Source organism: Caloenas nicobarica, chromosome 7 (assembly GCF_036013445.1).
Source record: "Caloenas nicobarica isolate bCalNic1 chromosome 7, bCalNic1.hap1, whole genome shotgun sequence".
NCBI lineage: Eukaryota > Metazoa > Chordata > Aves > Columbiformes > Columbidae > Caloenas > Caloenas nicobarica.
Window position 1 is genome coordinate 823,504 of NC_088251.1, and position 71,356 is coordinate 894,859.

General features: G+C 45.9%; 2 protein-coding genes across 2 annotated transcripts in view; one reads left to right on the top strand and one right to left on the bottom strand.

Moving 5' to 3' along the window:
* Positions 1-2,732, top strand: part of BNIP3 (BCL2 interacting protein 3) — an 8,224-nt gene extending 5,492 nt beyond the window's left edge. The window contains exons 4-6 of the mRNA XM_065638862.1: positions 1,049-1,155; positions 1,258-1,407; positions 1,513-2,732. Coding sequence (XP_065494934.1) covers positions 1,049-1,155; positions 1,258-1,407; positions 1,513-1,564 — 309 coding nt within the window. The 3' untranslated portion in view covers positions 1,565-2,732. The remainder of the gene's footprint in view (positions 1-1,048; positions 1,156-1,257; positions 1,408-1,512) is intronic.
* Positions 2,733-7,647: 4,915 nt separating this feature from the next.
* On the bottom strand, positions 7,648-31,474 carry PPP2R2D (protein phosphatase 2 regulatory subunit Bdelta). Its single transcript, XM_065638865.1, has 10 exons — positions 31,379-31,474; positions 31,001-31,084; positions 20,306-20,403; positions 18,654-18,819; positions 16,906-17,018; positions 13,837-14,014; positions 12,819-12,983; positions 11,210-11,379; positions 11,029-11,120; positions 7,648-9,669 (listed from the first exon to the last, which is right to left on the bottom strand). The coding sequence occupies exons 1-10, from the start codon at positions 31,383-31,385 to the stop codon at positions 9,390-9,392; spliced, it is 1,353 nt and encodes a 450-aa protein (XP_065494937.1). The 5' UTR covers positions 31,386-31,474; the 3' UTR covers positions 7,648-9,389.
* Positions 31,475-71,356: the final 39,882 nt, after the last annotated feature.

Genomic DNA, 71,356 nt, shown 5'->3' on the forward strand with positions numbered 1-71,356 from the left:
TGGTCTTTTTCTGCCCAGTCTTGCGAACTTTTTAAAACCAAGTCTGTGTGTTGGCTGTTTGTACAGTATTTACCCACGAGAGGTTTAACTTCATACAGTTTCTAGGTTATACAGCTGTACCAACACCACATAGATGTAGTCGGTTCTCAAAATGACAAGAAAAGTGCTTGGTCCCATTGCCTCGTCCTTTAGCTGAAACTCTCCCGTCACCTCTACAGCTCCTACAGGAATCACCACCTCTGGGTTAGCTAAATACATGACTGGAAATTTAATTCTATTGCCAGAAAACTCCTCTGAAGTTTAAAGACCACTATTTAGGCTTTGAGAACAGCTGATCAAAAGTTAGAAAACCATCAGAATTAAAGTTCCCTGGGCAATTTCGTTTCCATTCTTACATGTGTACGTGTGCATATATAGCTGTTTTAATTCTATGATCAGATGCTATTTTTATCACAAGACCTTGGCTCCATTTAATGCACGCGTATGAAGCAAGAAGCTATATTCTGATTCAGCATTTCTGCTGTAATTCACTTGAAAACAGAGCCCGGGTTGTTAGGGGGTTGATCTCTGCACAGATGTGTGCAGATAGTCCTGGGCTGACTTACCTGCTCCAGCGCTGGCCCAGCAGCCGGGCGGCTTTACCAGGCTGGGATTAGAATATTAATAGTTTCACTGGCTCATATTTCCATGCTCAAGGATTGTCAGAGGTACGGCGGCCAGTTCTGAACACAGGCAGAAAGTTTCTTGTGCCAAATGCCAGGCAGATGTGTGATTGGAGATATTTTCAAGTCCTGGATGGAAGAATCCAATGCAGGGCTCTGGTGTTTGATGTCCAGGGTAGTCTTAAGCAAATATGGGCTGTGGACATGTGATACGGACTTTTCCATTCACATCTGCTCTGAGGACAGACCTCCCTCCGGCCCCATCCTTAGGGTGGAAATGCTTCAGGACAAGGGATCTGGAGAGTCCACAGCGGGAGGAGATGGGAGGAGCGAGCTTGGAGCTGTCCTAGTCCAGACCGCCCTCTGATAACGGCTCTTTGTTTTAGTCTGAAGAAGATTTCCTGGAAAGGAGGAAGGAGGTGGAAAGGCTCCTGAAGAAGAACGCGGATTGGATATGGGATTGGTCCAGCAGGCCCGAGAACATCCCCCCGAAGTGAGTGCTGGCAGTGGCGCTGCGTGAGCTCGGCCGCAGCTTTTACCGCCAGTCTAAACACATCTCGTTAACGCTGTGACTGTGTTTGCTCCCCCAAACCAGGGAATTCCTCTTCAAACACCCCAGGCGCACAGCGACCCTGAGCATGAGGAATACCAGCGTCATGAAGAAAGGAGGGATATTCTCAGCGGAATTCTTGAAGGTTTTTCTCCCGTCTCTGCTTCTTTCTCATTTGCTTGCCATTGGACTAGGGTAAGTTTTAATTTAAAAAGAAGAATGTATTTTTTTCACCTGTTTTCTCTGAGGCCTAATTCTGACTCCCAGTTCCCTCACTGAACGTATGTTCTTGATCCTCAGGGTCTACATCGGGAGACGCCTCACGACCACAGCTTCGAGCAGCACGTTTTAAAGGCACCTGCAGTGGAGTTTGGAAGCAAAGCAAATACTGAGCTGGGAGCACAGGAGGTGAAGAGCAGAACTGTCCGAGCTCGAGCTGACTACGTGATCTATAACTGTTGTGTTTCTGGTTCAGGAAGAGGGAAAGAGACACTAAAGCTGAGGGATCAGATACAGTCTCCGGATCAGTTCACAGAGCATGGTTTAGATGCTGTAACATCCACTCTATTGCTTTGTAGTGAAGTATCTTTGAAAATTAAACCACTTGGTGTTTCAAAACAAGCCTAGCTTTACTAGAGCAGTTGTGGTTCAGCTGGGTATTCACCTGCACTGCTGTCTCATTGTACTTCATCCGTGTGAGTGTTCGTCACTGCTGCTGTAATCATGACAATAAGGGATTAGCCTAAACAATGTGTGGCCTTATGTATCCGATACGGGAATTTGGAGCTTTTCCCTCGCTTGAGGCAGCTCCTTCCTGGGTCGGTTCTGCTCAGCTCCTCGTGTCCATGGGCACCGTCAGCTGCGAGAAACGAGCAGAGCACTGAAACTTCCCTCGGCTTTCACTAGTTCAGAGTGTGATGCGCAACAGCCTGAATTAAAATTTGGACTTTAGTGCCTAATAAATAGTTTCTTTTGCAAAGACACTTATTTAACTCCCCAATTATTAGACGTTCCTTCTGTTGTATCTACTTGCAGACTACTGCTTCTCAGTCTTTTTATCTGTAAAGTAACAACATTTGCATCTTCTATTTGCCTCATCCTTGTATAGATTTAAAAAAGGGTTGCTTGCTTATTTGTTTTTACTAATGGAATGCTTTTTCATTCAGTGATTTTACCTTATTTAATGAGAAGAAAATGAATGTTTGCCAAAATATCGCGTTTTATATATTTAAATAAAAAGGTTCCCTGTGGATTCAGAGTTTTCTCATTCCTTTTTCTCTATAATTGTTGAGAGTGGCTGACGATGCTCTTTGTCTTTAAATGAGAGATTCACACTGTTCACTTGCATAACTGATGTAAGTTTCTGTAGAAAACAGCTTTGTTGCTTGTTCTTGAACTTGCCTGTGGCTCAGCTGGCAGAAGAAGCCACTTGGTGAACAGAAACTCACTGAACTTGCAGATGCACATTTGACTTTGTACTGTCATCATCATTTAAAAATAAATTTGCTACTTTATCCTTATTTAGCAGTCCTGACTTTTTCTTCTCTGCTTGAAGCAGAACCCATAAACCCGCGGTTGACAGGTGCCCGTGACGCTGCTCAGAGCCGCGGGTGCCCTGGCCCTGGGTTGCAGCTCTTGGGCTCCTCGTGCGAATTTCATCACACACCATTTGCAGCAGGAGCAGCATCTGTTTGGGGTTTTTACTGTATGTGCAATAAAAACCAGATTTTTTAGGATTATTTTAATTTCTGAATAATATTTCCCATGTGTGACATAGGACACAGGTTTTTTCAACCTGACTACAGGCAGAGCTGATCCTCAGTGTCCCACCAAAACAGTATTAAAAACATTGGCGTCAGAATGACACTCAGATCAACGGCTTCAACCTCCTTTGAAAAAGCAAAGCTTTTTTAATACACTGCATCCAAATGTAAATGAAAAATTCCTCATCGATACTGCTGTGATACGTTCCTGGTCTTACCGCAGGCAGGGAGGATCCTGGAGCTCCTGTGCAGGTTATTGAACCTTTTTCCTGCGTGTGGAGTGGTTCTTGCATTTGCAGAACGTGAAGATGCAGCGGGGGTTCCCTGGGCGCGGGGTCTGTTACAGCCGGGACTCAACAAGAAAGATCCAGAGAAACTGTTACAGGGTCTTAGAATTGCACGGGTTCACGCTCAGCGGATCGTGTCGCAGGGTGGAACCGTGGCCGTGTGCTGCGGGTGGAGGAACCAAGTCGGTTCCTTGCTCTTTTCTGCTTTCTGTCTTTAAACACAGACGCAAATAAACCCTGTATGGGCAGGAGCAGAACTACCACCCTGAAGCCCCCGTGCCTCGCTGGACGGTCACTGAAATGGTTTTGTCAAACCCAAGCGAGTGAGCGAGCGCCAGCAAACGGTGCAGGACGGGAACGGGGGGACAGAGGCGCCAGAAAAGTCACCCCCGTCTCTCGTTCCACACATTTGCAGACAGTCAAGTTATTTTTCAGCATAGGCACAATGATTGAGGATCTTAGAGGTAGTTGCACATTTTGTTCTCACTTATTCTTAATTTACATTGATTTTCATTAGTATTACAAGCATAGTTATCCCTGAAATCTGATCCCGTGTCCTGGATCTTGCCGTGGATGAGCACGGCTCCAACAGCTTTTTTTTCGTGTGTGCAAGCGTGAGCTGCTTTTCCTAAAGCTACCAGGCTGAAATCCTTTAGCCGTTGAAGGCAATAAATACAGATACTTGTTTTGTAGGTGTCCGTTTACCCACATTTTTAGGCTCGGTCAGAACACTTCATGTTCAACCCACTATCCACAATATTTCTATGTCATACCCAAGGTGCCAAATACCCAGTTCAGACAAAACAATGTGTGAAACACCCGAAACAACCATTCAGGTGGCAGCTTTTCAATCAGGTTTATGTTTGTAGTAGCAAATCCTTAGGCTGCCCTGAGCCGAGCTGAACTGGTGTTTATGTAATAATTACTTTTAACATGATTGAAAGAAGCAAGTTAATAAAAAACCAACCAAATGAAACAACCCAGTCATCATGGTGCCATCGCACCAGCAAAATCTTTGACATCGTTATCCAGTTATTGCTCAGGGGGTTCTTACAGAGCTACCTCGGGTTTCCATGGTCAAACATCGGCCTTTTGCCTTTGCATTTCAACATTGATTTCTCTAATAGATGCCTCATACAAATTTCACAGTTATCTATTTTTTACGACGGCTTTAAAGAGCACAGGCTTCTCTAAAGCCGTGGACCAGTGAACAAGTGGCCCCAAAGAAGCGTAAATGCTAAAAGAAATGGCCTAGAACTGCCCTAAAAACTCTCAATATTGACAAAATTTGCACTGAAGACTTTAAGCCCTTCGATCCTCATCCTCCACACTGGGGGAAATGGAAAATTCGGTCAATTTTGCAGCTAAACTTATTTTCTTAGAAAAGAAGTCATAGCATAAATCAGTAGCATTTTAAGTGCAGCACAATTCCAGTCCACAATGCTATTTCTTTAGAGAGACCAGAACGAGTACAAGTCATTATAAGTTGTTAAACGCAGCTCGTTCGCTTGGCTGCGTGTGACCCGGGGCTGCCCGGCGGCGTCACCAGCGCTGCCACCGGCGCTCGCGGCCGCGGGGGTCACTGTGAGGGTGGCTCAGGAGGGGTCGGGACAGGGGGTGTTTCCCCAGCACACGGATGTGCTGGGGCAGAGCAGAGCTCCAGCCGGGCCTGCTCAAAGCTGAGCTTGCCAGGGCCTGGTTTAGTGCTTTCAGGCCCGTGCCAGCAGCAGCGGGTGCAGGGTACGTTGGAAGGTAGTGGACTTCGGTGCAACGAGTGTGGGCAGTGGAATTGTGGTATTGAAAACTTACCAACTATGAAGAAAGTCACGATAAATTGTTGTGGATCCAGGCGTTTTCCAAAGCCCCGAGCAGGCTGTCACCCAAGGCTCTCCCGGTGCACAGAAGCTGGTCTCGCTCCAGAGCGGTGATGCATTTGTTGCAACCTGAAAATGTTTTCTCTGCCTGGGTTAGAGCTCCACGTCGCGCACGCTGTGCTCTGCCAGCAGACAGCAATCCTCAGCAGCAAGGAGCAGCCGAGCTGAGGGCTCTGCGGCTCGTGGGACGTGCTGCAGGTGCTGTTTGTAACTGCAGAGGACACGGGGAGCACGGGCTGTGTCCAGGGGAGCTCTGCACACAAGGAGCCCGCAAAGGTAAAGAGAGAAGCTGAGCGCTAAGACTGGAGGTTTTGAGGATGCTACAACAGAAGCCGCTTGCTGCAGGACCAGTTTCTGTTCCCTGCAGGCTCCTCACACGCACAGTTTGCACTGGGGAGGAGGTTGAGGAGGAGATTTACTCCTGGGAGCTGCTCACTGACCCTCACCCGCCAGACCCGGCGCCTGCAGCTGTTCCTGCCCCGGCTCCACCAAACGCAGACGCTCGTCTGCTCAAACATGCCTGAGAAACTCACGCTCAGTGAGGCCTGACGTGGCTTCTTAGCACCAGCTTTGTGGGCACCTCGGAGTTTGGATCAAACTTGGTGCAAGGCAGGAAGGCGTTTATGCCACAAGCGAGTCAAAGGGGACGCTGACGGCTGCAGCCACCTGTGTGTCCACGCTCTGCCCATCACTCAGCATCCCAAAGAGCCGCAGGTGTTTGCTCCAGGTCACTGCTTGCCCTTGGGGGTGGCTTGGAAACCAGGTCCCCGTCGCGGGGACCAGAGAAGAGTCTCAGCGGGCTGGTTTCTCTTTGCCGAGCTGCTCAGCACGGGCCCTGTTCTGCTTGTGAAAAACCCTGGATGCAGAGGAACGGACAACAAAACCCAAGTGTTTTATCACAGCTGATGCAGAAACCTGCATCCCGCAGAGGACAGCGATGGCTGGGCCTCCTGCGCGCTCGCCCCGCGGTGTGAGCCGCTGGCTGCGAGGGGAGGGAGGGACCGGCCGCAGCCCCTCACCGCGCCGCCGGTGCCCAGGGCTCACCCGAAGCACGGCTGTGAATTTGGGGTTCTCACCCTGCCCGGGCCCCTGGCAGCTGCTGCGTTCTGAATTCCTGCTCACCTGACAACGCTTGCTGACCTTCCCCAGCCCCAGCTGTGGAGATGGGGGACAGTCCCCAACCCAACCGTCAGCCCCCAGAGAGCTGCAGCCAGGCCAGGGAAGTGATCCAGACGGACAAACCCCAACCCACCCACACCCAGCGTTAGCTGGTGACACGGGGGGAGTTATGGGCGCAGGAAAATAATGTTCCTCTCACCTGTAACTCCAAATGGGAGTGTGGGGAGGTCCTTGTGACCCGCCAGGGGCTGGGCTGGTGACGGCATCTCAGCCACGGCCGCTGGGCCGGGGACAACCAGCACCTCTGGTTGAGCGCTTTCTGCTGGGAAGTACAGATGAAGCGCCCGAGCTCTTGGGAAGCACATTTTATTCCCTCAAGGGGTTGTTATTTCCACTGTCCTCAGCCAGGCGCTGCCCGTCACCCTCCTCATCCTCACCCCCGGCCACCAGCACCGGAGCTGATCCCGTTCCAGGTTCTGCTCCTCGGGAACCGCCGTGCGCCAGCACCAACCCTGTCCCCGGGCTCTCCTCGCGCCCGCCCGCGGCTCTTCTCACGCCAACAGGTGTGATCTGCAGCCGCTCTGCGCTTCCATGAGGTCTGATCTTCTCAGTCTGCGTTTGTGCGCAACAAAGCAATTCAGTTTTATCTTAAATCCCATTCCTGCCATATCCAAACCCACCCCGAGGAAGAATTGGACCTTTGAGAGGCTGGTCCGTCTTCTCCCAATACAGTTATCACAAACACCTACGCTCTGCTGATCGAAGAACAAGTGCGCTGACATTTAAAAACACGTGCACAGCACCTGAGAAGCGAGGGTTGTGGAGAAAACCCTCGCAGGTTTACAGAACAGCATTGGATGGGCCATGTCCCCCGCAGCCCCGCTTAACGGGGTGTTGAGGACTCGGCACACCCAAACCGCTGACTCTGCAAAACCGGCTCTAAAAATCTTACCTCCAATTTCTAGCAAACAACTTTTGCTCTGCCAGTTATTTCCTCGAGGCCTGGAGTCAGCTCAGCGTTGGGGAGTGTTTGCAGAGCAGTGGATCCGCACTCATGTACCCTCACCTGGTTTTAGATAAAATGAAATGATAGAAGTGTCATGAATCATCAAAAACTATTTAATTGGAAGTGGTACAAGCAAATAATGTTTTATATAATAGATGATTTTGTCATATGCTTTTCCTTTTTCCTCATATTCCATTTGCTGAAAAAATAGGTCAAAAATAGACAGCACTAGAATATTCACCGAGTATGAACAGACAGCTTCTGCGTTAGAGGTACAAGCGTTCAAAACTAACCTTTGAGAACGGAAATACAAACATCTTCAGGTTGGCTCCTTTGGCCAATTATCTCACAAACAGAAGAAATAGTCAAAATACACAAAGCAAGTCCAGGTAAACATTTAAAATTTATTAAACTTTTTGGTCAAAATAATTGAACAAGTATGTACAATCCCACTGTATTAGCTCTAGTACGTATTTTAGGAACGAGGTCAAATCTAACGCTTTAGTGACCCGGGAGTTCCACAGTTCAAGATTTTCAAATAGTGTCACAACCAATGTACAGTATGAGAGTTCCCAAGCCCGGCTGTTTGCAGAACCCGTCAGGTGCCGCAGCAGCAGGCTGGGAGCAGCACGCCGCGGCCAGCGCAACACCTTCATTTGTGGACAACGCAGTGTAAACCACACGGCTCTATTTCCTCCAGGAAGCTCAAGGGATCGCGTTTTTCACAAGAATTCCTAATTTGCAGGCACATTACAAGAGGGAACGCCCAGCTACTCGGTAACGCTGAAACGTGCTGCAACAGCCTCACAAGAGTTTGGCACCCAGGCCGGGCCAGGGCGACAAGAAGGTTCGTGGATTTTAGGCCTCTTTCAGGGAAAAGGAAAAAAAAGTACCCAAGGCTTAAAAAAAAAAAAAAAAGTGAGCGCTACCGGAGTTCGACCAAAGGCAGTTAACACCAGCTCGCGGCCTTGGCGTTCCCGACATCTCGCTGTTAAAGTCGGAAACGATAAAACGCGTTCAGCTGCGCTGCTGCCCAGCGTAACCGAGAGGTGTTTTGCTGGCTTGAACTGCAACGTGAAATACAATATATTATGCTGAATATTTAAAATAAACTATATCTTCATGACAAATACCAAAAAGGTTAAAAAACGTAATGCACATAAGGTATGTCTCTATCTAACATTGAGAGGCATCAGATAAACTGGATTTTTCTCTTCAAAGAAAACACGTGAACTGTTTTGCTTTCCCTTCAGTGCAAGGCGGTCACTTGCTGTTAAGGCTCTGGATGGCTCTGCACTAACCTGTTCCATCTCCTACCAGGGACACAGACAGCATTTTACAACAAAACCAGTGCAACTCAAACTAAATGCCAATTTAATTGAAACTCTAAATTTAGAATTTGAAATACTACACAAAAAAGTTTTAGTCTGTCAAAAAAAAAAAAAAAAAATCAATGTTTTGGGGCAAACATTGTCAAATCTGCCCATCAATTATTTTGCACAATTTCAGTACATGCAATAAAAAAATAAAAAGACTGAATACATACCTTCAGATTTAAAAACACTTTTTATAGTTTGTTATTTTATTAAGTGGTTTACACCAGAAGGTGTGGTTATAGATACAGTTGGTGAGTAAATATCCATGGAAACCTGTCTACGAACCCAACTCAAGACCTACCTAAGTGCTCAAAGGTAAAAACACCTAAGCCTAGATACAGGCCAGAGGAGGAATGTTTACAGGCATTAAGCACAATATATGTTTGAAAGGCCCAAATACTACAGCAGAGAAAGAGCGCGAGAGATAGAAATTACATTTTTATGACAATTTTTCTTCTCGGATGTTAATTTTTTGGTCTATAAACTGGAAAGGAAGGCTCAGACTTCAATAAATACAGGTGTTTGGAGCATTGGCCTCACTGAGCGCTGTCCACGGGCTCTGCCCTGCGAGGGGTGTCCGAGCGCGGCACAGACGCTGCCACTCCGGCAGAGCCAGCGCCAGGCCCGGCGGCAGCCAAGGGAGCGAGGGCGCCAACGATCCTCACTGCTGGGACAACAGGCCTTCTCTTTTACAGATAAACAACTCAGCTTAACTATGCAAGACGATGACTCTGTCCTCAAGCCGGTCACCTTTAGTTAATTTTGTCCTGGAATATATACAAGTTATTGGTGGCAGCTACGGCAATGATGTTCTCCATGGGATGCCATGCTGTATGGAGAATCTTCTTGTTGAAGTCCAGACTGTCAACGCTTATTTCATCCTTCTTCCTCTTCCCCCCCGTACACACTTTGCGCGGCTTTAGGATGGCACGAGGTTTGCTGCTCTCCCTGGACGCTTCTAGAGTGATATCCCGCCGCGTGTTTCGGTCGAACATTCTAAAGAAATTGTTGTACGATCCGGTCATGATAGCGCTGTTGGAAAGCGGAAAGAGGCAAATCTTACCAGGTTTCCAGAAATGGTATCATCCCCCATCATCCCTCTCTGACCCAGCACTCTCCTCCGCTCCTCTCCCACTGTTCAGATCCAGTTTGGAATTTCTGTCCTGGCTCTTCCCCGCTCCCCCAGCACTCAGAAGCAGCCTCAGGCTTTGCTCATCTCACTGCGAGCGAAGTGCCTTTGTTTTCCCATTGCTCCTCCATCCCATTATCCCGCGGCAAGGACAGGCCGGCTGGAAGCAAAGCCATTGTAAACCATTTCGGCAGTGTCACCAATGAAAGTGCCCTCCCTGGTGCTGTGCACACCTTGGCCAGGAGCACGGCAATGCATTAATTACAAAGAATTCTCTTGAATCAGCAAAAGAAACCCCTTGGGTGAACGTCTGATGCAGCCCTGCAGGAATGAGTCAGTTTCTGTACAGTATCAAATTCACTTTTGAACAAGGCAGAAAACCTCCACCTGAAAATGCTTTCATATATATATATAACTTCCAACAAACAGCTTGTTTGTAGCTCACAAAAAATATATTTGAGATTGAGGGCAAGTTGTTCATGATTTTTTGTATTGAACACTTATCTCCACTGCTTGGAAGCGGAAAAGCCGTTTCCCAGGTGGCAGAAGTCCCACAGATGGTTAAAATCGCAGCTGCCTCACTTTGCCATCGTATTTACCAAGACACATTGTCCTCAGGCATTAACAAGTGAATGACTCAAGGAGAACGAGATGCTCTTCCTTCACCATACACCACTCAGTCGTGCTTGGGAATGCACCCACTGAAATATGTTTCCCTTGTCAAAGGGAGGTGAGCAGCACAACTGCCATGACAACTTCTCTTCCTATAAATATGTTCAAATGAGATGACCTTGCTTTGACCTCTTTTCCCACTTCAAAAAAGACTGACCGGAGTTACTTGGGAAAAACATAGAAATAAGGGGCAGTTTCTTTGCATTTTAGCGTGGTAAGAGACATACACCACTTTTAAAATGCACTCTGTTAGGTATTGTAAATATTGCTAACGTTTTTTTCTTTTGTAATCTGACTGATACAGTACGAGTTCTCCTCTCAACACCTCCAAGCCAACTTGCAACCTGGCATTCAGAGTAACGCATTTTCTTTGGTATTGTTTACTTCAGCAAAGAGTATGGCAGCAGCACGCAGCAATACCTGCAATCTCAACTCTCACCGCAATAGCACTGTAGGGATTTTTTCACTTTAAGTGAAACAAATTTCTGAAGTAGTTCAGTACTGCTTATAGCTTTTGAGACTGGAACCCAAATCCCTAAAGCTGAGGGAAAACACAAACCAAGGGAGCCAAAATGAACTCCCCAACTTACCTATCGGAACCATTCCAGCAGCATTCAAACTTGTCGAAGATGCAGTCATTTTCGTAAAGAGAACAAAGTTTGCTTCGAAGATACTCGTGAACCTTTTTGGAACATTTAAATTGGTATTAGATATAAAGAAAAAGAAGAAAAGGGAGAGGAAGGGATATTTAAGAAAACTTGACCACCATACTTGGTATGTCTCTACAGGCCTGTTCTCCATATTGAGATCCCAGACTTTCACAGAAAGGTAGTCTCTTGTCATCATGTATCGACCGCTGTGACTGAATTTGACATCAGATATTGATGATATTATTTCTGAAAAAAATGACCTGCTGCTAGGATCTTCAGGTTCTTCAAAAACTGTAGACAGAAGATACAATTACAAATGAAACCAACACCGAGTTTTACAGCTTTGAACATTTTTTGGTACTTGGAAAATTTTAAACCAATATACTGGTTTATTTTTAAAGAAAGTTGCTGTTAAGTACTTTTAAAAAATAATCTTTTTAAACAATGTTATACTCTTAGTCATCAGATTGCTAGATGCCCGTCTCCAACATTTTCAACTGGAGCACAGCATCGGCAAACTACAGTTCACAGGTCTTAGGGATGAATCAGAGAAAATACCTTCAAAACCAGCACATGGGTCCAGTAAACATTCCAACTGATCTACAAATCTTGTCGAACAAGAGCAGATGCAACCAGCAGCATCCCAAACACCATATCTTAATGCATGACCCGTGCATTGAGACTACTCCACAACATCCTTTTCTTTACATCTGAACAAAAGTTGTACAACACAGCCTACTGGAATATTAGTATCTACATTTGAAATGCACTGTGTGTGGTTTGAGAAAGCAGACAAATAAATGCATTATTTAAATTGAAGAGTCAATCTCTGAAGTCAGTGTTTCATGATGGAATCTACCCAGAACTATTTATTTCATTTTTGAATAGACCCCTTTTAACAGGACATTATTCAGTGACAAGCAGTTAAAAAATAAAGTGCTTCTAAGTAATTTAATGCAATACCACATCCAACAGCTGAAGTGGCCTTGCATTCTACATTTCCTATTGCATGAGAATTTCCTTCCACCACCAAGAAAACCCTCTCTGCACTACAGAAAGCTTACCTGCAGGTATCAGTACAGCAGCTGGCCCCACAGGACCTGCCACGTTAACAAACCAGCCCTGTTCCAGCAGCGAACAGAAAGGAGTGAGGCAGGGCAGCTATGGGCAGGGATCCTGGGGAGCTCAGCACCACCGCTCCCTGCCCTACAGGATTGATGGGGCTCAGCAAACTAAAGAGCATTCACCTCTCACCCCTGGAAGCTCACCTCTAACACAGTGCATATTAAGAATTAATTCTATCCTAAGAGCTGCAAATGCTCACAAAATAAATGGATTCTGGCAGCATCAGCCCAGTTTCTAATGCATGAAGGTGAATAAACTGCCCTGAACTGGCATTTGATAAGCAGATACCTTTGAGAAGCACCAAGACTGAGTGTGGACAGCAGACAGGTCCCACTGGTGCCAAAAGCACTTGTTCCCGTCAGTTTATGATGCATAAATGGGTAAACAGGAGCAGAGTCAGATCATCAATTGGCTCATGCTACACTTCTGCTTGTTGATGGCCTAGAACAAGACAATTAAAACGTTCCATTCTACAAAACTACCACCCCTTACCTGTGTGCCCTTTCCCGACAAGCAGAGCTCAGTACGTTTTTTTATGAGCAGACACCTACAGGCTCTATTTGTACAAACACACAGAAGAACCCGGCAGCGCAGCCCCGACTCACATTTGGAGTGGCGGTCGCAGAGCGCCGAGGAGCGCATGTCGCACAGCCGGATGGTGCCCTTGCTGCTGCTGTACACAAACACGTTGCAGTGGTGCGGGTGGAACTCGGCCGCCGTGATCACTTCTGTCAGCTCCTCCATGTTCGCAGGCTTGATATCTACAATATCTGGGAAGGGTTTTGTAAAGGCATGAACATCACACATTCAAATCGCTTCCAGCGGACAACTATTACAAAATGTTACAAGTACCACAGAGAAAAGCAGGGCAAGATCTTAATTTCTGCCATGTACAATCTACACAAAGTGACCTGAGCAGATTAAAACAAAAATTCTAGATTGTACAAATCAGCTTTAACAGATGCAGGAGATAATTTCAGACTCCCCTCAAGCCTCCTTCTTAACACTTCCTGTTGAACACTGAATACACTTCAGTTATTTATCTACAGCTTTAGAAAACTTTGTAATGACCCTATTTAATATGCAGTTTCTCTGCAGCTTTTATTGTACTGCAGATTTGTCAATATAGGACATACTATTAGTTTTGGATACACACGGTTGCAAAAAGATTTGAAAATTATTTCTGCAGTCAATGATATCTTTTGACATTGAAAAAAACCCTGAAATTTGTTTTAAGAGAAGTGTCACTTAGTTAAGAGACCTTAAATTCTGGAAAGAAGTACCTACAGTAACAAATGATCTACTCTTCAAACCTTTCAACCCCTATTTAAGTCAACTGAACTCCACAAATAAAGGACACTCCCAAAATGCCTGAATTTCTTTTTAGCAATCAAACTACGCTATTTCTAGTGGCAGTTTTCCATTGAAGGAATGCCTGCACTCCAGGATGAACGAGAGCATCCTCAGGCCTGCTTTCACTGTGCTAAACCTCCAGATTCTGAAATACTGTGTTTTAATAGCTAGATTCAAAAACCTGCTCTAATTAGTAAAATTTAAGTGATTCTCTTAAACCTCCACAACGTCTATGTGCCCCAGTGTTCACAGAGAACAAAAAAAGGATACTAAAACTTCTGTCTGTGATTTCTAAATGCCATAGGTTAATTCTTAGGTCATCTGCAGAAAGATATGTTTCATGATCACTATTTACTGAAATGGAGTTTATGTGATAAGTATGTGCATTTGCAAATATCCTTCTGGGACTTGCTTCTACCATTAGGTCCATGGGTTTCAATATTGGCACCTGAAACATGAAAAGAACAGTCAATTTTGGCATAAAACTGGCTTCTAATTCAGGAGATATTAATTAGTTGCACACCACAGATTTCTGCTTTGATTTAGTGACAATTTTTGAAATCTACTGAGCAAGAAAAGTAATCAAATAAGCTACGAATGCTAACTTTGTGTGCTACCAACACGGAACCTCAGACACCCGCTTCTGTGTTAGGCACCTGTCATATCCAGCACCTTTGTGCCTCCTCCACCAGGAAAAGGGGGTGTGTTTGGAATGACAGCTGAAGCTTATGGGCATTTGAAGCAAGCCCCCCATATCTCAGAGGGGTAACAGCGGTTTGCAAAGCGAGTGCCCGATTTGTTGAGGACACTGGAGGAAGGGCTGGGTGCCACAGCCAGCTGACCGAGAGGGTGACGTGGCTGGGGGGGTCCAGCGGCCTGAGCCCCCCAGTTCGTCTCGGTGACCAGCATATGGCAGGCTGAGGTGGCCCAGGGCCACCTGGCAGGCCACCAGGACACCGACTCCCACCAGCCACCCAGAAAAGAGCTACGGCAGTGCCCAAGGTAACCTGCCTTGTGAACAAGGAACAACCTCACCCCAGAGCTCTGGAATTGCTTTCACAACGCTTATATCTCACACTCTGTTTATAGCAAGCTGTAATCATTACAGTTAATCCATTACGTTTTATTAGGCAATTCTCCTATCTCACTATGAGTGTTCCTGGCCTGGTTGTGAAATCAAACATGCATTAATCTGAATTATAAGGAATGGTATTTCTAAATGCCATGGTCTCTATGCACAGAATGCAGCTCTGAAGCACTGCTTCTCCTCTGTGTCTACTTCTTTATAAACAACTGGGGAATATACTTCTGTAACAAAATACACAAAGCCCAACATACATCTGGTCTGGATCTCCAAAATCTGATCATTTTAACACATGGATGTAACTGTAGGCAAGGTGTTTTCCCCTCTGCCGGTCGTTGCTCAGACTTGGTTCCCTCCACCCTCTCCGCAAGGTCTGCAGCCCAACATAGCCTTCCTTGCCCACAAAACCAGTACATTTAGAACACTACATTTTAACAGAGGCTCTTGCTTTTTATTGCTTCCCCCCATTCAGCTTGATGACTCGCAAATGTATTTCGGTGTTTGAAGAAGGTGCTAACGTGCTCCTCTGGTGGTACAGCCAGCGGCATGTAAAACCCTTAGGTCATATTTGGGACTCTCCATGTTCCCATATGGCTTTGAAAGCAGCGAGAACCTCAGTTCAATTCCTATTTATCGTAACAACAACATAGAAAACCCCAAGAAGAACCCCAACCCCACAGAATTACATTTCTTTAGCTCCTGCTTAAAACGATGCCAAGTGTGGAGCACTAATGCTACCACTCCATCACTATGCAAGTAGAAAAACATCAAGACTGTTCAAGTATACATTTTCCAAATGCCCAGAATTTGCCTCTAATAAAAACACCTTCTACCTAACCATGGAACACCCAGCACCCTGTTCCAATTGGTGAATCTTGTTCTTAGATAAAAACACCAAAAAAGTTCAACATGAGCATTATTGAGGGGAAAGAAAAAAATATCAACACATCAAATCTGAATTCCTCCTAAATTCCCAGGGGCACGTGCGTGAAGCCACCAGAACACTGTAGCTGGCAGTGCCACAGGGCAGCACTCGGGGAGACGTGAAGGTTCCTGCTGCTCCTGCAGTGAGCAGCACAGACCCACAGGCCTCCCCAGAACAGTCACTGTGTTATGGGCTGCCTGAATCAGTGTGCTGCCTGCACCCTTCTGCAGGGCGCTCTGAGACTGCCCCAAGCAGCGTGCTGCCTGCACCCTTCTGCAGGGCGCTCTGAGACTGCCCCAAGCAGCGTGCTGCCTGCACCCTTCTGCAGGGCGCTCTGAGACTGCTCCAAGCAGTGTGCTGCCTGCACCCTTCTGCAGGGCGCTCTGAGACTGCCCCAAGCAGCGTGCTGCCTGCACCCTTCTGCAGGGCGCTCTGAGACTGCCCCAAGCAGCGTGCTGCCTGCACCCTTCTGCAGGGCGCTCTGAGACTGCTCCAAGCAGTGTGCTGCCTGCACCCTTCTGCAGGGCGCTCTGAGACTGCCCCAAGCAGCGTGCTGCCTGCACCCTTCTGCAGGGCGCTCTGAGACTGCCCCAAGCAGCGTGCTGCCTGCACCCTTCTGCAGGGTGCTCTGAGACTGCCCCAAGCAGTGTGCTGCCTGCACCCTTCTGCAGGGCGCTCTGAGACTTGGGCTATTTTAGGAACATGGCCGGGTGAGCCCATGCTTTCTAAGAACTGAGCAGAGAGCAGTGCAGCCCCACAGATACTCAGAAGTACCATTTTCAATATACTGAGGTGGAAGAGAGCTGTCTCTAACAAAATACTTTATTTTAAAAAACAGTTTAAATTTCAAATCGATTTAATATATGCTAAGACAGGAGTGTCAAACTCCTTTTCACCAGGGGCCACATCAGCCTTGTGTGGTTGCCTTCAAAGGGCCAAATGTAACTTTAGGACTATATAAATGTAACTATTCCTACATTTAAACAGTCCTAAAATCACATTCGGCCCTTTGAAAGCAACCGTGAGGCTGATGTAGCCCCTGGCGAAATGGAGTTTGACACCCCTGCGCTAGGATGTTCCAATAAAAACAAACAAACTATTGGGAAGCTAATAATATAATATTATAATAATGAAAGTTTGCCTCAGGTTTTCCAGAGGAACCTTATTTAATAGTTATATATGTATAATAAAGTGCCTCCATCTTCTATAAAAGTTTTCAGTGACCCTGACCGAAACATTTTTAATCTGCACGTCAGTTGACAACATCAGTAGTACAAAGGCAGAGAGGAACATGCAAAAAGATATTTGAAGACAAAGAGCAGAAACATACCCGCAGTGCTGTGATTCTGAAAGGATCCCTAAGTCTTCCATCTTCATCTTTTAAATTATAACCTTCGGCTCTTTTATCCCTTTCACTTATTTTCCATAATTTAATAGTTTTATCTAAAACCAACAAAAATTCACATGCTTGAGAATGAATTGAATTCAAAATACAATCACCAAATAATGGATTCAGCAGAGTGGATATTATTTCTCTATCTGGGTTTCCACAGAAAGGACCCTGAGGGAGCCCTTTATACAAGAGCATCACACTGAGCACAGCCCTCTCTACACACACCAGAAGGGCTCTGCCTTCCAGCTTATTGTTTAGCAGAACTGATACAGGAAAACCAAACAAAAAATACACCAGACACAGGCAACTGGAGGGTGTGGATGGGAAATCCATGAAAACATCAGGAAATGGAGAAGACAGACAGATTCCATCTTAACTTCTGTGTCAGGTTCAGTTTCAATAAAACACAAGCTTCTGCCTGAACAAGGTGCTACCACTCACCAGAACGACCTGTCACAAGGGAAATTTCACACACCACTTACCGGAATTCACCAACCAGCACTGTCTGACCATCTAAATTATTTTTAACAGACAAATGCTAGGGAAAAACCCAACAAAGGCAGGAATTCCTTACACTACCTACCTAAGGAAAGGCAAGCCTGTCCCAGGTGTGTGCCAGGAGACAGCCCAAGGCAGCAGGGCCAACGTGGCCGTTAGTTCAGGGGCCATGCCGAGCTGGTGCTGCCTCGGTTTGCAGGGCAGGAAAGTGTGACCGGAGGGAGATCCTGAGCTAACGGGAACAAACCTCCCAAACCGCTGCGTTCTTTAAAGCTTTTCAGATCACACAGTTTAAAGACTGCTTTAAGTTCAGTGAGACTCAGATCAAAGTAAGATTATTTGAATTTCAAAGTCCAGTAGGCAGAAGTCACTCCTGCTTTTACAATTCCATATAGCAGGGAGGCGATCAGCCCTTACATCGAGACATTGAAGTACAAGGCAAAAAAATGATCCCAACTGTTAAGAACAAGCACATTCCTCTGACAATAAGTGCAGGTTTTTCCATGCACAGCTCTGCATTTACATTTACAGCTTGTTCCATGATGCAGCAAAGCAAAACAGACCGAATACCCAATAACCACTACCAAAAGAGCGGAAGAAATTTTTAAGTGCATGAAAACTTGCTATTTCCAAGTTGTAATTTTTACACTTTTTATGTGTTCTAAGGTACACAGTAAAAATAGTAAAAATATACTCCTCCTAGAGTAACTCTTGTCTTTTAAAAAGTTGCTTTTCAAAGCACACAATGTTTTGGTATTGGAAAAGCAAAAAGAGCATTGTAACCACAGTGTTTCTACTTCAAATGCTTTTATTAAAAATTCATCCAGGATCACAAAAAAAAAAATCTGTTTGAAAATTAGGATGATTAAGTCAAATTCAAAGTTCTGCTACAGTTCAGCACACTGGGAATCCATTTATCCACAAACTAGAAAGCAGAGTAAGGGGGCATGGAAAGCACAGTCAGGATATCCACAGAATGGAGCTCTCTATGCCTATTCTGTTGCTGCTTCGTTGTTTTTACATTCATAAATCAGGCATTTACAGAGTATTACAATCAAACCATATTTTGCATATAATTAGAAGACATTAAAACAACCCCCAAACACTCCAGAAAAAAACCCCACAGTGGATCAGAGATGAGATTAAATGACATCAAAAGTTCTTTGTGCAAAAAAAAGTGTCCTTACCATTTGTAGACAGCAGGAAATGAGCAGCGTTCTGTTGTGGTAACCACCTAATTTTATTAATTTTTTCCTCAATTTCTAGACTTTTCAAGTAGTCAAACTCAGGTTCGTGACTCTGAAAGGTACTGTAAACATTATATTCTCCCCTAGAATGAGGACGGCTTTTATTCTGCAAGGAAACAGAATATTTCTTGAAGATGATACTACTTGGTTCATTAGGAATTGTACATATAAACTAATGACTAAAAATTATCAATTAGAAAGTAAAAGTATTATGTATCTATTTTTGATTTTTTCCTCCACTCCAGAAATTCTGCAGTTTTACATGACAAGATAAATGCCCCTTATGCCCAACTCTTTCCCCAGTTTGCATGTACTCCAAGAAGCCCATTAATATTGCTGTGTGAACAGTTGGATTTTTTTTTTTAACACTGAGGAAATGACGTGACAGCTGGGTTTGACTTACAGAGCAACTGAGCACTAACAGCTGAGTGCCAACCCAGAACAGTTCCCCTCTAAACAAGCCTGGAGAAGTCAGCGATCCCGAGCAGGCGGCCACTTCTGACCTTGGTTCAGTCTATGCAGCAGACTAAATGATAAATGAGCTCTGGGCTGGCTAGGTGTAGTAGGATAACATTTCAGCTGCTTTTTCAGCAATAGGATTTTCATTTCACTACTTCTCAAAATCCTTATGGTAAAACCGATAAGTCACCTTTGGTAAAATGTTTTACAAATACTATCACAGTGAGGACAAAATGCAAAATATTGGATGGCTGCTCATTAAGTGAGCATCGTTTGAACCATAGCATGAAAGAACTGGGATTCTGCTGAAAAAACCACTGCACCTAAAGATCAGCATAGTTCATGCACAAACAAGCTGAATTTAAATTCCATGATCAAGGTCTGTGACCCAGTAGAAGGCTCTTCCAAGGGAAGGACAAGCACACTCCTCAGTGGCGGGGGAGCAGGAGAGCTGCCATGTGAACATTGACTTTGGAAAGAACACACTTCCACATTCCTCCCAGACATGACCATTATTTTTCAGTATACAGAGTACTTTTCCAATACCTGCTACTTCTCTGGACATAAAAAGCTCAGTGATGTATCTGAATACATTACAGCATTATCACACAGCTGAATACCATTGCAAAGCGCCTTCTGAACTGAACATGCTCAAGTGTTTCTAGAGAAGTAGCTGTTCCCGCTGGTTTTGATTCACAGGATCCAAAACACATCAGAAGATTAGTCCTTCAAGTTTTGAACCATCTTATCCTGTTGTCCTTGAAGTTTAACATGCATCCTTTTTTATTAACTTTTCTGACATTATCTTCAGAAACATTACAATTTGTCTTCGATCAACTTGACCAAGTGTAAAGTTTAGGAGAAAGTCTGCAAAGTGATACTGAGCATACCAGGTACATATATAAAGAATTCATTGTCTTTTTGTGACTCTTTTTTTTTTTTAAGGTGGGAGGGGAACCACCAAACAAACACATCAAGTTCAGCACAAGGCAGATATTTAGAAACTTGGCAAACTTAGGGTTTTCTGAGAAAACTATCCGACCATTTAAACCTCATGGGATGAAAAGATGAAGTGAGACTGTGCAACACAAGAACAGTGTAGTAACAGCACTTTTGTTTTTCAAGTCACTGACCTCTTGTTCCCTTTGAAATATAACCACTCTGCCACCTTTGTCTCCTGTTGCAAGAAGATCACCAGAGTAATTAAATTCAACTGTTGAAATAATATCAGCTGTAAACAGAACAGAAATAAAACAGCACTGTCACGTGTAAAGCAAATCAAGATGTTTCAAGACTTGAACACAAAACAAAATTACAACTTGTATTAATTCAACAGCACAACTTCTTGATTTACATCATTAGTATCCAGAAATTAAGTAATGTTTCAAAGACTAACAAAATTTTATTTACAATCTAAACCACTTCCTCATTTCTCTTTTTTTTAAGCTTTTGAGTACCTTCAATGCTAGAAGAGAGACACACGGTTTTATAATCCAAAGTGTGCGCTCTACCTGCTGACAGCCAATGCCGTGCACGTACCGAGCTCCGGTGCAGCGCTGCCCAGGGCAGAGCCAGCAGGATCGGAGCAGCTGCCGCGCGTGGGGCCGCTCGGGACTGCCCTTGGGACCGAACCTGCCACACAACCACCACGGGCCACAATTCAGCCTCACAGGTGGCAATAAAGAATTAATTGCCATTAAACAATCTCTAACCAAGGGGCAGAGAGATAAGGGGCTATAAACGTCTGTCACAGGTTTTAGGCATATGGTAACCAAACCAACAAACTGCTCGGCATGAAACTGTAAGCAGACATTTATCCATACTGGTGCTTGCTGGCCATGCAAGTATTTCATTCTATTATGCAGGCATAAGAATTGTGCAATTTGAAGTCTACAATATAAATTAGTTTCAGAGTTTTTCAACTGGAGACTAGATGAAAACTACTTTCCTGTATTGATTCTGACATGCTGTCTTTTAAATTCCCTTCAATAATCCACCACTCTTATGAGGAAGGTGATTAGCAAGTCTCATCAGTTTTCCCAATATATAATTCATATTTCATCTTTTATTAACGGATGCCCTTTAAGTGGTTTTTTCCTAGTGTATAAAGATCATGATTTCCTTTGTTTTATTAAAAGAAAAATAAAAGCCTTTCGACAGATTTATCCCCATCTTCAAAAATCACACTACTGACCTGCTTCTGGACATGTCTATTTTTACATTCACCTTTCTTTAAAAGGTTATGAAAATATTCCATTTCAGTAAAGAACAGGATGGTGGCTAATCCCAAATCTCCGACAGACCCAGAATTTAAGAACAAAGCCCAGCCCCTCGCTGCGTGTACTCCAAACACCCATCTTTCCTCAGTTACCTGCCTTTAAAATGAACCCTGTTGCTGGTTCCTCCCCTGCCCCCCAGCCCAGTGACCCTCACCTGCCGCCACCTCCCAGCTTCTCCAGTCACCAGCCACTGAGCTTCTTGCAAACCTGACGCTTCGTTATTGACCCCTCCCAGGTAATTCAGAAGAAAACTCTTCTGGCTTTTCACTACACACACTGGCAGAACAAAAGTCATTTCACCTATTCTCCTTACTCCCATTCCACATTCAGTGGGCAGTTCCTGGCACAGGGCCATTCACCTCCTTAACGGACTATGGAGAAAGTACTGAAAACAAAACCCCCCAAACAATCTTTCCCCTCTCCAAACCACCTATGTGAATTTCCAGCAATAAGGACACACATACAGAAAACTGCATATGGGATAAAGGTTTCACTGGTCCTAATGATCTCTTACTTCGAAAATTGCTTTAGAATTATGAGCTTCTAGGAGCACACTGACAGAATTTTAAGAGATATATATACAGATATACACACACGACCTTAAAAATATTTGATATATATTTTTATACACACACATATACAAATAAGACTTAGACCATACAGAGTGGTGCAATGTGTGCTCAGTCAAAACATATAACTAGAAAAGCTACTTATTTCCACTTACCACAAAGATCCACTCTATTAAAACTCCACCTAGGCAGGGAGCACAGCAGCAACATTTCACCCAACCTCAGTGGTGAAATAAGCAAAATACTCAAGTTTAAACAACAACAAAAGATCTGTCAACTCGCACGTGAATGGATCTCTGTTCCTCTCTTTGAAAGGTTCTGGAAAACTCAGATTATTGATACACTAAAACCAGATTATCAAAATGAATACCTGTCCTTCCCATACTACAAATAAATGGTGCTCAAGAGCTGATGGACAAAGGGTTTAGATGGCTGTAAGGACACCAGTTTCTAGTTTACTAATTTCCTTGTGAATCATAGATCCTGTTCACACTTTTTACTCCAAGTAAGTAAAAAGAATGTACAGGTTATCTTGTAGTTAATTTTAACCATTTCTTAAATACACTTTCTATCACAAATAAGAAAAAAAAAAGTCTGTCTACCTGTAACACTGACACACTTTCACTTTTCCGAAGCTTGCCACATTTTTCCGATCTAAAGTCTCATGCCCTACGTAGGTTCTCAGGCAAAGAATTCCTACATACAAAGTGGATGAGCTGGTCCATGTAAAGCTTTTTGTTCATGTGGAACTTTTTTCTTTCTTAAGAAAGAAACACTTGGACAAGGCCCTTTCCTAGCAATCTGTAGAACATATGTATATGGTAATTGTGAACGTGTCTTCAAGCCAACTCGTTCTTCCTGCCCAATAATCATGGGGAAAACAAGATGTATGAAAACTGAGATTCAATATAAAAAAACCCAAACAACACTCTGTATCTGGCTAATACTGCTGTTGAGCTTTAATACTGATCCATGCTAATTATTTTGACAATTAGATCTTTCCTTTGTGCCCAAAACATACCTAAACTGTGTGAATGTACAAATTACAAGCCACGACAAATGCCTGGCTAAGAGGTTTTAATAGTTTCAAATACCAAATATCATGACATAAGCAAAAAATTTTGTACTAAGATGAGAAAGCTAGTGAACTAGCTGGAGATGTCATCTTAATGAAATTCTAATCCAAGACTGACAATAGCACGAGAATAAAAAACAAATTCCCACAGCCCAGTATCACACAATCACACCAGGACACACAAACCCAGGAGTTTCCAGAGGCACCACGGGAAAGGGGGAAACTAAAGAACAAAGAAACAAACTGATCACCAGCAGATTAATCAATTTGCAGCTGTAGCTCATGCTTAGAACTAACTTGACACAAGCAGTGACTTCTCCCTCATTCTTCTAAGCTATGTAAAGACTTTTGTCAAAAGCCCACTCCTGAGACGCTGAATGAACAAGGAAGTCAAACAGCCACTGGTTTTGAACATGATCTAAAACTGGGGCTGCTCCAGCTTCTAGGGGATTCTAACTTAAAATTTCTAAATATGTAATGGACAACATAACACTTCACATTCAGTACGCAGACTGACCAAAAAAATAAAAAAAAGCATGTTTGCAAACCTGAATCCCATCCCTCCCTTTGAAAAATATTTTTACTACCCAGCACCTTTGGCCACGCTCTGTTCTCGAGGGCTCCAAGGACCAGAACCAGCTCACACTTCGGGAGGAAATGAGCGGATCTGGAGCCCAGCCAGCCCGCTGGCACCGACTGCCGGGGAACTAAACATAGAAAGAACACTTCTGTGCCTGCGATCAAGATGAAAGGTGACACACCTTGCCCTCCACCACACACTGTTATTCTATCGAGAGTTTTATTCTACAACTACAGAAAGCTGCAGGAGATAGTGTGGTCTGCTACAGGTGATGTGAACGAAGCAGAGCCCAGAGAATGGGGCTAAGTGCAGGTTACACACTCCTAAATCAACCTGGAAATCAGAAGCTGTGATCTCCCTCTGACGTTGTGCTGAACTGTACGACATGACACGAGAACGAACAGAACAGGCAGTGACAACACACCCTTCCGAGGTCCGACTGGTGAAAACACGGGCAGGCAGGGCCCAGAGAACAGCAAGAACCAGCAGTGCAGAGCAACTAAGGCTCAAATGGAGTCAAATAAATATAAGAGGTGCAAGTAAGATTAGTGACAGAAAAAAAAGATACAGAGACCTGTTAAGGGGAACAGATTATCAAAGAGAATGAAGAAATTCAGAGGCTAATACCTGCTAAACAGTAAATAATAGAAAAAGTGTTTGAAAAACCAATACCATATTTGAGCGTAACAAGTTACTGACACACAGGGCCTTAGAACTTGATTTCCAATAACTGCCAGAGAACACTCCCCAGACAGCCCAGTGCTGTCTACTGGCATTAAAGGGCTGCTGGGGCAGGGAGGGGGCAGCAGTTGCTGTCAAGTGTGACAGGTTTGTTTTTTACTGTGCAATTAGGATGGACTAAGATGGGCATGTCTAAGCCCTCCTGAAGTATTTCCTAAAATACTTTCTTAATTTCTATCTCTGAATTGTACTGAAAGGTGAGCTGAACTTTTATGCGCATTGTCAAGTGGCTATTGATAGCTTTGAGGTTACTCAAAACCAGCTACATTTTTCAGAATATGCCACTTCATATAGTCAATTTTTAGATTTCCACTTTGATGGTTTGTTTGAACTTAACACAGACGTGAGATGTATTAGGAGCCAGGAGAATAAAGCAAAGGTGGTACAGTTTTGCTTAGACCAAATTTCTTCCAGCTTACACTGCTAAGCACTCTGCACACTTTAAGTACTCACCAGGTCTAACAATTTTTTATGCCTTAGTACTTAAAAAACTTGCAAAATGGCTTGAATTGCCTTCAAGTACCCAGTGTAGTTTAACATAGTCCACAATAAGTGGCAGAGCTGCCGTCCTGCTCCGTGTGCTGTCAGCGGCTGCAGGAGAAGCCCCAGGAGGCGTCCAAGGGCAAACACCCCACTGAATGCTCCTCCGGCTGATCCACCAGCCACCCGAGAGCTGCATCTCATAACACACAAATAGTGCAATTCCCTCAGTGGTTTACACTTGCATTTTCTTTTCAATACAACCAGATCGTAATTTGATGCTGTAATTCCTTCAAATAATATTAAAACAATCTTGTCTTCACTGAGTTTAAAGTGCATGTAGTTGTCTGGATGTGTTAGTACAAAGAAAGGGTAAAGCAGCAGCAAGAGAGTATCAAAGCTGCAGTTCAGTAAGACAGAAATAAACATCACCTTCATGCTTGCCAAAGCTCACCATGCCTCTTCTTACGAGCAATAAGAACTTATGGATGCTATTTATAATATTCAGGACACAAAAGTATTCGGTATGCAAATCTATTGCCTCAGCATTATTTTTTTAACCTCTGCAACAGTAATTCCCACAACTTTCCTCCTACTGGAAGCATATTTAATCAATTTGTGATATTCTGTTAATTTTTCCAAGGCAGTTAATTGTCATGCTTTTTTAAAATTATGAGTTATTAAAAGTCTTAACATGATGGGTAAATATTTTTTTTCGTCCAGATATGGCTTTCACACTTTAAAAAAAATTTGAATAAAGGGGTTTTTGTCATTTTTTATTAAAGCTTTTCCCCGGCTGTTAAAATACTCAACAAGCGGCCCAGCGGCAGCAGCTGGTGCCACTCACACATCAGCGGGAGATGGAGGGACCGGGACCAGCTCCTGCAGCACACAGCTCGGAACGGCTCGGCGCGCAGTCCCGCCTCACAACTCCGCAACGCATTCACTGCTTACCCAAACTGCTTGTCATTCATTCCTGTGTTATGCATTCCTGCAGCTTCACATTTTCATCAAAATAGCATCCAGTTACACCTACTAATTTGTCTTCTATTGTAGCACAGTGGTTGCTTATTTTTTTAAAGGATTTTCTTATCTGTTCTTTAATATTTCACTTGCCATATTTTACTGGTACTGAGAATTTTTTCCCCCTTAATGCCCATAAACCTATACCTCCGTAGTTTTTTGACGAGGTGGTCCTAACTTTTTTAATATATCTGTACCTGGAAAAAGATGCTAGGTACAAAAGCTATGGGTGAACTCCAACAGTGAAATAAGGCATTTATGAACCACTTCTCACTGCCTTTAAGGTCTCTGCCTAGGTCATAACTTCCCCGATTTCCTTTACAAAAAGAAATAGATACTATTTTTCACAATCCTCAGAATGCTAAACATTTTTGTACTTATATTCATACTCCTCCGTCTGCACACAGAGTTCCATTAACCCATCGTGTGCATATACCAGAAAAAAAAAAATTGACACCATGGTAAAGATCACAGATTTAAATAAGTAAGTAAGTATGATTTGGCAGGACAGATTCTCTTCTCCACAGACAACCAGGGAGACATCGCTTGACATGACCACTTTTATGAAGCCTGAAGAGCAAATGGAGCTTTTTCATTTTTTAAAGCACAGGTAAATCTGGGCTTTCTCGCTATGAGGGGTCATACTCTAAAGATCATGAGAGAGAAACTTCAAAAAATTCACTAATACAGCATTTCTCAAACACAACACCTTTTCTTAATAGTCTCCAGAGTTACTTATACATTAATATACAGTAAGACAGGGCAATTTACTTTCCAGTGGCATAACACACTTTTTGTTGTCTGACAGAACTGGAATTCAAAAGAACACTTATTATTAAATACTGCTCAATGAGAGCAACATTTTTACAGAATGAAGTGTTGTGGAATAAAAAGTAAAGAAATTCTTGGTCTGTGGCTTGTATGAAGACTCAAGATTAAAGTGTTTAACCTGAAACATTAAGACCACTTTCTCCAGCAGAAAACCACTACATAACATGCACTCAGGTCAAAACTGTTTGCAAAATATTACTTCTGCCCACACTTAAACACCTCAAAACATTTCCCGAAGTTGCTATTATGTCACCATATGTATTATGCAGAATACCATGCACAACACGCACAGCACGGGTAGGATCAAGGTGGCTTTCAAAATCTTTGGTCCCTGCAAGTAAGAGTCCTTTGAGAGCAGAGCTGTGGTGGAGGTGTCAGAGCACAGTGGGACAGGAATCAGGGACCATGTGGGATGGTTCAGGAGGGCAAGAGAGCAGCCAAGTCCTGCTTGTGGCCAAACACTGCTTGTCGTGGCAGAAAACCACCCCAGAGCCCGTGTTCTGCCCCACTCCAAGCTGAGGGACACCTTCAGATAACCAGTTAGCTACCATGAGAGGAAACAATACACAGGACTTCAGAACGGAGCCATTAGTGCCACATTTTCCAGTTCTTAAAGAGAAAAAAAAGGCCTTAAAGATAGCAACCAACTCTATCATTTCTTCTATGCAATTTTAACCCCGTTTGGACTGGTTTTTTAAGCAGCTGAAATCATGCCAGAATTTGCTTTAAAAACAGTGAGAAAAGGCCAGTTAAATTCCTGAACACATAAGAACGTTTTTAAACCACTGATTTGTAAACACGATGTAACACTAAGAGCGTTTTTAAATCACTTGTATCCGGATTTGAGAACAATTACAGGATTATAGTCCAATATGTTTTTACCAGATCATGGTTTTCTACTCACGTTGTGCATTTTGACAAACTTCAGAGGGGGACTGACTTAGCACTGTAACCACCTTTAAGAGAGGTAAATAAGTTGTTGAACTGATGATAACAACATATCTTTTAGTTTATCAGTGCTGTCAATACCAATTACTAGCTGGAGAATTTGAAAACCAGTACTTTTCTCTGATCTTTAAACAGAGATACAAAATTTCTTCACGAGTAGAAAATCCAATACAACCAGGCAAGTCTTCTGAAAGCCAACAACAAACTTTTTTCAAGAAGAGAAGTTCTGCTCACACGAAAGCCCTTCTGAAGGTTCCTTCTCCAGTGAAGGAGCCGGAGCTTCCAAGGAGCTCCCGTCCATCAGGAAAGGGCACCACGGGCAGCACTTATGGGCAAGACTCTGCTTTACACTCAGCTGCTCCAACAAAGGTTTCAAGTACAGCATTTAAACCAGGTTAAGAGTTGAGCTGACGACTGACGAAGCTCCACTAGAAAAGCATCACCCATTTCATTCAGGGCAGTAACCATACAGAACATCTGGCCCAAGGGAATTTGGGCATATCTGTACATTAGGGAATAAACTGGTTCATCTTTTGCTTGCAAAAATAACCCCCAAACAGAACTTTTTGAACAATTAAAACAAATTAAACACTGAAATCACAAAACTGATTAGGTCTCAGGCAGCATTATATAAAAAAGTGCCTGTATTTAGAAAGCTGCTTTCTACCAAAAAAGGTAATCCAAGAATAACAAGTTTCACAGGCAATCAGTATAATGTAGTAATCACATGGTTTCACACTAACAACAAAATTACGACACAAATTTAAATGACTTTTTGTTAAAATTTAAGCTTGTTGCCACCCTCAATATCAACTCTTTCATTCAATACCTGCTTTATCCTCCAACCCTCCTCCTGAACCCAACTAAACTTTTCTGCTTTAGAAAACTACAAATTTCACTAATTGGTATATTTTCCTGATCTTTTTGAAATATGCAGATGGGTCATACAAACATTGCTCTTCTGCTTATTTAAAGATAGCATTGTACAGATTTCAAAGGTTACTCACTGGAGAAAGGGGATACACAGGAAAGTCAAAATGATTTTCTGTATTAATGACCCAGTTAGAAAAAGTCCTGGGAATGAAGGGAGCAGTTGCACATCTAACTACAGCAATTCCTCATAGTCACGTTAATAGTTGAGAATAGTTGAGAAGCTGTTGAATATAAAATGTATTCTAGAATTGCACTGCAGGAAGAACTGACTTTTTGGTTAAGTTGCCTATCAGGCTTTGAAATTTCCGCTACTGAATGAACTGTTTATAAGAGCATTTAGTGAAAAAGTCCACATTTAATACATTGGACAGCTAGTTTATGTTGTCATTTTCAGACTTCCTCTATAGAGCTTATTTTTCACAAAACAGAAAGAAAAATGTACCTGAAATTCACAGTGGTTTTATGTAATATTTGCAGTAAGGCTATTTCAAGGCAACAGTCACCCAAATAGGTTTAGATGTGCAGTTTGATTAAAGATGTTTTTAAAAAAGGTAACGAGTAAATAGTTACATAACAGGGGCTAAAAATCTAGCAATGTAATTGCACACTTATTGCATACTGCTGAGTCAAATTCAGGCAGTTATTAGCAAATAAATCGTATGTTTTCTTTATTTAATTCCAATTTCAAGGCAAAGACTAGCAGGAGGGGAAAGCCCACAAACCAAAATAAAGAAAATAAGTCTCAAAAACTGTGAGCAGTTCTCGTATTCCAGTAGGAAAACCAGGTGCTGAACGATTATTTATATTAATTGCCCTACGAAGAAAATTAAATTCCTCCTATGTAGTAGCGTCATGCACAATCTGCAGCCCTCACTCCAGAAGGGGTCACGTTAATAAGGCACATCTGGGAAAATCCAGGGTAAAAGCACTGAGCATCATTGTCAATATTTCCCTTTATCCCTCCTAGTTACTCCAAGCACAGAGCACTCCCCTCTCACCACAGAGCTCTGCCTCATCAGAAATGGAAGTTCCTCTGTGAACAGTCCTGCTCTGCACTTCAACAATTCACTGAGCTTGAGACGTATTGGTGTTTCAAAACCAAGAAGCTTTCCAGCTCTACACAAACTCCTGTTGCTCAGTAACTGACTGAAAAGTAAGGTGCTCAAACAAGTATATTTTTTGCAATATGGGGGACTTTTAGTCTCATAGATGATAGATCCTGAGAAAAAAAGGACCATTTGGCGATAAAAGCTACTTAAATACATTTTCATAAGAATTCTAGGAACTTCAGAACAATACTACAAGTTATAAAATATGTTTAGGGGGAAAAAAGGAAGAAAAACAACAACTGAGTCTGAGTACTAGTTGCTCCAGCAGTTTTCAAGTCTGTTCTTCCCATAGCTATTATTTCAAATGGAATGCCAAACAAGTGGCGTGAAAATGAAAACACCGTCAGCATAATTCCCCTGTAGCAGACAGTAAGAAAAAATATTTACTGCATCTAGTAGAACAAAATCCAAAACCCAAGACGACCACACACTGGCACTGCAAGTTATTTCACTTAATACAGTAAATACAGCTATTTCAGTTAATGCAGTAAAGATCAAGTAAACAGCACAGAATCACGTTTCACACACATACTTCACATCCTCTTTTCTAAACAGTAATGCCAGCCTGAACAGTTTGAACATGGAAAATTTAGGAAAACAAAAAAAAACTTTCCCAAAGTTCATCAAAACTTCACATTGTTTCCACACACCACAGAGAAACCCTTTTTCTACTTAAAAGATTCCTACTCATTCCAAAACACGCTGTGCTTCGAAAGTTTCAGAGAAATGAAAGGTGTGCCCATTTTCCTTACTTAAACATCCCTATTTATAGCTTCCAAACGTTAACAAGCAGGAATAAGATCTCTCCACAGCTGCAGGAAGCCTTTAAACTCTACTTTTAAAATTAAGCACAAATGACAGACCTGCACACTCTCTCTGTTGCTCTCTTTGCGTCAGAGTGAAACTTGACAAGCCTGACAGACTCCATTTGTGTGGTGGTTTTTTTTCCCCCCCCTGTGTTTTGTCACTGTCATTACCTCTTCTCCCCAGTGACTGGAATTAAAGAACAGAAGGCAGCCACCGTGCCTTGTCTATTGTGCTCTCCCCAGCGAGCAGCGCACGGCGCTGGGAGCCCAGCTTAGTCATGGCCACACACCCCCGTGCCCGCCCGGGAGACGCTGCAGCTCCGCCGGCCCCGGCTCCCCCAGCACACGGTGCGGAGGGCGCAGAACGGGCCGGGGGTGCCCGCGCAGCGGGACCCGGAGGCGGCGGCTCCAGCTGCGGCCCGGCCGAGGCCGCGCGGCCCGGCCCTGCCCTTACCTTCCGCCACGTCCTCGTCGATAGCCCCCTTCACCTGCGAGAAGCACCACTGGAAGTCGTTGCTGCCTCCGCCTCCTGACACCCCTGCGGAGGGACGAGAGGGCGCTGAGGGGAGGGGAGGGGAGGGGAGGGCCGGCCCGCGGAGCCCGCGCCGAGCCCCCGGCCCCCCGCGCGCAGGCCCGGCCCCTTCCCCAGCGCGCCCCGCTCCGCCGCCCGGCCCGGCCCAGGCCCGCCCGGGTCCCCCGGCGCGGCTCGGCGCCCCGCGGGGCAGCCCCGCTCCAGCAGGCCCTCCCGCCGCCCGGCTCCGCGCGGTGAGGCCCGGCCTGCCGGCGCGGCTCCCGCGGCGCCTTCCGCCCGCCGGCCGGAGCGCGGCCTCACCTGCCATGTCGGCCGGTAGCGGTGGGGCGGGGGCCCGCGGGGGGACGCGCCGGCCGGGAGCGGGTCGCAGCCGCCGCCGCACGGAGCTGCCGCCGCGGGAGGTTTCGGGGTTTCAAAATGGCGCCCATTGCCGGTCGGCCTGATCCGGTGACGTCATCGGCCCGGCTCTCCTGACGGGGCGGGCGGGGAGCCGGGCCGGGCCGGGCGGCGGCTGCGCGGCCTGCGGCGGCCCCGCGCCGGAGAGCGCGCCCGGCGGCGGCGGGAGGGCTCGGAGGGGAGGCGGGGATCCGCAGCAGGAGATCCGCGCCGCGGAGGAGCCTCCCGGGCCGCGGGGGCTCCAAACTCACCGTCACACTCGCACCTTTACGCGAAGGGGCGCGGCGGGCCGGGGCTGCCGAGATAACCTGTTGATACTGGCGTGCCTTCCGATTCAGTTTTACTTCCCGCACCGCTGGGTGTTTAATTGTGATGTTTCCCGAAAAGACGGGCACGCTCTCGCTTGTTTGCGGAGCCCCGTTGGGCCCGGGCAGCCGCGTTGGGCCCGGGCAGCCCCGTTCGCACCGGCAGCCCGCGGGCCCGGCCCTGCCCGGCCCTGCCCGGCCCTGCCCGGCCGTTCGAAGCCCCGGCGGCCGCGGAGCCGGGGGACACGGCCGGTGCCTCTAAGCGGCCGGTAATCGTGCGCACCTGGCGCCTCGGAGCAGTTCAGCCCCCGTGTTGGGGGAGCGCGTCTGCCGCGAAGATGCTCTTCTGGCTCATAAGCTGTGGATGTTACTGGTGCTTTGGTTAGTTTTGGCCTCTTGTGCTGATTGTGAGGTTTTGTTTGTTGGTTTTGTTTGTTTTTCCTAAATTGGCGTAGATACTGAAAGCTGTGAAGATACAATTTTTGCCCCTAAACCCCAAAAGAAATCAAAATTCATTCTGTGTTTTTCCAAAAACTGCTGTTTTGGTGTATTTTTGACCTGTAAGTCCCTCGGAAGGTGGTACAACGTGAACTATAAAGCCCTTATCGTTTCTAGGGAGGTGCTAAGTGCTTAGAGAGGTAGCAGGTCTATGTTGTTGTGTCTTAAATGTTGGGTATGTTTCCTAAATCACAGCGGTTGTAGGAAATACAGGTGAAGCTGTTGGACAGGGACTTGGTTGTGATCTTGACAGCGTGTGACAGAAGAAGTATATCCTCTTGTGGAGTAAGAGTTTTGTTAGCGATAACTAACGCTAACTGAAGTGCTCTGCAGAGCCTCCATCTCCTGTTGATGAGACGCTTCCCTGCAGGTGCCTCGGGATCCTGCAGGAGGGCTCAGGTGCAGCCTGAGCTCTGGGACGTTCTGTCCCAGGTGCTTTCTGCTCCGGGCTTGCAGCTTCTGCCTGGTGCCTTAGATACAGAAATGTGTTTGACTTCAAAATTTTCTGAAGTTCTTAGTCTGATATCTCTTGTTCATTTAGGAATTCATGGCTTGATTTGTGTTGTTTATTCCTTATGCAGTGTATTATGTATTTAAGAATTTAAATGAAATTATTTTCAGCTTAGTCTTTTGGATGTGTCTCTTTTGTAGGTACAGGAAAGTCATCTTTTAAGACAAGTGGGTGTTGTGTTTTATTTGTTATCTAGTCTCTTGCTCTTCAGGAGCAAGTTCTGTACTTAGCAAAACTCGTACTTGTCTGTTGAAAGTTGGCTATTTAATTTTTTTTTTTTTTTATCGACTTGCATATTTGGACCATAGGGATTAGCCAGCTATATCCTTATATAAAATTTATCTTATAGGTGTGTCATAATTTTATGGATACCTGAAACTTCCGTGTTGAAAAAACTAAGAGTATTTCTCTAGTGGAAATCCAAATGGTTTCAATTTTATTTTTAAAGGAACTCAGTCTTGAAGTTTTTGCCTTTGAAGGGTTTTTATATTGTTTTGTATTAGCGACATAAGCATTTCAATTAAAAACCGGAATTTTTGCAGAATAGATACAGCCCAAGTGCAGCCTGGGCCTTGTGCCCGGACCCTCCTTTGTGCCGCAGTGAACTCACTGAGAAGGGGTTTTACGTCACACTGCTGGCCCGAGGCTGCCAAACCTCGATGACAGCGGCCACTCATGAATCAGGTCTGGGATGTGAGCTTCGAGGAAATTTTAACAACATATAATGATTTAAAAGTAAAAAAAAAAAAAAAAAAAAAATCAGCAGAAACTCTGTGTTCTTACAAGCTCTTTTTGCCTGCGTCATGTTGGTATGGTGGTGAGCTGTGTGTGCAATGGTAAAATTAAAAGAAATAAATAAACCTGTTGGCTGTTTGTCTGTGTTTTGGATGTCGCAGCCCTCTTGGGTGCCGAGGAGGCGGAGGGACAGGGACGGCGGAGGGACAGGGACAGCGAAGGAACAGCCGTGCCCAGCACTTGCAGCCCAAGCCCATCGGTGCGAGCTGCAGCGAGGGAAATTCGGGCTGGACGTGAGGAAAGGAGGTCGGTCGGGCTGCCCCCGGGACACTGCGGGCTGTGATACACAACACTCTGAATTCTTACCTGAGCATTTTTGTATCTGTGTAGGGTTTGGTTTTTTTCCACTCTTTTGTGCACTAATGTACTTTTGGAGTGAACTACGTGTCTTTGTGTGTCATACGCTCATGTAAATCAATGAGTATCTATAATCTGAGGGAGAATTCAAAAGTTGACAGGTAAATTATTTTGAGAGTATTCTGCTAATTGGAAAACTGAAGTTAAAGTAGCTATTAATTAAGTTAGTCTCTTGAAGTGGGTACATGTATGTGTTCATTTTCTTATATATGCAATTTTAATGACCAGGATCTTTTAAAAAGTGTTGTAATATTCTTGTGAACTACTTTAAAAAGTTTAACTCGTGCAGAATGCACCTGTTGTCATTGATTATATTCAAATAATAGGTTAATTGGACTGAAGGAACTAGTTAGTTTTTACAAGCTTTCTGAAGTTTGTAACTCAAATTCAAAAGACCGTGTTGACAGAAGACGACTCACCCCACGGTGATCTGTTGGGTACTTTACAGTCTGTAAACCTGTTAGCGGTTGTGTGACACTGGTGTGGGATGTTCTTACAGTCTGGCTCGGCTCCTCCGGGGGTTTTGTTGGCGACCTGTATCGGGTTCTAGGGCGGTTTCCCGGGTGCTGGGGGAGAGGCTGTTGCACAAGCCGCGGGATGGGGGTGGGCGCGATAACCTCAGCGTAATTCTCAGAATCGCAGCACAAAGTGTTTGCAGCGACCGTTTCCAGTTTGATGATTCGGTGTCCTGTACTCAGGAGTTGCGCTCGCAGAAAGGGATGCTTTGCTCTTGCCGCACGGAGCAAGAAAAGCTCGTGGCAGTGACGTTTCCAAATGTTCTCCTGAAATAGCATCTTGCCCACCAGCTGCCTCGTGCCCCCTGACATATGCTGTGCGAAGTGTTGTTGCCAACTCATCAGCAGTTGCTTCTCATCGTATTTCCCATTATCTGTTTATGATTAAACAAAGCCCTGAACTCTGGTGGTTTGTAGTAGCCTTTCACCACTATTGCTTGGAAAACAAAGCATGCTGAAAGTGTATTTATATTTTCAAAAGACACAGTGCGAGCCATAGAAAGAGCATTTATCATAGAGTGAAATACAACTGGTTGGCATACAGGATCAGTTTTCTCTAATAGATACATATCAGATGCTAACTGACATAAAAACATCTGATTATTCTTAGGTGAGAAGAACAACAGATTATTTTTTTTTTTCCCATGGAATTTTTGTCAGTCTTCCAAACTTCAGTGAAAATCTGTGGGTTAGAAGTTGGCAGGGTTCCTTATTAGCCCTGTATTTGGTTGTATTACCTGTGGTTTTTTACACTGTGTTTATCAATATGGTCTATAAACATATTCTGGTCTTGAGTCCTTAACCTCAGGCTGGTTTTTGTTTAACTGGGCAGTTTGCTGCCCTGTCTTTGCCCTCCACCCCGTCCCAGGGGGGTACCTGCTGTCAGACCTGGCCCAAAACCAGAGCACAGACCCTGCTCCCCCTGCAATATTGTCAGTGAGACTCTTTCTGCACCGGAGTCCTTGCATCCAGGCTCCTCGAGAAAGCGAGTCCCTTTCTTTATGTCCAGCCTAATGTCCTAAAACCAGCTGTTCAGCTCTTCTCTGGCTCCTGCCGTCCCGCACCCCAGTCCGGGCAGCACCGTCCTGTCCCGCTGCCACCGGCGCGTGTCCCGGGCCATTCCAGGAAGGACCAGCACAACCTTCATTGCTGGCGCTGTCTGGGCGGCTGCGTCTGGTCTGTGTGTCAGGGACGGCTTCTGCGGAGGGCACGGAGGGACGGTGCCATGTGCTCTGTTTACAGCTGCGGGGGCCAAGCCCGCCCTAGTTAGTCACAGTTTCTTGTCCCGTTTACCTTCCAGTAGCGTCCTCAGGTATTTCACGTGGCTGTTCAGAGAGGAAAGAGTTTGAGGAGAAGGAAAGAGCTGCAGAGACCTTTGGTGCAGCGAACAGTTGTGATCGGTGTACCTTGGGAATGCCAGCTTTAGACTGCTGAAAGCAGGGATTATTTATTTATTTATTTATTTATCCCCCCCCACTCCCCAAAATAGAAACAAAAGAAACTCTCTGATAGCTGGGTCACCTCCCAACTGAAGAAAATGTCTGTTCTGTTGTGTTTTTGATGCTATGATCCAGTAATTGCTCTCTGGCATTATAAGGAAAGATCTTGAGCTAAGCAAAAAATTCAGGCAGCTTCTGAGCACCCTGTGAACACTTCTGTATAAAACACTTTTTTAGTAATGTCAAAACTATTGCTGCTGGGAGAGGATCTTGGGAACGGTTGCTTTGGATGCCTGGTTGAGGAGCCACAAGAGTTTTCTACTAAATTGCATTGCTGTGGTTTTGAAAATGGTTCTGCATCTGCACTTGGGCCCAAGGCAGGGATTCCATCCCCTCTCTCGTCTCTCCTGCCCGCGGTACCTCTCTAGGAGAAATGCTGTTGATGCTAATGGGTAACAGTTACTGCTGATGGTCCTTGAAGGTGAGTTACTTCTTCAGCGGTGGATCATCCGACATTCAGCAAAATATTCTTACAGCAGTTCCCTGTGGTTTTGCATGTTTGCACTCCTTCTGATTGATTCGGCTCGTACAAATAGTTTTAAAGCACAGAGGACGTGAAGTATGGCTGTGGACATGCTCTGATTGTAATGAGGTGTAATCGCTTCCATCAGAGCCACCCTTAATTTTCAGTTCTCAGATGAGTTCAGATAGTATGTTCCGTGAAGATGTGAATGTGTTTCTGCATTTCAGTTTTTTCCTGTCGAAGTAGCAAAGTGCCAACCAACCCTGGATACCGTTTGGTGTCTGTGCTTTCCCCCGGCTGGCAAAGTCCTTTGCAGACCCTCCTGTGCACACTTCTTGTTACTCAGCACTGCTGAGGGTTGTGTGGTTTATTTGCATGAAAGTTAGGAATTCAGTCTTGTTTCAAATAAGATTTGTCTCGGCTAACCTTAAGGTTATTTCCCTTGACACAAGCGGATCTTTGCTTTGTCCTGTCCAAGCCAGTCTGTGCCGTTTTGCTTTGGGGCTCATTCATCCTGGTTCCAGACATGGCACTGCAGAGGTGCCATCCTTCTATTTCTCAACTGGAATAACTAGCAAAAGGAACCGGGGGTGTCATTGTGGTCTTTCAGTTTAAAAGGAGAGCCAAATGTTCACTGTCTTGTAACAAAACCTGAATAAATCGCTGTTTTGTCACTTGCTGTTTTTTCTATATGTGGTTTAGAAGCTGGCTTCCCTGAACACACGGTAGTCTCTTATCTAACTAGAACTGCTTTTGAGGACAGTCAGTGTCACTCCTCTGTGATGTGCCACACATCTAGAGATGGCCCTTTGTGCTATTTTAAGTCCTATACAGCTGATGAATGTCCTGCTAAGATATTCATTTTCAAGTTTTCTTTGAAGGGAACTTGTATTATTTGGTTTGAAAGGAATTGCTCATCCCTCTTCTTCTCTCAGATTAAAGTAGAAATTATCTTGATTTTGCAGGTTGAGAAGATGGATGTCAGACACAGAAGTGAATGAGTCATATCTGTGATAGCAAGATTTCTCTTCTGTGACACCTTCCTAAATGTCAGTGTCTCATTTTCCCACCCAGCCGCAGCTGCTCCACTCTGGGAAACTTCAGTTTGGAATAATTCCGAACATTTTTGGGTTTGTCCAGCCTCACCCAGTTTTTAATTGTAACTTGTGCATTTTCCACTGGAGAAAAAAAAGTTCTAACCCTGTCACAAGGCAGTTGTGAGTCACTCCTTGCACCAGGTGTGGCTGCAGATCCTCCCTTTGCCTCCAAGGATTCAGTCTTTACCTGCATCTGGACTGTATGGCAAATTAAATGTGGGATAGGACTTATTCAACTCTGAAGTATTTCTTACTACATAAAACTGACACGGATACCTAAGGGGGGATATGAAAAGAAAAAGAAACACTACTCTCTGAAAAGAAAGTATTTGAACTCTAAACACTCCAGTTAGGAAAACACCTGTTTATTTGAATGCTGGAACAGGCTGCAAAGAGCAGCACTGAAGACCTCTGTGTGGAGATATGCATGAACGTAGGAAATCATATTTTTTTTCTTGATGCAGCTTTTTTGTTTGAGATAAAGAAGGCTTGAATGAAGACTATATTTTCCCGTCTTAGCACACTGATTGCAGTGTATGATTTCAGGAGGGTTGAAAGACCAAAGGGCCACAAGGACCAAATTCATGACCTGAAAATGAACACAATTCCCAAGACCTCCTACGTATGTTGTGAGCTGTTGCAGGAAATGCATGTTCTGGCAGCAGTGCTGCCATAAACCTTGAGGCTTTGAGTTGGGAAAAGTGTTAAGCAAAACTCTTCAGCAATGTGGGTTTTTAAGAGAGATGGGACTAAATGAAATGTTGAAACTTCTTCACAGCCAGACAAGTGTTCTGTCCACTATTTTTCCAAAGGGGTGGTGTTGTTTGGTTGGCTTCCAGAGCTATCGTCCTCTTAAACTGATTGACTTTTCAGTAAGAATTAAAAGTATATTGAAAATAACATTAGAGTGTTTAAGTTATAGTGAAATAATGGAGAAAATTCACAGTTGTAGCAAGTAGCACTAACATATGCCAGAGCTAAGTCTGGTTGGAAGACTTAAAAAGGGTATTTGAGATGTCAGGGATATTGGTCACACAATATGCACTTCACTACAGGATCAATATGGTGACATTTTAAATTATCGTAAAATTCTCCCGTCCTAAATCTCTCTGCCTTGTGTGCCCTTTAGCATTAATGATGTGTGAGGAGGAGGAAATTCCAAGGCTGTGGAAGCTGCCGTGTGTATTTTGGCAGGTTTTATTGCACCAGTTGAGGGCTGTCAGTGGGATGAGGACGCCAGCAGCCGTGTGACGGTGCCCAGCGCGGCGGAACGCCCGGAGCTGGGGCAGCAAGGGTGCTTTGTGTGGAGCACAGGGGACGAGGCTGGTTGGTGCCCCGCAGGGAGCTGCTGTCCCCGGGCACGAGCTGCTCCGGCACCAGCTGGGGCTGTCAATGCTCCGCTCGCGCCAGGAGGCCACGTCCGTGGACACTGGTGCAGCCTCCAAACTCCCCATTATTCCAAACACATGTGCCAGCGATGCACCAATTTGCTGTGAACTTCACACACACGTTGCAGGTCTTCCACGGTGTTAATCATAAGTTTCTGTTCTAAAAAAGAGATGTTTTTGCGTGTGATGGTTACAGTTTGCCCAGCAAAACGTGCCAGGAAACAGACTTGTCCTGGGGTGTTCCCGCCATGGGACAGCGGGTAATCTGAGCAAAACTGGGGACCGCAGTAGATGGTGTTATGCGTTGGCCACAGGTATTGTTGGCTACACGTTTCTGCTCAGGCTGGTCAGCTGGAGAAAGGGCCGGGAGCGCCTGTCCCCAGTGCGGCTGTAGCTCCGTCCTCAGCTGAACTGCACGGGCTGTTAAATGCGGCTTCTGCGGGAAGGGAGCCAGGGCAAACACCACCCTGAGGAAAAGGAACACAGGTATTTGCTAAATATCTGTTTCCATTATTTGAACTACCCTGCATTCTTGCCACAAGCTTATAAAGTGTTTATAGCCACCTCCTGATTGAGGATTACTGGCTGAAATGGAATATCCTAGTTGCATAAGAATACAAGTTTTATTAGTAGTGCAAGTTGTCTCTACTTTTGAACTGTTGTGTTTTGGTTTTTTTTCACTCGAAATTCCAAAACGAAGCCTTTTGTACTGATTCATTTACATTTCAGTGTCATAAAAGCTGCCAACAGAGGCGTACCCATTTTTTAAAAAAAGCATTTAGGTTCTTGTTTTCTTGTGTTGCAAGCAGTGGTTGGTTACCTGGGCAGGTACCTTTGGGGAGGTTTGCTGTGTCAGGAATTGCTACGTACAGGTTCAGCTGTCTCTGGTTTGCTTTTGCTGCCTCCCTGACAGACAATTTTAGCTGCATTTCAGCTTATTCCAGTGTTGCAGTACACAAATCATTAATGCTTTTAAGCTTTACTGCCTTTTGTACAGTGTTTCCAAGGTTTAACCTTTCTGCTTTATCCACATGCCAATGTTTTTGTCAGAACTCTCCCCTTCTCATGGCTGGGATGCTGGAGCCTTCCCCTCGGTGGTGACCCGTCTAACGGGGCGTTTATCCAGACCGGTTCACGGTCCTGCTGCGGACTCCTGGTTTCCTGCTCTGATAAAAGTGCATGAGCCCCTTCCCAGGTTCTCCTGCATCAGCACATCAAAACCAGGCATCGTACTTTCCATTGCGCAAATCTTCTCTATGACACCTTTTGTTATCTTAGCCGTGTAATAAATATTAATTCTCGAAGCATCCCAAGAAACCCCCAAATCCCTCCCAAGGGCTCCAGCCCCGCACGTGGCCCCGGGGGCCGATGGAGCCCAGGGCCCCTGTTCCTTCAGCCTCCCCGGACCGGGACAGCGGTGAGAAACAGCCAGTGCAATCACCTCAATTAAAAGGTCGTGGAAAACCATCTTTCTGTTGACAGCATGAAAGCACTGCCCTGAGCGATGTCGGTCAATCCCGTTTAGTTTGGAGCTGCTCTTTGCTTTTCTCCATCCCAAATGAACCTCTCAATGACCTGCCTTGCGCACATACTGGGTCCCCATCCCAAATCTGCAACGGGTTTCAAGCCCTGTAACAGAAACGGGGAGAGAGGTGTTTTTCATCTAGTCAAAGCAAAGTTGTTCTCTCCAGTGATTTAAATATTTGTGGAGAGTTGGGCTTGCTAAGAAGCTACTGGTCCAAAAGTCTCTTTATGGATTTTTTTTTTTTTCTTTTAATAGGAGATTGAGCTGCTCGAAATTCAGAGAAGAGAAGCTTATTTTGAAGTGTGCAGCCACATAATGCATTTCAGAACAGGTGCTGACCTGGGCAGGATGGTGCTTGTACGGAAGGCTTGCAGAAACGGTAACGGTGAGGAGTTTCTGGCGTGCTGTTTCTCCTGCCTGTGAATCAGAGGTAAATCAGCGTCCTGCCGGAGGGGCAAGCTGATGGGGCTGAAAGAGCTGCTGTCCCCGCCTTGGCTGCTGAAAACTTGTTGTTTCCCAGGAAGAGGCTGAGTTTGGTGTCTCTGCGAAGCTTCCTGCCTGCAAACAGCTTAGCAGCGGCTGCGGACGTGCTCGGAGCTCCTGGCCCCGTTCCTCTCCAGCCCGTGGCCTCTTGCTAAAGAGGTGGCAGAGCCGGGGACTAAATACCTGTGGGTTTGTCAGCGGTTTGGAGTCTCCCGAGAGCTTGCTGGGGACAACAGGGGTGGGTGAGACAGCGGAGGAATTCCGGGCACAGCAGGATGCTCAGGGTGAGGGAAAGCCCGTGGCGAGCGGGGCGAGAGGTGGTGGTGGGGCTGCAGGTTTGTGGTGGTGGCTTCCGAGGTGACCGGGAGGTCCCACGTGTGTGCTCAGCGTTGTCCCCTTGCCCAGATGCCTCCCCTGCTCGGCTGTGCTCTCACCTGGCTCCTTCAGTTCCTGGGTTGTGGAGATTTGTGCTTGTCCTTGTCTCGAGGATTCGGGCTGCGGTAACCGCGTCCAAAGTGCCCCGCACGCTGACGGGAACAGGGAGAGATGCTGCGTCCCGGCACTGCTGTGCAGCCAGGCAGAAAAGGAAACCGGCTGCTGGGAATGAGCGTGAAACGCCAATAGGTTCCTCCTCATTCGGAGCGTTGTTCGGGTAGTTTGTGTCAATTTAATAACGTTTGGGCTAAATAAATGACGGAGGGTGTGTTTTTCGAGTCTCCCCTGTCACCGCGCGGCGGCAGGACCGGTCAGCGGAATGACCGTGTCGTTCGCAGGTTGTGTGTTTGCACTGGGGAGGGAAACCTGACCAACCCCTGTGGTTTGGAAAGCGAGCACCAGGCATTATCTACAGCTGGGACCGTAGAGTTTTAAATATTGATTGAAGTTATAATGATTGCATTTTGATTTCTTTTGAGCTAGTTAGTAGTCCGCAATTAAAAATTCTTACAAATATGCTGTTTTCTATCCAGCAAAATTAAAACTCATGCAGAGTTAAAAAAAACTTTTTATTTTTTTCTTTGAAGCGCTGAACTTTATTTTTAATATACGTGTTACTGGCTTTGACCATTTGGCTGTGATCTCTTGGATTCCCTTACCAGTGTTGGGATCTTTGGCAAAGCAAAGTTTCCTGTGCCCAGGCAGCTCCTCCTGTCTTCTCTGGAACAAAACATTAGGCTAATTCTAAACACTAAATAAAGTTCCTGTGAAAGGTTTTTCTAACATTGTTTTCCTAAAGTAGCGCCTTTTAATATGTTGCAATTTTTTTTTAATGTGGTATAATTGATAGTGTTGATGTTCAACTATTGCATGTTATTAGCTCTTTTTGTACAGTGAGAGGATGGTTTGTGGTGTTTTCTGATGATGGGCTGTCTGGATGTAGGTACGCAAGCCTCATGTGTCTGGTTTTGTGTGTGCACTAGTGCTCTCTGCTGTCCTGGGCTTCCAACTGCAGCAGGGAACTCAGCATATTCCTTAAACTTTGAGGTAGTTTGTGGATGATGTAGAAACGGCATTTTAATTTACTACCAAAGCAGTAACATTTTATGTACTTAAATCATTCAGTGTTCAGAGCAACCTCTGCTTGTAGGTAAAGACAGTTGTGTTGTCCGTGGGCAGCAGGAGGTTTTCAAGGACTACCGTTGGCGTCTGAAGTCACTCCTGTGGTTGAGGGCAGGGAGTCTAAGGGGTTATACTGGGCTCTGCTGGGTTTTCCGTGGCGGAGCCGTGCTGGCAGCAGCCGTGCCCAGGGGCTGGGGGCTGTGGGCATCGCTCCCCTGCGCCAGGGGACATACACGGGCGTGCAAACACAGGGCGCTCTTCTGGCACGAGGTCCTCTTGGGCTACAATAAGCTTTTCTTTCTGGACACCAGTATTTGATCCTGCCTGCTGACGGGGTTGAGCAGGGACAACGGAACTTCGTCAGCTCTTAGACAGCACTTGAGATCTGCAGTGAGAACCCGTCTCTGGTTTTCACAAAAGCACAGAACGGAGGATCAACACAACAAATCATAAAAGAGTCGCAGCAGAGGACAAGAGGGTTGAACAAGCAAGCTGCGGGGGGCACAGAGTGAAATGTCCTTTGGAGCGTGTGCTTGTCCACAAATAAACCCTGGTCAGCAGCTAACGGTGCCCGTGTCCGTGTGTCTACCACCGTCCTGCTGTCCCTCTGCACAACTGGGGACGTCCCGAGGCAAAGCAGAACCCACCGAGGTGCTTCCCCCCTGTATTTGTGGAGAAAGAAGCTGGATGTGGGGGCTCAGGGGCGGAGGAGGCTGCCCAAGGCAGCTGCCGCGTGTTACGTGGGCTGGTAGGAGCGGGTCTGTGAGGGGCTGCCTGGAAGGCCATGGATTTCATGTGCTGTGCCAGCCTGAGAAACGTCCAGGGTTTCTCCTTGGATTTTGCTGTAGGCGGGGCCTTTTTATATACAGCCAGACCTCGGAGGAGAATTTTTTTTTCTTGGGGAACTTTATTTTCCCGGGAGGGTTGTCCGCGCTGCTGGCAGGGACACGCAGGACTTCGGGGCAAAGCAGCTCCCAAAGAACTTGCACTTAGACTTTTCTGTTTGCTTTCTTATGCTTCCAGCCAAATGCTAGTGAGGATATTGTCCTCAGGGTGGGACATTGTGCCCTTCCCGAATGAGGCTGCGCTCGACACCAATGGATCTATTTGTTTCAGTTGTTTGCGGAGAATTCATTATTTTCAGTGCATTTGTTCTTAAAAGAATTCATTATTTTCAGTGCATTTGTTCTTAAAAGACCCCGAGGAAAACAAGCCGTGGTTTAGCTTTCACCAGTTTTGAATTATTTTGAGCTACTTCCACATCATGTCCGTGATCTTGACAGTGTCTTTAAGTTCTGACCGTTATCTTGCAAACTAGTGAAAGCTCCAGATCTTCCCAGCCCAAGCCCAGCAGTGGCACTTGAGCCCCGGCTCGGTGAAATGGGGACACCCTGGGCACCCTCTGGGTCCCCTGCCCGGGGGGACCTGCCCCCGACGGGCCCCCGCTCCCCTGAGCGCTCGCGGGTTTGACAAAGGAGGGGTCGGCCCCGCAGTGTCGTTAGATTATACTAAAGCCTATCGCTTGTTCTAGAGTTTGGGGTTTTTTTGGTCTCGCTCTCCCCTGAAATTAAGGAGTGTTACTAGAACATGCGTATTCTGCAGTTTGTAAATCCTCGGCATGCGATGCCTTTCTCTTTGTGGAGAGAGACAATGTTTCAAATAGGAAAGACTTCTCAAGCAGTTTTTAATTTTTAAAAATTTTTCTCAACCTTATGGTGCTTAAAAATATAAATAACAAACATATAGCCTTCTAAAAGTAGGAGAAAAGTCAACATAATCGCTTTCATTGAAAATACTGGCTTTGCTTTTCCGCGGCTTTCCATCAAAACCATGAATTAACCTGGATGCCGCCCTCTGCGGTACGTGGCCACTTGGGGGCACCATTGTCCTTATTGTATCACCCTCACTAACTGCTTTTTCTAATAAAAACTGTTTAAACTTTTGAGGTCTCTTAGAAACAGCTTCTCCACATGAATGAAAAAAGGAACAAGTAGGTTTTTTTTTTTAATGACTACAATATTATGGAGATTTATCATAATGGGCCAGCTTCTCTAGGTCATGGGTTTTCATCTTTCTTTAAAGTGAAAAATGTGTAAAACACTGGGACATGTCTCTGAACCCATTTTCAAGTATTCACACACTGCAAGTCAACGGATAGAATACTAATAAAGGAAAAGTGTTTTATATGGAATGCTATGTCACAAGTTAAAGGTTAAGGATTCATTTCTATACTCCGTAAGAATGGATGCATAATTGCTATCTGCTAATTCAGAAAAACAAGTGATGAATAGCTAGAAGACCAAAGGCAAGGCAGAGAAGACAAATGGCATGGTTGGTTTAGAAAAAGGAAAAAAAAAAAATCCCTGGGACATCTTCCATTCATATTCCTTTTTTCCTTCTCGACACTTGTCATGTTTCCTTTTTTCGTTGTGTGCAGTGAATGAGGGCGGCTCATCCCTGCACAACAGTCGTATATTCCGCAGCATTGATCGGCTCTGGCACAGCTGCTGGGTGAGGGTGCCCGGGGAGGGTGTCCGGAGACAGTGCCAGGGAATGGTGTCTGGGGAGGGTGTCTGGAGATGGTGCCAGGGGAGGGTGTCCGGAGATGGTGTCCAGGAATGGTGTCTGGGGATGGTGCCCGGGGATGGTGCCTGGGTTGCCCCGGTGCGGGTTGAACTTGTCTTCCTACTCCAGTTTGCAGTGGTTTGAGTCCTGGTACTTAGGCAGCTGTGAAGGCATTTTCTCGTATGGAGAAATTAAACTGAAGGTGACTGTACCATGCCGAAATGCTGCCTTGAGAAGTTGCATTTTAAAGCATAAGCCTTCCCCATGCAGGTATGAAATTAAAGCAATAATAAAAGTACTGGGAGTCATTACGTTGATAACATTGTGTCTCTCTGACGTCTCTGCCTCAAATCGTCTATGATTTTATCTTCCTGCTCGTGACATGGAAGAAATGATTCTGGTTCACGCAAAGTCCCAGCCAGGGTCCAGGTCTGACCCTTTGGTGGGGCAGGGAATTGCCCCAGGTTGGTCCAGCTCCTGGCGTTGGTTCCTGCGCTGGCCCCTCTGCATCCCTCCTCCTCCTCCCGTCCCACAGCTGTTCTGTGCCATGAACCCCGAGGGGTTTGTGGCCAGGGACCTGCAGCAGCAGCACTTGTCTGTCCTTCCCTGGTCACCGGTTGTGCCCACACATACCTCCCACCTCCGGTGCCCAGAGGAGAGGAGAAAAGCTCAGTTTTATTCTTCCCTCTTCTTGATGTGCACCCGCCGGAGCAGGCAGCAGCACTGAGCCTTCGGCCCAGCGCTGCAGCTGCTCTGCTGACCCCTGTGAGGGTGCCTGATTTCCCCCCTGTCCGGTGGCAGTGGCACTCGGTGCAGAAGAGGTCTGTTCAGGAAATCCCCTCCTGCTTTAGATATCTGCTTTAAATATTCTGTGATGTGCTTGGTTTTCTTGTTGTTGTTGCTGTTTTTTTTGTTTTTGTTTTTTAATTTTGTGAGAAACCTTTATTTTAAAATTCGCCAGAAATAATTTCAGGGAGTCTATAAATCTGGAACGCTATATTTCCTCTAATCCTACGGTGCATTAGATGGTGCAGCTGATTTGGGGTATGGGGAAAAAGAAATCTCAGCGGCTGCTGTTGGGTTTGTGGAACGTTTCCAGACGGATGGAGCTGATACACCTGCTGCTTGTTGGTCGGGGGGTTGGCTGCTGCTCTTTGGAATTCCCAGCATCATTTCCTCTTGTTGGGCAATCTCTTCTTAAATTAAATATATTGATGAGTTAAAGCATTATCGGAAGGTACTTTAAAAGGTTACATCTAGTGGCTGGTTTAATGGCAAATACACCGTGATTGGAATGGTGTTGTCACAGACTGTATCTTCCTGCCACAACTTCTTTTCTCTCATTTCAGGCCTAGAAAAGGTGCAGGTGTTTAAACTGTCCAGGAGGAATTTGTGTTTGGTTGGTGTTTCGGTTCGCTCCGGTGTGTAAAGGGGAGTTGTGGCAGCTTATAGCAAAGACAGCGTGTTAATGAGTTGGATTTGAGAATCAGCTGATGAACTGAAGTGAAGATTTTCCTTTAGGGCTGGAGAGAGGCTGGTGAGCGGGTGCCGTCCTGCCCTGGCACGGCGGGGGCAGCTGGACCAGTTCTGTTGGGGCGGGTGGCCACAGCAGGGATGGCGGCGCAGGGCGCAGTCCCCGGGCTGGGAGCAATTAGGAGCAAAGGGTTTATAGTCAGACACTGGTCTCCTGGGTTACCGAGCCACCAAGGCTCCAAATGCTTCACAAACAGTGCTTTTGTTAAAGATATCCGAGCATGAATTCAATTAAAATAGGTGCTCCTTTATGAATAATTACAGCAGCAGGCATCCTCCAGTATTTAATGTAGGGGGCAGATTAGGACATGCACCAACGGAACCCTTTTGGATATTTTTTTCAGACCTCCAGCATTAAATTTTTGCCACTTCTCAGTGAGGCCAAGTCTGTGTTTGCAGTTCAGTATGGTCTTTATACAGGGGGGGAGTTTGCGAGGGGGATGAGGATGAGGAGGGGGATGCAGAGAGGCTGCAGCCCCTGCTGCTCCCCTCGCCCTGGCTCTGTACCGCTGGTTGGACACCCCAAGAGCTGCTTTGGACGGACAACTCCCACATCTCCTCCGGAAGGGATCACTTGCCGTAGCCCCTGGGTTACTGCTATTCCCCTTCCCTTTGCTTTTGCCTGCATGATTTTCAAACAATGAAGAACGAGATGACTATAGCTGGAAGAAGAGTTAATCCATTGCTTGTCATGTCTGTTCTCTTGATGTATCTTTCTTGCCTAAAACCTGATTATAATATAGTAACCGAATGAATCCCGCAGCGGTTTGTATCCTGTATGAATTATTTTGTCTCATTTTGAGTCTTGCTAGCACAGCGTCCCACAACAGAGGCTTATGAAAGCTGAGATACTTTATTATCTGCATGCTGCAAAGATCCAAATTGTGCTCCCAGTGATACTGATTTAAGTGATCATTGCTTGTTCAGTCTTAGGTTTAAAGTGTCGCAGCGGAGATCAGAGCGTGCTCCTGCGCTTGGCCATGGAGGTTAATACACAGGACATTGGGTTGCTGCAGAATGGCCATCAGGTCAGTGGAGTGGCTTTGTTTTGCTGTTCTAGGAGCCAATTTCCAATTATACTTTTGGTTCAAAATATTAGAAATCGATTGAAGTGAAACAACAATTTTTGAGCTGTTTCTGAAATCTGCCGGTTCGCTGCCATCACAGTTGGTTAGGTGATACATGTGTATATTGACGAACACAGCTATTAACAAACTGAACTTTGTCAGGCAGTTAATTAAAAATAACAACAGCACTAACTGAGAGACATCCATTTACTTTTACTGTAGGGAACATCCAGTCCAAGATTAATGAGACCTAAAAAGAGGAGGATTCAGTAACTTGCAAACTTGGAATAAATTGACTCACAAAGGCATCAGTAAAGTTTGCCACCAAACTTACAAATGAGCCTGTTGGACCGTTCAGTACTGGAATGACTGCTGAAGGGCTCTGCACCACCCGCCCCTCAAAGGGAAAACCAGCTCAGACCTCTGTCAAAGCAAAAAGCCCCAATTCAGATGGCCCCATTTGGTAATCATGTTTTTAAAATAGATTCCTCTCTTCTCTTACCAAGAAAAAAGGCAAAACCAGTTTCTGCCAGGCCCTTGAATGACTTCTATGAGAAGTAACAGAGCAAATCCTAGATCCGATGGTGGCATTACTTGTTTTTGAATCAGAGAAGTATTTTCCAATGTGCAAGCAATTGTAAAATGATGTCTGTGGAGGAATTTCAGTGGAGTGTTGAGGAATACAGGAGGTCTTGAAGGTGCTGAGATCGCAAAACTTATTTTATGGCCCACTGGAGAGCTTCAGCGTAGCCTGGATAGTGACGGATTATAATCTGTGCGAGGAATATTCCGAGCGTGCGCGTGGTTTCCTTGCCTGGTCTGGTCCCGCAGTGTCCCGGGAGCTGGATGCAGCTGGAGCACACGGCTCGGGATTGCCCAGCCTGAGCTTGTTAACGTCCCGTAAATACAACTTCCTTTTGATAAACGCACGCTTCGTCTTTACAATTTAGAACGGAATTTCGTGACCAATACGTGTCTGCAGGCGGCAGAGCGGCACGCCTGGCGGTGCGCGGCTGCTCTGTGTGCGCCGGTTTAGTTCTGCTCGGGCTGGCTCTCGTGGTGCTGGGCGGCCGCAGGTCTCTGGCTGTCACCAAGAGCAGGAACGTTTATTTTCCTGCTGGCAGAGCACGTGTTTGTGCCTCTGCGGTGCTGCCGTGGCAGCGGTGTGGAATGCGCTGGCTGGTGCTCTGGTGTTCACACCAGCGTGGGGAGCAGCAGCATCGCTTTAACCCCGAGGAGTAATCATGACGAGAAATGCAGCAAGCTTGGGTTCTCCTTCAGCGGTCCATCTTCAACGTGCCGCACGAGCTTTTCCCAGTGCCCCTTCCTGCTGGCAAGAGGTGCTGGTGTCACAGCCCCGTGTGCCCGGGGGACAGGCGGCCGCGGAGGGCTGGGTGAGGTGCCCAAGGACAGGGTCGGTGGCAGAGCAGAGCGCAGGCACCGCTTGCAGCCCTTGGAGCCGCTCGTGCGTCTTCTGTGTGTCTGCATAGGCAGCTGGTGGGCAGCCCCGTTTTAATCTTACTTAAACTGCACCAGTTTAGCATTTTTCTCCCAAGCTGGCTGGACTGAATTGGGTACTTGCTCCTTTAATTAACTATTGAATGGGAAGTGTCTGATCTGCAGAGATACAGAGGACCTGTTGCTCCTGGAGAAGCCGAATGATGAGTTTAGCATTGGGCTTATTCTTAATAGGACAGGCTGTGCACTGGTGATTGACCCTTCCACACTGAATATTAGCCGTATTAATCAATTTGCTGGGAACATCTCGTCCCAGCATGTTTGTCCAGCCCACTGGCTGCAGAGCCGTCCTGGTGCGGCGTGTAGAGAACTGTCCCTGGGAAAACCCGCTGGTGTTACAGATGCAAATAACAGATCTAGCGGCAAAATAGCTGAGCAGCTGTGTGCCAATATTCCCTGTCCCAGTTTGCCGTCTCCCTTTTTAAATGACTCTCTCATTGCTTCTAGGACCTCAGGTGAGGCCAGACCTCAAATCCTGGGGCAGTTCTGGGCCCCTCACGCCAAGAAAGGCCTTGGGGTGCTGGAGCAAGTGGAGAGAAGGGAACGGAGCTGGTGAGGGGCTGGAGCACAAGGGTGATGGGAGCGGCTGAGGGAGCTGGGGGTTCAGCTGAGAACAGGAGCTGAGGGGAGACCTTCTGATCTCTGACCTGCCTGAAAGGAGCTTGGAGCCAGGGGGGTCGGGCTCTGCTCCCCGGGAACAAGCGCCAGGACCAGAGGAAACGGCCTCAAGTTGCGCCAGGGGAGGTTGAGGTTGGATCCTGGGAACAATTTCTTCCCCAAAGGGCTGTGGGGCATTGGAACAGGCTGCCCAGGGCAGTGCTGGAGTCACCATCCCTGGAGGGGCTGGACAGATGGACACGAGGTTCTCAGGACATGGGGCAGTGCCAGGGTTGATCTTGAGGGTCTCTTCAACTAAGATGATTCTATGATTCTGTGAATTGCATTGAGTATCACTTATTTTAGATTTTATTTTTGTTTTATATTATTATTATTAACAACGGTATATTAGTATTATTTTGCTGTTAAACTATTTCTATCTCAACCCACAAGTTTCTCCTTTCCTTTTCCATTCTCTCCCCTACCTGGGGAGTGAATGAGCAGCTCATGGTTTTGCTTGCTCGCTGGGGTTCAACCATGACACCTGCAAAGCTGGAAATGCAGTTTATTACATTTGGAGAGAACAAGTCACCGGCAACCGGACTGCAGGAAGGCCGTGCAGCGGGAGTTCCCGTGGCTGTGCCGGGCAGTGCCGAGCATCCCTGGCTCCGGGCGCTGGTACCCCCCAGAAAGCAGCGAGCAGAGCTCCAGCACGATGGAAACCAGCGTCCCGCTTCCCCTCTCCCGGTTCAGTATCAAAAATGTATTTGTCGGATTTTTAATAAAAGAACAACGACGGTTTTCAGTTTGTTAACTGCTTGATGATCTGGGGTAGATTGCCATTTAAAAAGCTCTGCTCTGGTTAGAGCAACTGCCAGGAAGCTGGGATGTTTTTAATATTTGTTCATTGTGCTGCAAAAAGCAATAAGAAGAACAATCCAATCGAGGAAAACACATTTCCTTAAATTATTTTTTTAATTAGTAACTTACAAAGATTTCGTATTAAAAAGTAAGAATTTAAAACTTAACAAACTGGTTTTAGCTTTTTAGAATGAAACGATCAGGGAGTGGCAAGTCTCTCCCATGCATCTGTAATGAAATATTAATTGGATAAAAGCTTTGATATAGATTTTTAAAGCGGCTTTTTTTCCTTCCAGTGTAACATATTACAGCTGGAAACTGTTCTCATTTACCTCCATAAGAGCAGATGAGAACCTGCCTTTCTGCCACTGTGTCTGTTTTCTACCAATTCTTCAGTCTTTATTTATAGGAGGCATTAAGAAAGGATTAGGAATAGAAAGGGAGAGGAAATGCAAAAGACAAACCAGAGGAGAAAGCGAGAGGCTGGGTGTGATAAAGCAGAGGTATCCAACAAAGAAAATGAACTTGGGAAGACTTTGTACCCTACGTTCTAGATAGAAAAATGCATAAATTCAGTCCTTTTTATAGCACAGGAACACATGAGAATTGGCCTTTTGGTTCACGTACATCTACAGTTTTAACACTGGCTTTACCACTTGAGCTCTTCTTTATCACTTCAGGTCAGAAGGCATTAAGCAGCGCTGGCGATGAGTTAGCACATCCCGGAGAGGCATATTAGATGAGTGTTTTCTTAGAGGTGTAGAAGCTAAGAGGGAAGCAGCAGCGGCTGCAGGGGTTTGCTGGACGGGTCTGTGCCCGCGGAGCTGCAGCTGAGCCGGCCTGGGACTGTGCACCTTGCCAGGTGCACCTTGCCAGTTCTTTTATTTGTTCCAGTTATTGTAGTTACTGTAGTAAACGTCAGACCTACAGTTAATTACTATGGTCAGTGATAAATATGGATAACCGCTTAATGCATGTACAGATATACACATTAGAAAGTCATTGTTACTGATGTTCTTCAAGGGTTAGACCAACGCGAATTTCAACCTGGGCAAGAGCTCTAGCTTATGTACATTATGTACAAGTGTCTTTTAAAAATGTATCATTAGGTATCTCAAGACAATAAAGACTCTCAAAAGTGATGAATCCCTCAAATAATATAGGTAGAAACTCAGGGAATCGCTTCTGGATTTGATTCATAGTTTCAGCCAAAATCTGGATTTCTGGTACTCTCATCCCTGATTCTTCTAAAGGATCCAGTTCTTGCAGCAGCGTTCAGGACAAGGACGGGAGTTCCTGTGAATTGTGTTATGGAGAAGGCAGTGGTGACTGAACCGTTTAAATGAATGTGAGCTTTGGATCGCCAGCTAAACAAGGTGAGATTCCAGTTCTCCTCCCCTTTCGGGAATGTGATGAAAAATTTGCTGGTGGCTGCATGTAGGGCTCAGCTTAGCTGGGCAAAGGTGGGTATCATCCAGTCATGCTGATTATTATACTGATCTGAAAGCAGCGGCTCCTCTCGGCCTCCTGCCATGGACCCAGTGATTCCTTGTGCTCACGTTGGTTATTTCCTTGTCCTTTTCCCTTTTTTCATTTCCTCTCTTTCTCTTGACGTTTGTTGCGCGTTGGCAGTAGCACTTATTTCTCATTTCCATGCTGTGAAAAGCTGTTGGAATGGATCTCAGTGACACACATTGTATTCGTAAAAATACTTTGCATATATTTTCTCATTCAGACACATCAATATTTCTCACAGAAATTATTTATTAAGGCTTTAACTGCCTTAGATATTTAAACCAGTGAAATTAGATAACAATTCATTAATTTAAACATGATTGTCAGTATCAAGAAGAGCTGGATTTTCAAAATGGATCGATTATTTTTAAAATCGTGTCAAAGGCTTTTTAGAAAACTTGTGCTGGGAAGCTGCGGAATTAGTGACGGGTCGGGGTGTCCTGGTTCGGGGTGTCCTGGTTCGGGGTGTCCTGGTTCGGGGTGTCCTGGTTCGGGGTGTCTGTCGAAGGAAAGGTTTGAACACTGACTGTCCAGCTCACTCCTGGCTTTCCTGTATCTTCCTGGGCAACTCAGAGACACACATTTTCAGAAATTATTTCTCTAAATTTTTCTGGAAGTTCTAGTTGCTATTTTCTCTGTAGCTTCGGCACCGGGGGAAGATGCTGCTGCTCCAGCCTGGATGGGGCCGCTCTTGGCATCCTGCGTCCCGGCTGTGTCCCCTGTTTGCCCACGGGTGACACCTCGTCTCGGAGTCAGCGAGCACAGCAGGACTCTCCTCCGTTTTAAATAATTAAGTGCTGAGATATTTCTGTTATCTGTCCTGTTTGTATATTTTTCAAGCGGCCGCAGAGCTGTAAAACTGCTGATCTCGTATTGTGCTGCCTCAACACAGCAGCACAATCTCTGCTGTGCGAAGAGTGTGTGTGTGTGGAGAGGGTTGCTTGGGGATGGAAATCGGAACTAACGCAGGCAAAAGTGAAGGAATAAGGTATTTCTCTGAACATACGTCATTAAGAAAGTTAATAGCATTCTTCGGTGATAAAAAAATACAAATATTTTTTAGATTATAAAAATCAGTTAGCAAGATTGCCTCTGGCGATCTTCCCTGACACAGCCTTAGCAAACCCCTGTATTTCTGTGTTTATTGCAGCTGCAGCCCTTCAGAACAGAAAATCCGCGATCCTCTTCTGCGTTTGGTGCTGCTCCTCCGTCCCTCCCTCCTGCCACCCCAGGACGAAGGCAGAGCTGCTAAGGGCAGGTTGGTCCTGGTGCGACAGGGCCGCGGGCGGCCGGGGCGCTAAGAACGGGGCGCACGGGGCCGGAGCACCCGTGGGTGCGGCTCCCGGGCTGCTGCATCCCTGGCAGCCTTTGGAGGGGGTGTCGGTGTGCCGGCCGGGTGCTTTGGTTCCCTGGAGGCGTTTTTGTCACAAATAATGGTGTTCTGCTGTTGCTTTTTGACAACGGGTGTTTGAGCACCTCTTACTTGTTCTGATTACAAATAGGGTCTGCGATTGCCTGATCTGGGCAATCACTTCCTTGTTGGAAGTTACAAACTTAAACTCAGATCTCAACAGATGTGGGATGTTGAGCTAGAAAAGATGGACGGAGAGCTTTTCTTTATCACAACCCTTTCCGCAAGACTTTTTTTCTTTGTTCCATGCTGTGATAATAATTAACTCTTGGTGGGTGTAGCAGCTGAAGGACAGGACAGTCCACGCGACTGATGGATCTCCTTCCTCTGCACAGATCCCTGCCGTCCCTCGCTGCTCTCCCACAGGGTCAGGGTTGTCCCCGGCCAGGTTTCCATGAGGAACATCTTGCAGGGACATGGCCCCTGCCCTGGGCCTGTCCCATCGCAGCCCCGGGGGCTGGTCACAGCAGTTTGTCACAGCAGTTTGTCACAGCAGGACGTCCCAGCATCTCCTCTCCCACTCCCCCATGGCTCCTCCGGGCCGCGGGGATGGAGGGATGGTGGGTGTCCCATGGCTTGGTGTCCCTCAGCAGGTGTCACGTGCTGCTGGGGACACGTCCCAGCCATTAGCTCTGCCTCAGCTGTCGAGGGGGAATGCCTGGGTTTGTTCTTTATTTCAGTCTCAGTTTTCAGGGAAAAAACCCCACGTGTTTCAAAGAATTAAGGATAAAAAGGCTCATGTACAGTGAGCTGAAGAAGACTTATTTTTATTTACTGTTGAATTTAACTTGCATATGATCTAAGTATTCTTTTGCGTTTATGCTGGTTTTGTGCTGATTAACCTTAAAGCTGTTCTTACAGTAGATTAATTAATCCGCGAAGTTTTTAAAATAAATTTTTATTCTTTATTTCCAAATGGACACTTCTCAAGTGATCCAAACGGTGGAGGTGATGGGGATGGTATCACCAAACGGGCTGTCAGGCTCAGCACTCCCCACTGAAAAGGAGAGATCGGGTTGGGTTTAAAAGAGCTTATTTTAGGAGGAATATATATATATTTCTTTTACTTGGGTACTTAATGTCTCATTTGTTATTCACGCCTTCACCCTTGTTTGGAGGAGCAGGTACAGGGGGCTGGCGACCAAAGCGTTGCTGTGTCTGCAGCCCGGCGCAGCACAGGTGACGGGGGGACCCGCCGTCCTGCCCCGTGTCCCAGCCCCCGGCTGACGGGTGTTCCCAGCACCAGCCTGTCCTTCTCCACTTGTGCTCCTCAGGCTGCACCTCCTGGCCTCAGAGGGGTAGGATGTGCTCAGAAATGTGATATTCTGTGCTCAGAAATGTGATATTCCCCCAGCCCTTCTGGCTTCCTCCCCGTGACCTTCACTAACTCCGGCAGCTGCCCTGGCAGATAATGATCAGCTTTTAAAGTGGTCTGTTTGCCAAGAAGGAACTTATTGTCTTGAGTGACTTGCTGAGTTTCTCATTTGTTCTTCTATTAATGTTCTTTTTTTTGTGTTGAGAATTTCCTCCTAACATTTAAATTTAGTTCTTTTTACTATTTTTACCATATTGTATTAATTTTCAGCGTTCTCCTGCTGTACTATCGCTTTCTCTTTGCCAAATGTTTGTGCGATTGGGGTTTGATTTCTTGGTGGGATCCTGAATTCCGTGTATGTGCAGAGGCAGCGGGTCAGGGTGGCCGTGGTGGCTCCGGTGGGTGTCACAGGTGGCCGTGGTGGCTCCGGTGGGTGTCACAGGTGGCCGTGGTGGCTCCTGTGGGTCAGGGTGGCCGTGGTGGCTCTGGTGGGTGTCACAGGTGGCTGTGGTGGCTCTGGTGGGTGTCACAGGTGGCCGTGGTGGCTCCGGTGGGTGTCACAGGTGGCCGTGGTGGCTCCGGTGGGTGTCACAGGTGGCCGTGGTGGCTCCTGTGGGTCAGGGTGGCCGTGGTGGCTCTGGTGGGTGTCACAGGTGGCCGTGGTGGCTCTGGTGGGTGTCACAGGTGGCCGGGACCCTCCACGCCGTGCACTGCTCCTGATCCTTCCTTCCTTCTTTTGCTCTTTCTCCTCATTTCAAGCCTTCGTGGTGTTTTCCATACCCAACAATTCAAAACGTGTTAGCAATCAAGATGCAGTGAGACACAATATCCAATACTTTACTGCAACTCAAGTGTATAATTTTTCTTTTTATCTTCCAAGTCTGTAATGCTGTCAGGAGAGTCAATCAAGTTCCTCTACAAAGATTTCCTTTTTTTGAAATTGTTGTTTATTGCATGCCATTACAATGCTTGCTTGAGTTTAGAGATATATTTTTTTTCTCCTCTTACAATTTTCTCCAAATGGATCATCTCCTGCTGAAATAAATATCTGAGTGCATTGCCCAAAGGATTGTTGTTGAGAGTGGTAGCTCCTAGAGAATTTAAGCTCTCTCTGGAAAAATTGCTGAAAATTCCTTAAGAAAATAAAACATTGGCTCATCAGAACACCTTTTGCTCTCTGGCAATTTCAGCCCCTTGGGATGCAGAGGCAGGATAAGCATATAGGCATAACCTATATTTTCTAGCAGGAGCCCAGAGATTGTTGTACAGCTGTACACAAACACGGGCTGCGGCTTCATGTTCAGCTGCTGCAACTAGAAAGGGAGAGGTGGAAATTTGCTTCTTCTGTCTGTTCCTAATGAAGATCTGTCCAGGTGGCCTCAGTATTTCCATGAATTACCTCACCAGGCATGAACTCCCATCCCCGGGGCAGCCGTGCTGGTGGGACAGGTACCAGGGACGTCCTTGTACATTTGCCATAAGCGTCCTGCAGCGATGCTGCTGATTGCGAGGGGAGCTGGATAAGCTGTATTTACTAATGACTAATTAACTACTGGTTAACTAATACATTGATATTTCATAAAAAGTGCTGTGTACCGAAGAAACGTCTTTCTTTTCTCTTTTAATGTAAGATTTTTGTTCACATTAACACTGCAGCGATAACAAACCCCACAACTCTCCCCAAGCCCAGACATTTCTTAAGATCTCTCCCAAAACTCTGAAGAGAAAGGTATCACCAGCTTTTCCAATTTAACCTGTTTTTCATGAATTTTCATTTTTCATGGAGTCACAAAAACTTCGCGTTTTCCATTCCTGTTTTGTATATTTCTTCTCACATATCACATATAACAGAATTAGATACGTGTGTTTATTTTTTTTTGTTTCAAGTTGATATACATACTTGATACCTTTTGCTTACTGAGGTTAATTTGCCAAGGGAAACATACCAGGCAGACTGCTATTTTCCGTGTAATAATCTGCCATTTTCCATATAATTATATTTTCTTTCCTTGTTTAGAGATTATTGTGGTGTGGGTTTTTTTGTTGTTGTGGGTTTGTTTTTTTTTTTTTTTCCTGTGTGTTGAACTTGGATGTTTTGCCAGAAACCATCCATTTTTGGCCTTGCACATGAAGAGCTTTCTGGCTTTTATTTATTCAAAAGCATTTTAAGGCTTGATGGCTGGCTGGCGGCATCTCTTCCCCTGCCTGGAACGCAGTAGCTTTCCAAAGCTGGGGCAGATCCAGTTCCAGCGTTGAAGAACGTTCCTGGAAGCGTCTCGCATCTCGAGGACCCGCTGTTTGCAGGGTGGCGAAGTGGGCGCTGCGGGGGTCGGATCCTGCTCCGCACCCGCCGTCTGCACTGGGCTCTGCCGGGCAAGCGGGCGCTGGGACGGCGCGGAGTCCCGGCAGGAGGTCTGTGCGAAGGGCTTGTGCTGGGAGGGAAAGGCCACCCAGGTGAACAGCAAACCTGAAATCCTCATGTGAGTTTCTATCCTATGGGAGCTGATCCAAGCGCAGGGGCAAATCACACCAGAATCATAGAATCCTTTTGGTTGGAAGAGACTCTCAAGATCATGGAGTCTCCAGGTAGGGGAGAGAATGGAAAAGCATGGAGAAACTTGTGGGTTGAGATAGAAATAGTTTAACAGCAAAATAATACTAATATACCGCTGTTAATAATAATAATATAAACCAAAAATAAAATCTAAAATAAGTGATACTCAAGGCAATTCACAGAATCATAGAATCATCTTAGTTGAAGAGACCCTCAAGATCAACCCCGGCACTGCCCCATGTCCTGAGAACCTCGTGTCCGTCTGTCCAGCCCCTCCAGGGATGGTGACTCCAGCACTGCCCTGGGCAGCCTGTTCCAATGCCCCACAGCCCTTGGGGGAAGAAATTGTTCCCCAGATCCAACCTCAGCCTCCCCTGGCGCAACTTGAGGCCGTTTCCTCTGGTCCTGGCGCTTGTTCCTGGGGAGCAGAGCCCGACCCCCCTGGCTCCAAGCTCCTTTCAGGCAGGTCAGAGATCAGAAGGTCTCCCCTCAGCTCCTGTTCTCCAGCTGAACCCCCAGCTCCCTCAGCCGCTCCCATCACCCTTGTGCTCCAGCCCCTCACCAGCTCCGTTCCCTTCTCTCCACTCGCTCCAGCGCTGCTGTCCCAGAGCCGTCCCTGTCACCTGGCCGGCTCTCTCGGGGCGCGCAGCGCTGAACCCGAGGATGAAGAAGGGAGAAGCAATGACCGCAAATGCAGCCCAGCTCCGCATTTAATCAGCCTCAATAGTTTTTGGAGGCTAAAATTCGGTTATTTCCTCCCATTCAGGGAGGACTGAGAAAACGTTTGGAGGCACTTATGTCTGAGACTGAATGGGTTGAAGCTTCCACTTGTACTGACGACACTTTCTTGGCACAGAGCTCAGTTGCCCAATTCAGCATGATCCGCTGTTTTGCTACATTTTTCAGCCAGTGTAAATTGGTACTGCTTTTTTGCAGCCATATGCTCTGTCACAGGACGCGGGCATCATCCTCCTCGCTCTGTTTAAATATGCTTTCCACTAGTGTTTTGGCTTCTGCAAAAGCACTTTAATATTTCTGTTTACTCTTTTGGAGACAAAATCAATATTTGTTAGATGCAATTATGAAGAATGATGGATGTGCTGTCAGTGGTATGAGAGTATGAAAAATAATATTATGGCACAGGCCTGCTCTTAATAAAAGCAGAGAGGGGGTACAAACAAGCCAGCCTGAACAATCCCATCCCAAACCACGGGTTCTGTAATAAACAGGAAGCTTTTCGAGTGTTTTAAATTGGAGCTGATTGCCCGCTTCAGGGCATTGATTGAAAATTTGCTTAAATGAGAGATGAATGTGCTTGGGCTGTGTTTGTGCCCCTTTGGGTTTATTTTGGTGACTGTCCTGCGTGCATCACACGCAGATCCGCTGCGTCCTCTGCATCACGAGCCGTCGGTGCCGGCCGGAGAGCTGCTGCCAGTACAGCCCGGCCATTCCTATCCTTTCATTTGCCTTCGATTTTTAGTCTTGGCTTAATCCTAGACAGCTTGGAGGCTTATGGCATCATCTCACTGAGACAGGCCACGCTTCCCAGACTCCTTCCCAGCCCTCTGGGGGTTTTACCCGTCTCTCTTTGCACCATCTGATGCCAAAGCTCTGCCTTCCTTGTGGGGGTGAGAGCTGATCGTTTTTCCATCCCTTGCTCATGGGAAGGATGTCAGAATCTGCCATTATTTCTACATATATACAGATATAAGCAATGCCTCTCTTTCAGCTGTCATGTATATTTGTAACATGTTCTGCTGGTTTTAATAATTAACCGTGTGTGCCTAGAGACGGGCTCGCTGCCCGCCTGCTCCTCCCAGGGTGTGAAAGCGCTGGCAGCCTCTGCGAAGACGGGATATCCGTCCTGCTGATGAGGGAGACGGGAGCTGGTGGCACGGTTTAAGGGTCTGGTTTGCAGTTAATAGACACCCTGGCAGTAAGGGCTGGTGCTGGTGCCCGGGCGGGAGGATGCGGAGGATGAGGAGGGTGGCTGGGCAGCCCGTGCGGCTGGGCTGCCCCCGCGTGCTCGGGTGCTGCAGCTGTCCCCAGAGCCTGCACACGGGGACAAGTGGGGTGTCAACACCGGCTGAGGAATGTGCTCCTCTCCGGCTCCATGACAAGCCTCTGGGAGTTTTAGGTACAAACGGATGGGCTAACGTGGCCGGCTGAACAGTGATGGAGGCCAGGGAGAGAGCTCTGATGGGGGCACGATCTACCAGGAGGCTGGAGCCCGGAGATTCAGATTTATGAAGCTGTTAGTTTTACCTAATAGGTAATTTTTTCTCAATATTCCTACACTGCCTCATAGGTCTTACCAAGAAGTGACTCTCAAAACATGATTTCCCCAAGTAAATGGAAGTGGTGAAGAAGCAGTGGCCCAGGAATGAGAAGTACGGGAGGGGCTGGTTTTTCTGAGCTCTTGCAGTGAATGCGGGTGATGAGGAAAGGGAAGAAATGCTGGTGAATGTTTGCATGACTTAAGTGCTTCTTCAAAGGGCAGCAGGCGCACAAGAACAACAAAAGCATCTAACGTGTGATCTGCACAGCCGGCAAGGTTGTGAGATCTCCTGGGAGGATTCACGTGATCTGAGGCTTTGTGCAACCAGGTGCAGAAATTCTGGTCTCTCGATCAAAACCCAGCAGGAACCCAGCACCTGCCCCGGGAGGGGCCGGGGGGTCCCGCCGCTGGCGGGGACAGAGGATTCTCACCCCGCTGCATCTTCGCGGGATCCAAATACTTCATAGTGCCCATTTTGTTGATGTGTGTGTACGGTTTTGTTTGTTGATGGTTTGGGTTTTTTTCCTTCTCTGTGTTCAAGGTTAAACTTTCCACTAGAGAGAATTAGTTGGTAAAAGACAGAGGACGCTGATCAGTAGGAGTGGGAGAAGATACATTTTACAAAAGATTTTTAGCCGCAGTACCTGAAGATAGATCAATATTTTCTATTTGCCTTAGCACTAAGCTTATTTTCCTTCATCACTGAAGAGATACTCACTTGTGCCTGCTACCAAAACATTAAACTGTTCTCTTCTGATAAATGGCAAGGCAAACAATAGAGCTTTCCAGGAGCCGCTTTACCGTGCAGAAATACATCAGTCCTTTTGATGCACGAAGAAAACCACGTCTCCGCCTTAGCTTGGAGCATCCACGCCGGACCCAAGCGCTGCTGCTGCTGGAGGAACCCGGATTTGTCCTGCTGCTCGGGGACCCTCAGCATGCGTCCCTGTGGCTGGTGGGAAACCTTCCCCGCGGTCACGGGGAGGCTCTTCTTTACAGGGATCCACTCATCCCTGTTTGACGGTGCTGTGAGCTGTGGTACAAACACCATAACAAACCAGTTTACTAGAGCTGGGATTAAGCCTTATACATGCCGACAAACGTAGAAACTTAAGGCCAACTAAAAGAAGAGGAAAGCGTGTAATTACTCATTCCCCTCTGCTCCCTAATACATTTTGTTATCTGAACTTATAACTGAATTATGAGTACCTAAGCTGTAATAAGTATTAAGAGAAACCAGCAGAGCAGAAGCGGCGTGTTTGGTGTCACGCTGGGTGACGTGCCCGTCATTTTTCTCAGGAGGGACCGACGAGCACTGACGCTCATTCCTCTAACAGGGGAAAAAGCGTGAGTCTGATTTTAAACACGGGAAGGATCGGTCAACATGAAGTAAAACCACTGGAATGTTGGTTCCTAAGCTGTTCCCTGCAAGGCAGTCAAAGTTTAAGTGATAACACCATGGTAAGGTAATACAGGGATTACAATAAGTTGCGAAGGATACATATATTCTGGGTTTCACTGAATTTCTGGATTTTACTAATATGTTTTGTTAGTTTGGGGCATTATACATATACATTGATATTTTTGTTACTTTCATGCAAGAAATTGTGATATTGGTGCTTTTGTCCTGTAAAAAACTATGCCTAGATAGTACATTAAATTATCTTTGAGGATAACATAGGAAGTAAAAAAAACAAAAAAAAAAGACTATAGCCATGTGAGTGCTAATATTGCTTTGAAAATGTAGGAGTCTGATGTAAGTTGGTGCCGCAGGTGTGTCTGATGTGTGTCTGGAAGCTCCGGTTCCGTCCCACGTAGGCTGCAGCTGTGTCTCATGGAAACCCCTGTGCAACAAGGGCTTTCCATAATCCTGGTGTCCTACCAGGACAGCCAGGCAGCCTCGTGTTCACAGAGTGGTCGGGCTGGGAGTGCAAACCTGATCCGTCTCCCGTGGGCTGACATATATCATCAGTGGATTTGGTTTTGATATTGAGGCAGCGATTGTAAAATGCAAAGCTCCTCGAGATGTTGCTATCAAACACACATGGACCACGGTGAGGTTTTGGAGGCACGGATATAATATATTCCTTCAGATGCTCAAGCCAATGGTGCCGTTACTCTTACTAATAATTCTACTGGTGGTTGCAGCGTGTGCTGGTTTTCGGTGGTGCCGTGCGTGGTCCCCAAGCACCCACAGACCCGAGGGTGCCGGGGCCGGCGCTGCGGGTTCCGCTGGGTGCTGGTGGGTGTCCCCGCGCTGTCCTGCACCCCCAGAGCCAGGCCAGCCCTGTCCCACCTCCTGCAGTGCCAGGACCTGCGCCGGGGCTCCCAGCACTGACATCCTCTGAGATTCTGTGGAATTTGGGGTGTGGGAGGAATATCAGATCACCGCCGGTCCGTGTGGTGCTCACGTTTATTCGCTTTCCTAATTCCAGGGCTGATTAAACACCTGCATTCGGATTGTCTGATAGTATCCAGATTTTATTTGTATGTAAACTGTGCTTCCAGCTCCCTTATCAGCAAACATTGCAATTTCTTACTCAATTGTGTACATGTTTGGTAAGCCAAAAGCAAATCTATTCACATTTGTATTTTTGTTCAGCTTTAAAGCCTCGGCATACGTCGATCGTGCAGAATGCTATTTAAAAGTTTTGCAGAATATTTATTTTTTCCCCTGAAGAATGGCTTCCACCAAACAAGAGAGGATTTAAATACTTTTCAATCATGTTTGGCTCCTTAAGCCTAATTCCAGTATGGAATTGTAGATGGTCTTCAGGTGCAAAAGCATTTGCATTGGGTGAAACGTTCTCAAAAGGCAGAGCTGTGTTAATGGCTCATTTCTGAAGCTGCAGACAATTTGAAAGAATATGGTAGTGCTTTTTCAGCTGTGGATAAATAGTGACACATTTGTTGTCTCCTCATAAAACTTAATATATTCGTAATTACAGCATCAATTCATCATAGTTATCGTTGTCATCAATCTTTGCCAGCACCAACTGATGCAGACAATAGCTTGCAAGGGTTTTTTTTGTGGTTTTATTAGAGCTTCACACACCTAAGTGCGGTTCCGCCAGTATTATTTTGTTTTCCCTGTTGTTCAGACTTTGGAGGCTCCCCGGGCCTCCTGCTCTGGGCCACTCACGGCTGTTGTGTCCGCTCCCTGCCCTTTGCCCAGGGCGGCAGAGGAAACCTCGGCTGGTTTCCCCAGCTGTGGGAGGGGATCTGGTGCTGGGTGTGATGCTGCGGTAGAAAAAACCTGTTTCAGCAGACTTAGGTAATCTAAAAGGAACCACTGCTGCCAGTCAGCTGGACCCCTGAAGTCTTCAGTAAACTTCACTTTTTAACAGAACATGGGAGACCAAGAGGAAATGGCCTCAGGTTATGCCAGGGAATATTAGGATATTAGGAAAAAATTCTTCATGGAGAGGGCTGTGAGCATTGGAACAGGCTGCCAGGGCAGTGCTGGAGTCACATCCCTGGAGGGGTCGGACAGACGGACGTGAGGTTCTCAGGACATGGGGCAGTGCCAGGGCTGGGTTATGGCTGGACTCGATGATCTTGAGGGTCTCTTCCAACCAGAATGATTCTATGATTCTATATAACAGAAAACAGAGAAGTTTTGCTGCCACACAGGATGCAGGCAGGTCTGTGATGCTCCATCTTGTTTCTTCAGCGCTTGGGTGACCTCAGCCTCTCTGCTTGTGCGCATCCGTTACAAAACCCGCAGCAGTGGATTGTCACAGAAAGTCAGAAGAGAGGAGAGGTGGTTATGATGTAATAATATTTTCTTTTTAATTAAAGGAGTGCTTGATCTCAGTCACGCCACAGGAGCCGTGGCCTCCATGGGACAGCTGAGCGCCGCACCACAAAATCCTGTGTTTTGTCACACTGGCAGAGCTGAGTACAGACCCCAACGGGGCGAGCAAACCGAATAAAGCAAACAGAGAGATGGCATTTCCCGCAGGGACTGGGAAACAGATGGAGTTTACACGGCTCAGGGAAACAGAAATATGCACACTTGAGCCTGAGCCAGCTTCCTGAAGTCAGCGAGAGTTTTGCTTTTGACTTCAGAGTGGTGAATCGGGTGCTTTTAAGGCTTCTTTTGTTTGTTTTGATTTAGGAGAAAATACCACCTCTCTATATTGTTCTTACAGATACAAGCACTCACAAGTTTCTCTGTATAGGATGTATAAACTAAACTATGCCAGGTAGATTTTTCTCTTATATGTGCTTTTGTTGTTGCCTTTTATTTCAGTTGGTCCAGTTTTGCTGCTCCAGAGCGTGCAGGACCTTCCCTGGGAGCTGCAGCAAACGTGAGATCTTATCGATGGAGAGCAGCAGCTCTCGGCCTCTGGGCAAAGGGATGTTATAGACACTGAATTTTCCCAGCTGACGGCGGGATGTTGCTTTACAGACATTCAGGGCTGCCAGTGCTTTCCCCGAGCCCCTGTGGGGAATGAACGGAGCACGTGAAGTGGATAAGTCCTTCACTTCACCAGTGTTTCCAGCCTCCGAATTTCCCTGGGGCAGCTTGGCTGGTCCGCAGGCTCCACAGTTTTAAAGGACACGCGAAACCTCCGCTGCTTCCCAACCGGGGTGAAAGCATGTAAGGACTGCCATTACGCTTTTCTGATGGCTTTGTATAGCGACGTTCAGGTTCGGAAGAAATGTGAATTTTCCTTCTCTGAGGAGCTTTGCATCATTAGCCTCAGAAATGGATTATTTGTCATTAAAATAATTAATAAATAGTGAGCATAAAGACAGGTTGGCCGTAACGTGGGTGGACATGGTGGCTCCAGAGGTTCTTGCGCCAGACGTGGGCATGAGAGGGGAGCGCAGGAGCACCGGTAGGTCAGAAAGCTCCTTGCTTTCTCTCTCTTTTTCTCTTTTTAATGTATTTTCCTCTTTTTCTTTCTAAAACCCACATTTGGATGCAGTTATCATTTTTCTTATCTTCCCTGTGCCTTCCCAGTGCTCTTCCCCATCATGCAATCAGCATTTTAGAATAGTCTCAAAGCCAGTAGTATTTACCATTTCTTCTTTCCAAGATAATTCCTCAAATACGCTTGTGCACTGAGACTCCTGACCTCGCTCAGTGTAATCAAATAACTATTGATTGCACTTAACCTTACAGATCTTAAAGATTGATAGCTTTAATGGTTAATTAACAATTGTTAAATGTTTCAGTTGTGAAAAGGCTTTTTTATTCTTTTCCAGCTATTATTCCAAAGCCCGTTCCTGCCCTGCTGTGTGCGCCCTGATACGGCTTTGGGCCACAACTGGATTTCAGACAAACCTGTGGTCCCGGAGCATCCCCCCCATTCCGGAGCATCCCCACCTCGGAGCATCCCCCCCATTCCAGAGCATCCTATTCCGGAGCATCCCCCCCACCCCGGAGCATCCCCACCCCGGAGCATCCCCACCCCAGAGCATCCATCCCGCAGTGCTCCCCATCACCCAGGTACCCTCTGGGTTCTTTAACCTGTATTCTGGGAAAACCAGGGAACAGACACTTCAGAGCTGTTTTCACAGCAAATAACAAGAATTCCCACCTCCCTGGGGTACCTTCATATCTAGTGACCTTTTTTCCTCGTCTTGTTAATGACAACGTACTTTCTTTTCACATTCACTCAGTGTCATCTGCTTTTTTATTTTCCAAATTATTGTTTTTAGCCTTTGCTGTGACCTTCTGCAAAGCAGTGTCAGCAATCTGGGGCTGGTGTTCCCGTCAGGACGCACAGACAGGCTTCGCTCATTCGGTAAGAGCTTTCTATTGACTGAGGTGGGGCTGCAATTGCAGTCGCCAAAGCCTAATGGTAGGGCAAGGACAAATCCTGTGGGGGGAAAACTGCAGTTCTGCTCGGTTCTAGGCTGCTGTTAACTTTGTGTGATATGGAGCAAGTCATATAACCTCACTCTGCCTGTGTTTTATGAGATCCAAAGTAAAATTATAGCTTTTTCCACGTTAGAAAGTGGTACAAATAAAGAAATAAATATATAAATGCTAAGTCCCTGTTATTACATTCAGACTCTTTGCTTCAAAGAAATTACTCTGTATAGGAAAGTTATTTTTAAACACTATTTATTTTCAGTTGTTGCAAATGTTCTCTTGCACATCCAGTTAAAACCCACGTTTTGTGTGATTTATAACTTAAAAAATCAATTTCAGCTACAAGTCTTTCATGTTTAGTATTTTAGTATTAGGTGTGAGACTCTGGCACTGAGTCACAGGTAAACCCCAGAATTAGTAATTGTAGTTTCTGAGGGATTGTGGAGTTTTTCTGTGACCCATGGAGAGAACTTCAGCCGACTTCAGGAGGAACAGCTTTGCAAGTGCAGCTGGTACGAGGCAGAGCATATTCAAAATAAAGTGAGGATAGTGCTATATCTGCAGGAGGTGTCTCAATTATTAATTTAAATTGTGGTAGTTTGTCAGCTGGTTGATCAGAGCATTTGTGGGACACCCACGGGTGACAGGCGCGGGCTGGGGCGAGTCGCCTCCCAGGGAAGCAGAACCAGATGTGTTGCTCAGCTGAAACACGGGGTTTATGTGGCTGCGGAGGTGATGCGCGTTCCTGATCAGCGCCAGCTTCGTGGTCACTGATACCATTAGGAGACACCTTCCCTGGAGCGCGCTCTTCCCCGTTGCTTCCTACCCGTTCTGGCTAGAAGTGTTGGAAACAGATGATCTTTAAGGTCCCTTCCAACCCAAACCGTTCTGATTCCATGTTTCCTGTGTGCCATCGTCAGGCTAATTGAAAGCAGGTGCGTGTCGGCGGATCAGCTGCGAGAAGCTGCTGTCTGTCATCCCTCCTCTATCCTTGGATGCTTTTGAAAAATGGGGAGGGCAGCTCAGGTGGAGAGAGCCTCAGGTGCACAGCGGCTTAACTCTGCCAAGCCTGACCCATTGATAAAATTATCCAGAGAAGTGTCTAAATGTTCGATCCTGAGCTCTGAGGACGACCAGGGAGGTTTCGGCTCCATCAGGACACCTGAGCTGACGTGTTCCTGCAGAACCTCGGCCCGTGCTCTGTTCCGTGCCCGCACACAGCCCTGGCACACAGTGACACAGGACAATCCCCGGTGACAGAAGCGGCACGGCGCACTGATAAGGTTCTCTCGTACTGCTTCCCAAGTGTCTGAGGAGCCGAAACAGCATCTCCTCGTGTTGTGAGCACAACATGATGCAGCATTAGCCCAGGGCTGCAGAGGTCCCGAACTGCCGAGGAGACGGACAAACAGCTCTGGCACATGGCTGAAATGCTGCAGGGAGAAAGAAAAATGTAACGTAGCACCGTTGTGAGGCAGTAACATTCTTATATTTCATGATTTCGAGATATCTCAAAATCTGCTGTCAGTCAGGACCAGCATGCCAAGGTTCCTGTTTTTAACATCACACAAATATTTTTGTCGCCTCTTCCATCAACTTAACAACAAAGATGTCACGAGGCTTTCAGTTTATCCTTTCCTGCCTGATCTTTTTTCCAGGCTAGACAAAGAAAACGTCTCATCTAGGTGCCAGGCTGTAGTTCATTTGGACTTTATCTCTCCCGGTGCAGAACCTTCTCCTCCCCACCATCCCCAGCTCACGGTGCCGCTGGAGTGACAGCTCCATCTTTCTCTTTCCCCACCTTCTATTTATTACCGAAGATGCAGAGACCTCTGTCACACGGGGGCTGGAGGCAAGTGGAAAAGGTAATTGTGAGAGGAACACAGCATATTTTTCTCCTTGGTTTGAGCACTCGCTTTTATTTTTTCTTGTTTGTATAAATTATACATCCTTGCCCATCCACTTTGCACCTCCAGTGTTGCTTGTGCATCCTGATGATAAAAATAGCTGACTAACTCTGGTTGATAAAGATCTGAAAAAGAGTGTCAGTGGGAGTGTGGCTGCCCTATTTTTTTGCTTAATTAAAATATCTCCTCCATCTCAAGCCCCCTGTGATTTTCTTTCTTTTCTTCCAGAATAGTGAACTTGCAGTGTTACACGCATTTGTCTCAAAACACGGACCCCCAACCATGCCAGACCAAATGTCCCTGTTCCCAGAGCTGGCAGGAGTCGGGGGGTCCCTGTCCCACCCTGGTCCAGCAGGTCACTGGGGGCCTCGCGTGGAGGTGGAACATCCCCCAGGCTGGAGCCCTGGGCAGCCAGCCCGCTATCCGGCCGTCCGCACTGTAAAAAGGGGTTTTTTTTGTGTTCAGACAGACTTTCTTGTATTTAGTTTACGCTGTGCAGAGTGCTGCCTTACTCACCAGGTAGCCCCTTTATTTCATGGGGAATAGGGTGTTTCTCGGTGCTAGTCCGGCTGGCCAAAACTGTGCTGTAGTTATAAAACTGACATTGCAAATGAGATCTGAGGTCTGAGCCCACCTCCCTGCTCAGCACAGCGCCCGGGGCGCCGCAGTTAAACTGCTCCTAAGATAATCCAGCGCTTGATGGGCCATTGTAAAAACTTATTACAGATTTGCTCTCATATTAACTAGCTCGAGTTCTCATTTCCAGCATCTTGCGATGCAGATGGTCCTTCAGCGCTGGCTGCATCTGACGGGGAGCCAGGTGGCTGCAGATGCGCTGGGTTCCCAGGGAGGTTTGAACCCGCGTGCCCGGGGACCACATCAGCTGCGAGTAGACTTGGGACGGATACACGTTTGCACTGATTCTGCAGTTTTTAATTGGTCTGGACCAATCTGGTATTTTTTTTCCAGTCTCTTTTTCCTAAAAGTAAACAAACAAAAAGAAAAAAAGAAAAGAAAAAGAAAGAAGGTATAGCTTAATAAGCACTAGTCCTTTATGTAAAATAAAAAGTGAATGGTAAAATGTAGCCCTGGGAACTCAGGCAAAGCCGTGTGAAACCAAAAGTCCCAGCTCATTTAAGCCCCAGACCCAGCGTATCGCAGGCCAGACTTCAGCAGGTTTCAGTAATGGGACAGCATGAGGAAACACCTTATGGGACTGAATATTATGGAAATGCAATATTGCAGTGCAGACTTTCACACTCAACTTTAATGACGGTGTCAGTTCAAACATCGCTGTTAAATGATATAATCTGGTCCCTTAGACACCTTGTTCTGAGGAAGACTGCAAGTTTCAACTGGAGACTAGCAAAAAGAATTAAATAGCTTAACTGAAACTCTAGAAAATGTGCGTAATGACCAGGCTTGAAGAAATGTTATCGAATTTTTGCAAATGTGAAGTTTTATCAGAATAGAAAAATTTCCTGTATCATTTACATCTCAGAGCAGAAGTGAAATTTTTGTGTCTCAGGTTCAGCCGCTGCTGGGCCTGCAGTCGGGAAGAACTTTGCGGTAGAACAGTGTGAACTGCAGAGGTTTGTTCTCCCCATCTGCTGGACACCAGCGCAGTTCTCGAATTGGGGGAAAGTGGCTGCAGCCCGGGTGACCTGCTGGACCAACCTCTTGGTGTTCAGGTGTCCATTCAAAAACTCTCTTTTCTTTTACTGTTAGTTCCTTTATGCTTTTCTATTTCAGGTTCCTCTTCTAAAATAAAAGAGCAAGGAATTTCAATCCTGAGGAAGGCTGGAGAGGCAGAGGTTCCTGCGTGTGTTCTCTACTCGTGTTCACTAATGTCTTCTGAGATGAGAAGAAGGAAGGTCCTGGCAGGTGGTTATGGGGAGAAGACACATCCCCCAGAGGATGGAAGCGGCTGTGACGTTGAAGCACAATAACGTGAGTTCATGTCTTGTTGGAAGCAGCCAGAAGAGTCATTCTATGTATTGCCGCTCTCTGGCGCCTGCTGTGAAGTGCAGGTACCGGGTCCCCTGGCACAGCGCAACAAATTCCTCCAAAGGAAAAGGATGAAAGAACTTCGAAGTGTGCTTGGAAAACTTGAAGAAATGCAAAATTCAACTGATTAGAAAAAAACACCTCCCTAGGGGAAATGGGTTCAGTGCCTTCTTCCTTTAAGATGTTTGTAGAAGTGTTCTTTCATTTAGACAATATTTCTTGATTAGATATTTCACTGCACAAAATAATAATTATGCAAATAAAGCCATAGTTCCTATATTTAACTTAATTTTATTTTGCACATGTTCCATTTTTCATTTATTTCATGTTCTAAAACTAAATATTTTGAAAGAAAATGAAGACTCTAGAGAAAGAAGATAACACTGAGCACCCTTCTAGCGAGACGTGCTAACCAGAATTTTAAAAATTGCTTTTATTCTCCAATTTGTTATATGACAAAGCCTTCTCTTTGCTGCTGTCCCAGGGGAACAGACATTCCTTCAAGTAAGGTTTTATTCCTAGTGGCTCTTGATCAATATATTATAAGAATTCTCAGAATAATGAGGAGAGACTGTTATATTCTCAGAGAAAGACAATATAGTTGTGAAAAAGTAGCCATAGAAAATTTGTCAGAAGGGCAATTTCCAGCTAAGGAGAACATATATTAATCTCCGCTCTAAAAGTCAAGGGTTCTTATTACTGCTTGCTTATTGTTCACTACTGCATGTCCTTAGGTTCCTACCAATTCAAGTCCTGTGTGTTTGAAAAACTAAAAAGAAACCAAGTAAGTTTCTAATTGTCAGGAATTTAGGGACATGAAACAGGTAAATCCAATTATTCCTGTTCTTAGATCTCCCCCGTATGCCCATGGACATTTTTCAGAATAAGGACATGGTTTGGAAAGAGACCCAACTAATTTACAACAGAGAAAATCTCAGGTCTCCAGAGAGCTTGGCAGCTGGCTGTGCTTCCCTGGATGAGCCAGCTGTGGAAGCCACATATTAGTAATATTTGTTGGTACCTCGGTAGCACTTGTTAGGATTTTGGGACTGTCAACTTCTAAGTCCTTCATGAACATGGAAGAGAAATGATGTTTTGAACAAAATAGTTTAAAAATTATTGTGGTTCTCTTTTGGAAGCTTGACCATTTTAATAATCCATGCAGTTACCCATATGGGGTTTCTATCTAATGCAAAAAAGTAAGCACTGGCTTAAACAATGACTGCATGGGAAAAAACCCTCCTCCTTTATCCTCCTCCTTTACTTAAAGAATTTATCCAGCCATCCCTCCCACCCCAAATCACTGTTTCAGAAGATCCAGTCTCCCAGGTACCACAACATAATCTTATACTTAAGAGGGACCAAGTCTGTTTATTCAAATTTTAAACTAATTCCTCCCATAAGCAAGGAACATTTGGTCAAAACCTCATTTCTAGAAATCATTTCCTATGAGAAAGTATTTGTTTAAACCCAGAGACTTAACCAAGCCAAGCACAGTTATGACTGATTTGGACCAATGTTAGTTTTCAAAGCTGAGAAGCATTTTAAGACTAATCCTCGTAGTATTTACTCTGCATCTCATAAGGCTGTTTACCCTGGGGAGGGCTTAACCTGGCAAGAATTTGTGGAATACTATGAGAATAATTCTCCTTTTCACGCTTTCCTTAATAACCCAGGCAGCGATGCAGAGGAGTAGGATTATTCCGGGCAGTCTGTAGTTATGTAAAAGTGCATTGCAAAGAACTGCATGTTAAAAGCAGTTATCCATGCCCATGCAGGGCAGAGTGAAAATGGGTAGCCTTAAATTACAGAGAAAGAGGGTTTTTCAGTTATTAATAGGTTTTCTGCCACATTTGAGAGCAGCGGGGCCCTGGGCGATGCCCATGGAGGTGATGGGTCTGCGAGGGGCTGGAGAACGTCGTGGGGACGGT

What these genes read in the sequence shown, in the direction of transcription:
- PPP2R2D (XM_065638865.1), bottom strand. An exon ending in TTTCCTGCTGTCTACAAATG is followed by an intron (nt 17,019 to 18,653) that starts GTAAGGACACTT and finishes TGTTGGTTTTAG; the next exon opens with ATAAAACTATTAAATTATGG. An exon ending in TCAGAATCACAGCACTGCGG is followed by an intron (nt 14,015 to 16,905) that starts GTATGTTTCTGC and finishes TTCATGTTTCAG; the next exon opens with GTGCCAATATTGAAACCCAT.